At 35.2% G+C, this 72089-nt stretch overlaps 1 protein-coding gene and 4 non-coding genes across 5 annotated transcripts; all 5 read left to right on the top strand.

Annotated features, from left to right (window-relative positions):
- Positions 1-20076: 20076 nt before the first annotated feature.
- On the top strand, positions 20077-45671 carry NOP58 (NOP58 ribonucleoprotein). Its single transcript, XM_051983767.1, has 15 exons — positions 20077-20346; positions 23204-23280; positions 25933-25985; positions 27525-27649; positions 33582-33718; positions 34686-34750; positions 36185-36319; positions 37084-37229; positions 38481-38607; positions 39314-39477; positions 41068-41202; positions 42426-42487; positions 42796-42941; positions 44725-44852; positions 45399-45671. The coding sequence occupies exons 1-15, from the start codon at positions 20302-20304 to the stop codon at positions 45450-45452; spliced, it is 1599 nt and encodes a 532-aa protein (XP_051839727.1). The 5' UTR covers positions 20077-20301; the 3' UTR covers positions 45453-45671.
- LOC127558526 (small nucleolar RNA SNORD70) lies at positions 26079-26166 on the top strand. The gene has a single exon (XR_007952904.1). It is a non-coding gene; the product is annotated as a small nucleolar RNA SNORD70 (small nucleolar RNA).
- LOC127558528 (small nucleolar RNA SNORD70) lies at positions 35019-35099 on the top strand. The gene has a single exon (XR_007952906.1). It is a non-coding gene; the product is annotated as a small nucleolar RNA SNORD70 (small nucleolar RNA).
- LOC127558545 (small nucleolar RNA SNORD11B) lies at positions 37280-37363 on the top strand. The gene has a single exon (XR_007952920.1). It is a non-coding gene; the product is annotated as a small nucleolar RNA SNORD11B (small nucleolar RNA).
- Positions 38681-38757, top strand: LOC127558544 (small nucleolar RNA SNORD11). The gene has a single exon (XR_007952919.1). It is a non-coding gene; the product is annotated as a small nucleolar RNA SNORD11 (small nucleolar RNA).
- Positions 45672-72089: the final 26418 nt, after the last annotated feature.

Raw genomic sequence — 72089 nt, 5'->3', positions numbered from 1 at the left:
CAAACACCCCACATCATATACTAAGATAAGGTAAAAATGAGCATATGATACCATAAGCAAATTAGGAGAACTAGCAATATTTTACTTGTCAGATCTATGGAGAAGGGAAGAATTTATGACCAACCAAGAGATAGAGAACATTATAAAATTTAAAATAAATAATTTTGATTACATTTAAAGAGTTTGGCATGAACAAAATCAATGCAACCAAGATTAGAAGAAAAGCAGAAAGATGGGAAACAATTTTTATAGTAATGTTTCTGATAAAGGCCTCATTTTTCACATATATAGAGAATTGAGTCAGATTTATAAGAAAACAGTTCATTCCCCAATTACCAAATAGTCAAAGGATATGAACAATTAGTTTTCAGATGAAAAAATTAAAGCTATTTATAGTCAGAAGAAAAAATGTTTTAAATCACTCTGTATTAGAGAAATACAAGCTAAAACAACTTTGAAGTTCCATCTCACTGATCAGACTGGTTAATATGACAGAAAAGGAAAATGATAAATGTTGAAAAAGACGTAGGAAAATTGGAACACTAGTACATTGTTGGTGGGGATGTGAACTAATCCAACCATTCTAGAAAGCAATTTGGAACTATGTACAAGGGAAAATCAAATTGTGCATACCCTTTGATCTAGCAATACCACCACTAGTCCATATCCCGAAGAGATCATAAAAAAGGAGAAAGGATCTCCAGCTACAAAAATATTTGTAGCAGCTATTTTTGTGGTGACAAAGAATTGGAAATTTAGAGAATGTCCATCAATTAGGGAATGGCTGAATAAGATGTAGTATATGAATGTAATGGAATACTGTTATGTTATTTTTAAAAATGATAAGCAGGCTGATTTCAGAAAAATCTAGAAAGACTTACATTAGCTGATATTAAGTGAAGTGAGCAGAACCAGAACCTTGTACATAGTAATAGCAACATTGTGCAATGATCAACTATAATGAACTTAGCTTTTCTCTGTAATACAATGATCGAGGATAATTCCAAAGACTCATGACAGAAAATGCTGTCCACATCCAGAGAAGGAATATGGAGTCCGAATATGGAGAAGGAATAATGGAGTCAGATCAGAACTACTATTTTCATTTTGGGGATTTTCACCCTTTTATTCTCTTTCTTGTTTCACAACATAATTAATATGAAAATATAGTCAATAAGACTGTACATGTATAACTGATATATTTCTTGCCATCTTGGTGAGGGGGAATAGGAGAAAGGGAAAAAAATTGGAACTCAAAATCTTATTTAAAAATGAATGTTGAAGATGATTTCAGAGAGGCCTGGAGAGACTTACATGAATTGATGCTAAGTGAAATAAGTAGACTAGGAGATCATTATAAATGGCAACAACAAAATTATACAATGATCAACTCTGCTGGACATGGCTCTCTTCAACAATGAGATGATTCAAAGCAGTTCCAATTTTCAGTGATGAAGAGAAACATGTACATCCAGAAAGAGAACCAGGGGAGCGGAGTGTTAACCACAACATAGCATTTCCACTTTCTGTTATTGTTTGCTTGCATTTTTGTTTTGCTTCTCAGGTTTTTTTCTTTCTTTCTAGATCCAGTTTTTCTTGTGCAGCAAGATAACTGTATAAATATGTATACATATATTGGATTTGACATACACTTTAACAGGGATCCTCAAACTTTTTAAATAAGGGGCCAGTTCACTGTCCCTCAGACTATTGGAGGGCCAGACTATAGTAAAGACAAAAACTTTGTTTGTGGGCCTTTAAATAAAGAAACTTCATAGCCCTGGGTGAGGGGGTTAAACATCCTCAGCTGCCGCATCTGGCCTGCGGGCCTTAGTTTGAGGATCCCTGCACATATTTAACATGTATTGGACTATCTGCCATCTAGGGGAGGGAGTGGGAGGAAGAAGGGGAAAAGTTGAAACAGAAGGTTTTGCAAGGGTCAATGTTGAAAAATTACCCATGCATATGTTTTGTAAATAAAAAGCTATAATAACAATAATAAAAAAAAAGATTTATGTGCCATGGGGAAGCAGAATGAAGGCATTATGAAAGAATAAAGGAAACAGGAACATTGAATCACTGAGGAATAAAAAAAAATTAATGTTGAAAACTACCTTTACATCTAATTGGAAAAAATAAAATAACTAATAAAAAAAGAAAAATGTAAAAATAAATTGGTAAAGAAAAAAGTATAATGCAGTCTTAGCAATTTTTATCATTGTGTAATAACATGTTACTAGTCCAATAAAGAAATGTCAAATCTTAAAACCAAAAGACACCGTAGAAATCATTTAGTCCAATCTGCTTATATTATTTTTGAGTAAACTGAGGCAGAAAGAGGTTGTATTTCCCCTATGGTAATGACAATCAAAACAACAACCCAAATAACCTAAAACTTTCAGTACATATATTGTTGTAAAATATAACTCTTACCATATTAAATAGTGTCCTAGTGGCCTGAGTTAATGGTATTCTTTGGCACCAATAGGAGAAAAATATTCGCCTGAAAAGATTATCAGGATTAATAAGCAAAGTTTTTGTCTTCAGGTATGTTGATCTACATCAATTTATATGGTCACTAAATCCTGCCACCTCATATTGATTTAGAAAACTACGTCTTAACATTATCTATGTTTCACTATATTTTTATTTATTTTACTAAATATTTCCTAATTACATATTACTCTGCTTCAGGATTCACTCAGGAAGGTTGTGGGCTGGTCAGGTGTTTGATACCTCTGAGCTATATTAGAATAGAATTTAATGAATGTAGCATAGCAGTAAAATGTTAAAAGTATCATAAAAATGCCCCACCTCCCCAATCTGGGCTCACTACCAAACTCTATTCCTTCAGGAACTCTGGTTCTCCAGATAATAACTGACAACTCAGAGGGATTCCAGTTTTATAGGTAATGATAGGTAGTGGCAATTGTTCCCAATACTGATTAATCAAGTGATAAGAATTAGCTTATACAAAGGGATATACTGAAATATTTTTGTGGTTGTTCAGTAATTTCCAGTCGTGTCAGACTGTTATAGATCCCGTTTGGGGTTTTCTTAACAAAGATACTAGAATTTCGGGAGATATTCTAGAACGAAGGACAAAGAGCAACAACAATACAGCATGCAAAAAAGACCAAAAAACCAGAAGTCCCATACAGTTGTACTATTCCTTCTGGCCACAAGAGGACATCCAAACTACACCAATATAGACTTCCTCTCAGCCTGAGCTTCAAATGGCAGTGTTGAACAGTTTAAAACCATCATTAAATAAGTTTGGAGCTTAACTTGGAGATGATATGAAATATTGCTAAAAATATGAATTTCATGTAATGGGATAAGCTAGAAATCTTTCCAATAAGAGTAGGAATGATGCAAGGATGCTCACTATAAAACCACTATTATTTAATAAAGTACAAAGAGTTAGCAGTAAGAGGGGAAAAAAAGAAACTGAAGAAATTAGAATAGGTATGGAGGAAACAAAACTATCACTTTTTGTAAATAATATAATAGTATACTTAGAGAATCCTAGGGAATCAACTAAAAAACTAATGGAAATAATTAATCACTTCAGCAAAACTGAAGAATAAACCCACACAAATCATCAGCATTTCTAAATATTACTAACAAAGTTCAACAGCAAATGATAAAAAGAGAATTTCCATTTAAAATAACTTCAGACAGTATAAAATACTTGGGAGTCCACTTGCCAAGACACAAAAGCTATATAAACACAATTGCAAAATATTTTTTACACAAATAAAATCAGATCTAAAAACTGGAAAAATATTCATTACTTTTGAGTAGGATGAGCAAATATAATAAAACTGATAATTCTACTTAATTTATTTATTCAATGCCTCACAACCAAATTTCCAAAAAACTTTTTTATAGAGCTAGGGGGAAAAAAAACAAAATTTATCTGGGAGAAAAAAAGGTCGAGAATATTAAAGGAATTAATGGAGGGAAAATAGAAAGAAGGTGACCCAGCAATAACAAATTTCTAACTATATTACCAAACAGTAATCATCAAAATAGTCTGGGATTGACTAAGAAATAGAATGGATCAGTAAAATAGCTTAGGTATGCAATATACTTTAGCAAATGACCTTACTTGTGTTTGGCAAATCCAAAGATCCAAACTTTTGAAACAAAAACTCACTTTTTAATAAAAATTGCTGGAAAAATGAAATCAATTTGGCAGAAACTAGGTATATGCCAACATTTCATATCATATACTGAAATAAAATCAAAATGATTTCATGATTAGAAATAAAGGGTGCTATGATAAGCAAATTCAGCAAACACAGAATATCTGTCAGATCTATAAATAAAGAAAATATTTATGGCAGCCAAGATTAGAAGAAAATCAGGAAATTGGGAGAGGGGGAAATTTTTACAGAAAATGTCTCTGTACATTTATCAAATACATAGAGAACTAAGTCAAATGTATAAGAACACAAGTCATTCCCCAATTGACAAATAGTCAAAGAATCCAAATAATTTTCAGATATATATATCACATGAAAAATTGCTCTAAATCACTATTGATTAGAGAAATGCAAATTAAGATAGCTCTGAACTACCACCTCAAACCTTTCAGATTGATGAAAATGACATAAAAGAAAACTCACAGAGATGGGAAAAGAAGTGGGAAAAGGGAGATACTAATGCACAATTTGGTAGAATGCAGACTAATGCAACTATATTGGAGAACAATTTAAATCTATGCCTAAAGGGTTATCAAACTGTGACTATCTTTTGACCCAATATTATCACACTAGGTCTGTATCCCAAAGAGATCAAAGAAAAAGGACTTATGTGGATAAAAATGTCTATAGAAGTTTTTTTTGTGGTGGCAAAGAATTAGAAATTGAGGGGATGAAGAGGATTCTGGGAAGATGGCAGAGTAGGGTAGAAAACTTGAGTCTCCACAGAACAAAGATAAAACATTGCCTCGGAGGGAATGTAGAGTAAAGATAAAGCAGTTGTTCTCCTAAGACAACCCAAGAAGACCTCAGGAAATTCCTGACCTGGGAGGGGCAGAGGTTAAGTATAAAAAGTTCCTAGCCAATTCTGCTGAATCAATAAGCAACTAGTCCTGTGTGTAATTGGGGTTGGGAGACAGCCTCGGTCTTAAAAACTTTCATCTCCCAGTATTGGGGGTCTGACCACCGAGTAGGGGAAAATTGTAAGACCCTCACTGTTGAGGGATAGCAAAGCTGGAATGGGCAGATGCATACTGGGTTGGGATGCCACTGTGGAGAAGGAGCTAGCACACACCTGTGCTCCTGGGACATCCAGGAGCAGAGGGTCAAGGGCCCTACTGACTGTGGACACACTTTCAGGAGAGCAGAGTCACTGGTTTCAGTTCTAGGCCAGAGAGGACACTTATAGTTTACGGCCACCAGAGGGAGTCATAGGGAGCAAGAACATTTTTGGGACATTATGATTAGAAACTGTAGCCCTGACTTAGGAATGGAGAGAGAGTCAAGAGTTGAATCCCAGAACAGAGCTCAAAAAATAGCAATAAGAAGGAAGTGAGACTTAGATGATTATTTCCCATACCTTGGGACTAGAACTTGATCACACTGATAACTGCTAAAAACAAAATTAAAATTAAAATAAAGGAAGGAAGGAAGGAAGGAAGGAGGAAGGAAGGAGGAAGGAAGGAAGGAAGGAAGGAAGAAGGAAGGAAGGAAGGAAGGAAGAAGGAAGGAGGAAGGAAGGAAGGAAGGAAGGAAGGAAGGAAGGAAGGAAGGAAGGAAGGAAGAAGGAAGGAGGAAGCGAAGGAGGAAGGGAGGGAGGGAAGAAGGGAACGAGGGAGAAAAAGAAAGGAGGGAGGGAGGAAAGGAGGAAGAGAGCAGAGAAGGAAGGAGGGAGAGAGGGAGGGAAGGAGGGGAGGGAAGGGAGAGAAGGGGAAAGAGGGAGGGAAAAGAGGAAGAGAGGGAAGAAAGAGAGGAAGGAAGAAGGGAGGAAGGGAGGAAGAATAAGCAAAAGAGAAAGACTCCAACCATAGCTAGCACCTATAAGGATAGAGATTTGGATTCATATTCAGAAGAAGATATTCAAACTAAAAAAGTCACTCCTTATTCAATAAGAAACTTTAAATGGTCCCAAGAACAAAAAAATTTCTTGAAAGTACTTAAAAAGGACTTTAAATTTTTTTTTTTTTTAAGGGAGAGCTCAGGGAAAAATAGGAAAAAAATAGGAATAATTCAAGAAAATCGAGAAAATGACGAAAAGAAAGTCAACCAACTTGAAATAGAGAACCAAAAACTTAAGGAAGAAAATAATACTTTGAAAACTAGAATTGAGCAAAGGGAAGCCAATGATATTCTAAGTGACAAAGAAATAACATAAAATCAAAATAATGAAAAGACAATGTGAAATATCTCATCAGAAAAAAAAAAAACAACTGATCTGGAGAACAGATTGAAGAGAAATAATATAAAAATAATCATACTAGTTAAAAATTATGATAAAATAGAATCTTGATACAATATTACAAGAAATTCTTAAAGAGAATGGCCCTGATGTTCTAGAATAAGAAGAAAGACTTTCAGGTATTTATGACAAAAACAGGAGAAATTAAAAGAAAATGTGATATATAATATCTAGGGAAAAGACAGGTAAACATCAAGGACCAATCATAAAAGACTCAATAAGATCAAATTGTTTACTTCTTACATATGAAAATATTATCAGTTCTTGTATAACTATTTGTGTAAGTTTGAGAGAAAGATGTTGGCTGACCTAAGTATAATGGGGCGATTCCAAAAAAACCTAAGAAACTAGATAGAGAGAGCTAAAAAGTAGCAATTATTTTGTACACATGAGGTAAAAAAAGAGAAAACTGATACAGAAGAAGCTAATGGAGAGAGAGCAGGTAGCAGAGCAAGAGGATAGGGTGGGATGAAAGGTTACATAAGGCATTCTTAGAGGAATGGGTAAGTTAAGGAATATAAGAATAAGAGAGCAGTCAAAAATAAAGCAAAGGAGTGAGGAAGTATAGGAATAAGGTGAGAAGGATAGTGAGAAAAATAGGAAAGAGGAAAATATACAACAAGTAATTATAGCTTAGAAAGTGAATGGGATAAATTTACCCATAAAATAGAGACTGATAGGTTAAAAATTTGAATTCAACAATACGTTGCTTTGAGGAAATGCTATAAAAATGAGAGATACACTCCAACACAAAATAAAGGTCAGGAGTGGAATTTATTATGTTGTTTTTTTAAAGCAGAGGTAGTAATCATGATCTCACAGAAAGTTAAACCTAAAATAAATTTAATCAAAAAAGAAAAATAGGGAAATTACAATGTGTCAGTTATATTATTCATTATTATTTTAGATTACTTCAACTAGGGGTAGCTAGGTGGTGCAGTGGATAGAGTAACAGCTCTGAAGTCAGGAGGACCTGAGTTCATATCTGACCTCAGATACTTAATACTTTCTAGCTGTGTGACCCTAGGCAAGTCACTTAACCCCAATTGCCTCAGCAAGAAAGAAAAGAAAGAAATAATTACAAGATAGTACAAAATACCTGAGAGAATACCTGCCATAACAGATAGGAATTATATAAACATAAAATACTTTTTATACAAAATAAAATTAGAAATTCAAGTAATATTTGTTCATGGATAGGTAAATCCAATAATTTTAAAATGACAGTTTTACTAACTAATCAATTTATGTAATGACATCCTAATTAAAATACTAAAAAATATTATCCTATTGGGAAAAAAAAGTTCATTCAGAAGAACAAAAGGTCAGGAACTCCAAAGAAATAAAGGAAAAAAACATGTAAAGGAAGCAGATTCACTAATCTGATCTTTCATATATACATATATGTATGTATATATTATATGTATATAATGTGTATATAATATATATGTATAATATCTTATAAAGTGAGAGCATTGTTGATGTATAAAGTGGATAATTTGGACTATTTTAAATTAAAATTTTCTCATATAAATAAAACCTATGCAATCAAGAATAGAAGGAATGTTAGAAAATTGGGGGAAAATCTTTCACAGACAATCTCTCAAATAGAATATGATTTAGTTTGGAATATGGCTGCGGTATAGGAAATAATTAGCTGGTTAACTTAGAAGAATATCAAAAAAGTTAGGTTTATAAAGGAAGATGCTATCCCATCTTCAGAGAAACAGATGAATAGTGGAAATAAGCATACTATGGTCTTATACATATGTGTATATCTATCTATCTTAGTATCCATACTTAATTGTAATCTTCCACAGGGTGAGCAAGGGGGGAATAAAGTGAAAAAATGCACACACACAAAAAAAGAAAATGAAGTCCATGACTTTGGACCCCGCCATTCTATGTAGTAGTTGGATTATCTTCTATATAGTCACAATCCCCCAACATTCTAAGGACTCAGAAAATTCATATTGTATGATTACACTAAAAATGGGAGTAAAATGGTTAGTCATTCCTACATGGAAGCATTTATCTCCCAAAACCTCTTTCTATTTACCCCGCAGATATTCAGGATGGCAGAAAGATATCTCCAAACTATTGGAAAAGGGGAGGAGATGGTATACTCCAGGATCTTATCTCTGGGTCATCAACCATACCAAAGAAAATTAGGGAGAGAATGATGAGAGAATGTTGTCCCCCTTCACTGTCCAGCTTTAGGAATCTAATGTCAATGTTCCTCCATTCCCATCTCTTACAAAACCATTCAGAGGGGACTCTCAAAGTCAGTTTGACCAGAAGGTGATCAAAAAGCTCAAATACAACAGCATCAACTGAATGCTGCAAACCTGTTAATGGTGAATGGAAAATATGAAACATAAAGATAGTTTTTAAAAATTCAGTGGGGGGGTGAGGGGTGGAGAGCAGGTGTGAGGGAGAGATAGTGAACATTCCAGGTCTCATGACCAAGAAGACAAAAGATAGCTTTTCCTCTGATCCTCATGATGGCTTACTTAGCACCTTCTTCATCCCTGCTCACCACACTCCGGTAGCAAGGTTGTGCAAGCTGGTCCATACATTTATAGTGGAACCTAACCTTCCTCCCCCCACGCAAGTGCCCCAAAGATCCACACAGAAGAAATTTATTGAGTGTGTTAGCCACAAGAAGCATGACAGACAAGTTATGGTAGTATTTGAATCTGCAACAGAGCTTGGCCAGGGAACTGAGAAATAGGGAACTGGGATAGGGCGCACATGTGAAAAGCTATTTATTCCATAAAAACCTGAAATCCAACATCCATCCAATAAAGGCCAGTTCTGTAACTCCAAAAATCACTCGGAGCAAAGACTAGGTTAATGAACTATGAATTTCGCACAGCCTGAGAGGAACCTGAAATAATTTTGAGCCTTAGGCCCCTGGAAACTACTATTAAAGGAGAGGGAGATAGAAAGTGAGAAGTAGTAGACAATGAAGGAAAAATACAGAAATTACCAAAGATCTCAGGAGGAAAGAACTCAGTTAAAGACCTTGAACATAAGCAGGTAAATCAACAGGGAAAATATAAAAAATAGAAAGGGAAATGGCCTCCTAATCTAGTAAGATGTCAAAAACAGAAAGTATATAGTATCTAAGAATGAACATTGCAAGTCAACAGAAAATGAATCAACAACTGATGAGGCAGAGGAGTCAGTAGATTATGAAGAATGCATGGAGACACAGAATATTCCTGCGTGATAGAATAGAAAAATAAGAATTTTGAAAGCAGAATTTATAGCCTGAACAACAGAAAAAAATTCACTTGAATACAAACTAGCAAATCTCATACAAAAAAACAAGAGAGAATAATTGATTCGGAATTCAAATACACAAAAATGAAGCTCAATCTGGAAAAAGAAAATAAACAAACAAAATAACATTGAAAGGAAATACGATACCCAACGAGCAAAAATAAGCTTGAAAACAGGATTTCTAGAGATAACATAGGGTTTCCAGAAGAACACAAGTCAAAAACCTGAAAAACAAAATGCAAGAAATGCTATGAGAAAAAGTCCAGAACTTCTGAGAGCAGAAAACAAAATATAAATTGAAAAAAAATTATAAATTGCCCCCACGGCAGAGGGAACATATACAATGAACTCCAAGACATAGGGGGAACAAACATAACAAACTCCAAAACATATAGTACTTAAATTTAATGATTGCATTGGAAAAAAGTAAACTTCTGCAAGGTAAAGAGAAAGAAATTCAAATATAAAGGAAAGGAAATTCAAATAACACAAGATTATTCTATACTTATCAGAAAATGCAGAATAGAATGTTAATAATGTGTTTCAGCAAAAAGGAGCTGAAGATGCAACCAAAGGTGGCTTATCCCACAAATCTTAGCCTAAATATAAATGAAAATAGGTAAATGTGGGGGGGGGGGGCAGGAATAGAGGGCAATATGTGAAATTTCCTAATCAAATCAAAAAATAACAATGAAGGACAATTAACTCCAATAGGCTCTCTATAAAAAGAAAGCCTACAGCAAATTAGATAAGGAGACAAAAAGGAAGAATTTTAAAAGAGGAAAATTAAAATGGAAAGTCTTTCTTCATTGGTGGAAGTAATGGCAATTTTTATGGAAGAAAAAATATAAGGGAGATCTTATAATATGTAAGGATTTTGGATTTAGTCTTTCTAAATCCTCAAGAGGAGAAATCAGAGATCTTAGGGGAAAATGAGTTGGGAAAGCATGAATCTAGGGAAGAAATTTTGATGCAAATGGGGGGAAAAGATGAAGGGGAGAATGAAGGTAAATAATAAATTACATAATTAGTGACACTGGGAAATTCCTAATATGGGGAAATATCCTCTGTATCACCCACAAGAATTGGTATTTATAAGTGTGAAGCACAACAGAAAACAAAATGTGGGTCAATAGGGCAAGATCTACAAATAATAATAATATAGGAAATGTTAGAAGAGAGCAGTCAAAATAGGTAGCTTAGAATCTTTAATTCCATAAGGAATTCAGAAACTAACAAAGATTAGTAAGTATAGGAAGCATGAATCAAAGAATAAAAGTACAGAATTGACAGAAAGAAAAGATAAATAATGGAGGGGGAATCCTTTTTTTTTAAGTATAAGGGACAAAAAATAAAATTTTAGACTAATGAATGAAACAATTTGAAGGGGAGTAGGAGAAAATAGATTGTACAAAAGAAAAAAAGAGAAAACTTAAATAGCTATATAAAAACAAGAAAGAAAAAATAATAATTAAAACTCCAAAACAAGAAAAGGGTAACAAAGGAATGTCAGAGAGAATGGTTCTTAAGAGTGAGGGGGAAAGAGCCAGAGAGAATAAAGTGGCCTTGAAATACATTAAGCTAAAATAACTAGAGATGTATTATTTTCATAGCTGAAAATTCTAATTAGGTTAAAAATGTTAGAGACAAATGAAAGAAAATATAAATCAAATTCATTTAACTTTAAATATGAGTAGAAGATCCTATAAAATGAAAAAGAGTGACAGATTAGGAAAAAAAAAAAACCCCACAAAGACATAAAAAAAGAGGGGCAAGATGAGTAGAACACAACTTTAGCATAAAATTCAAAATCAAGAGATAGACTAGGAAATGAGCAAAATAAGGAGCTGATCATAAAAAGCTATCATGAGTTCAGAAAAGACCAAGACACAAACTCAGAAAACCACAGCATGAAAACAGTTATAAGTAAATCTTCAAAGACAAATGCTAATTGAATCCAAATGCAACAAGAATGCCTAGAAGAGTTAAAGAGATAAGAGTGATAGAGGAAAAATTGGAAAAAGAAGTGAGAGTAATGCAAGAAAATTATGAAAAGAGAACTAGAAGTTTGACGAAAGAGGTACATACACATATACATGCCCACTGAAGAAAATAATACCTTAAAAAAAAAAAAAAAAAAAAAGAATTGGTGTAGTTGTAAAAGAAGAATAAAAATTCACTGAAGACACACATGCCTTAAAAAGCAGAATTGGCCAAATGGAAAAAGAGGTACAAAAACTCACTGAAGAAAATAATTCCTAAAAAAATTAAAATTGGGCAAGTGAAAAATAAAAGACTTCAAGAAACAAAACAAAATCAAAAGGATGAAAATTAGAAGAAAATGTGAAATAACTCATTAGAACTGACCTGGAAAATAGATTGAAGAGAAATAATTTAAGAATTATTGGATGAATTCAAAGCTATGATTAAAAAGCAAGAAAGAGCATAGAGAAATCATGTTTCAAGAAATTATCAAGGAAACTGCCCTGATAGCTTACAACCTGAAGGTAAAGAGAAATTGAAACAAATCACCAATCATCTTCTGAAAGAGATCTCAAAATGAAAATTCCCAGGAGTATGACTAAATACAGGATTCCATATGAGAGCAGAATGCAGTGGGACCTTCACTTCCCTATTCTGAAAAGCTATGATCCACTTAATGCTGCCTAAGATCACATTCTCTTTTTTATTTCCTACTTTCCACCTGTATTTTACATTTTGTTTGAAGTCCAATAAAAGCTTCAGATCTTTTTCAGACAGAAACTACTGTCAAATGATGCTTCTTCTATTTTATCCTTGTGAAGTTGATTCTTTTTGTACTCAAGTACAAAATTTCACATTTATCCCTATTGAGTTTCATCTTGTTCTAGCCTGTCAGAATCCTTTGGAATCTTGATCTTTTGTCTAGCATCTTAGCTATCCCTCCCAGCTTTGTGTCATCTGCCACTATAATAAACATGCCATCTGTGCCTTTACTATGTACATCATTGATAAATATTTTAAACAGTACAGATTTCCCTAGGAGTGATTCATACTTCCAATGCTATAGAATCCCTGACATCATGAGGTAATATGATCATGCTACTCTGCTGAGTTCCATTTCTACTCTTCCTTGGAATAGCATAATCCCTGCTAGATCTATGCTGCTCTTAGATGTGGTGTTAGCTGTTGGAACACAGTAGCTAGTAGGCTTCTCCTTGGTAAGAGAGAAATATAAATATATAAATATATAATATTTATAATATAAAACAAAGAGAGCTTCATTCAAGCCATTCTATCAGAAGGATTCCTGAGGTTAAGATTGTCTGTTCTCAAAAGTCCCTGGTTCCAAATATAATTTGATTTGGGATTAGAAAATTCTTTTAAATTTCTACAAAATCCCTAATCTCCCCCATCCCCAATCCTCGAAGACCAGGAAATTAAGCTAAAGCAGGAACAAAAGAGCTAGGTGAAGCTAATAGCTCTCTGCCTTTCCCTTAGATCCCTTGTTCAAAATTCTTGAACCTTATACATAATACCCTCTTGAAACAAAAGTACTGTTCTTTGTTTTGCATTCTTGACAGCTGACAAATCTTGCTAGTTTCCCTACTTAGACATACCACTACACTGAACCATTTGGTGAAATGGCATAATCTACAAAATATAATAAATGTATTATATATATATATATATGTCATATATGTAATATAATAAAAGTTTCAAAACTATTCATTCCTTTTAATCCTGTTGTGTGGATTTTGTGTCTCCCAGAGTCATGATGGATCTCAAAATGGAAAAATGGATATAAAATATTTTGTAAATTTTGAAAAACTATTTAAATGTGAACTATTATTAATCATTACCATGATTTTTTTTTGCATTTTTGTTTTAGTAGTATTTTATTTTTCCAAATACATGCAAAGAAAGTTTTCAACATTCACCTTTACAAAACTTTATGTTCCAAATTTTTCTCCCTCTCTTCTCCCCAAGACAGCAAGCAATACAAGATTGATTAAACATGTGCAATTCTTCTAGACATAATTCCATATACACATGATCTTTATTACAAATAGTAATTGTAACAGAAAAAAAGAAGCTCTGTTTATGAACCTTCATATCACCTTTAATTGTAAGAGTAAAAAAACAAACCTTCCAACGATGGAAAACAACTGAATAAATTGTACTTTCTCAATGGAATAGAATGTCATTGTGACATAAAATAATAAAAGTGAAAATTTTGCCAGTCTAGTAAATCACTTGGGCAGGTCACCATTCTCACCAAATAAGGCTTTCATGAAACTATCTAATTCAATTTACATTTATTAAATAAATTACATTTATTAAACAGTACTGTCAGGCATTGTACTAAACTGGGGATACAAATAAAAAAACAGGAGGTTCTCTGCCCTCAAAGAGTTTGCCATCTAATGGGGAAAGACAACACACAAAAGGAACCTGAAAAGGGTGATTGGGGGTGACTAGGAGGCATTGCGTCCTATTGTTCCATGAAACTGAAATCAAGCAGAGCAACAGTTTCCAGAGTGTAAAAAAAGGAGATTGGCTACTCATTCTCCTGAGACCCACTGTACCAGGGCTAGCTGTTGGTATGGACAATCATAATTATCATCAAAACTATAGTCCTGTGATTTCAGAAAGGCCTGGAGAGACTTACACCAACTGATGCTGAGTGAAATGAGCAGGGCCAGGAGATCATTATATACTTCAACAACAATACTGTTTGAGGATCAATTCTGATGGATGTGGCCATCTCCAGCAATGAGATGAACCAAATCAGTTCCAATGGAGCAATAATGAACTGAACCAGAGACACCCAGGGAAAGAACTCTGGGAGATGACTAAGAACCATTACATTGAATTCCCAATCCCTATATTTTTGCCCACCTGCATTTTGGATTTCCTTCACAGGCTAATTGTAACTATTTCAGAGTCTGATTCTTTTTGTACAGCAAAATAACTGTTTGGACATGTATACTTATTGTGTATTCTAATTTATACTTTAACATATTTAACATGTATTGGTCATCCTGCCATCTAGGGGAAGGGGTGGGGGAAAGAAGAGGAAAAATTGGAACAAAAGATTTGGCAATTGTCAATGCTGTAAAAATTACCCATACATATAAATTGTAAATAAAAAGCTATTTAAAAAAATAAAAATTAAAAAAAAAAAAAAACTATAGCCCTGGGAATGGAGTAGGTTAGTAAATTTCAAGTTCTCCAGATTTCCCCCCAAACGGAACAAACTTGCTCCTCAAGGTGAACCTAGACTGCTGAAAAATCAAGAAGATTTGGGCAGAACCAGGGGCCTAGTGGTACAACCCCAGAAGATCAGAAGGAAGGCCTCGGGCTGGGATTATGGGTCCTCTAGGGTGAGCTGGGCTTGGCTCCAGCCTGGGCAGCAACCACAGAGACTTTCACCTCCTGGAGTTTGTGGAGTTGGGGTCTGAGTCCCAGAAGATTGCTTGGGAACGTCAGGACCAGCTGTGCTGCTGAGACACGGCCCTGGGGAGAAGGATCCCGCACGCCGGGAGTGCAGAGCAGGGGGCAAGGATGCTGTCGGCTGCCAGCACTTGCAGAGCTGGGAGCTCTTGGTTTGGGGTTCCTGGTCAGAGAGGAGCGCTGAAGGGAAGCCAGAGGTACCATCCCCCCACCCCAGGATTAGAGGTGCTTACACTTATACTTTTATTAAAAAAAAAAAAAAAAAAAAAAGATTTGTTTAGAAAAAAAAAAAAACAAACCTACCATAGAAACATACTATGGGAACAGGGAAGATTGGGTTTATCTTCAGAGGATACTTTAGAGAAGTAAAAAAATTCTTCTAACCTAAAGAGTAACATTTTAAATGGCTCCCTGCCCAGAGCAAAAAAGAATTTTAAAATTAAACAATTTTAAACAAATTTAAAATTTTAACAATTTAAAAATTAAAAATTAAACAAGAGACATTGAGAAAAATGAAAAAAATAAATAATAAAAACCATTCCCCAAAAACAAGATTATGAAAAAAAAGTTAACCAACTACAAAAGGATATAGAGTCTCAAAGATGAAAATAAGTCTTGGAAAATTAGAATTGGGCAAGGAGAAACCGGTGAAACTAAGAGAAACCAAGAAATAACAAACTAAATTATAAAGATTGAAAAAAATAGGACAGAATATGAAATAGAAGAAAAACAATAGATCTGGAGAACATATCAAGAAGAGAAAAGATGAGAATAACTGGACTGCCTGAAAGTTGTGACCAAAAAACAACCCTTGACACAATAATGCAAGAAATAATCCAAGAAAATTCTCCTGGAGTGATAGAACATGAGGGGAAAGTAGAAATAGGAAAAAATCCATCTGTTATTACTTCAAAGAAATACTTTGTGGAAAACACATAGCAATATTATTGCCAAATTTTGAAAACCCCAGGCCAAAGAGAAAATTTTGCAAAAAACAAGAAAAAAAAAAAACAATTCAGCTATGCTGGAATTACAATTAGAATTGTACATCAATCACAATAAAAGACCGCACGTCCTAGAATCATATATATTGACAATCAAGAAAAACTAGGCCTATGGCCAAAATAACATATCCAGTCAAATTATCCATAATATTGAATGAGAAAAAAAAAATGTGCATTCAATGAACTTTCAGATTTTTAGAACTTTCTATCAACCAAACCCAAACTCAATACCAATTTCAATTTCGAGGAATTTAACATGGACAAATTGTTTTCTCCATGGGAAATATGTACCATATGTTTAAGATTGACAGCAAAAATAGGGTACCTCAAAAGAAAGATTGGGACAGAGCTAAAGTAAAAATAGTAATTGTTTAGTAATAGTTTTATGATTAATTTTGTATTTTCCCCTACTAAACTGGTAAGTTATTTGAAATGCTTAATTGCTTAGGCAGCCTGTAAACATAGCTGAGGAAGTTTAGATCTTAAAAAAAAAAAAAAGACAAAAAACCTCCACGTGGTTGACAATTTGCACTGGAAAAAGCTACAGAAAATGAACAGAAGTCCTTTATTGACATTATTTCATTTGATCCTCCAGGAGTCTTGAAAGGTGAGTAGAATAGGTATTATTGTCCTCATTTTATAGATTTATAGGAAAATGAAGCTCAGGACAGATAAGATTCACAAAAAGAGTAACTGTTAGAAATTGAATTTGAACTCAAGACAAGCCTGACTCCAGCCCAGTGTTCTTGTTATACCATATTGCAATGTTTCTTGATATTGGCAGCCCTGTAGAGTGTTTTCATTGTTGTTCAAAGATCTTAAAACATCCTAAGAGAAAATGCAACTTTGCACAAGGTTCCAAATAAAACGATTACAGACTACTTCCTACTTTATATTCAAATAATTTTTTTCACTTGTGTGTTCTAGGCTTGGGGTTTTTAGTTCAGATCTATGATTTCATCTATGCTAGACTTGCCATTAAGAAAATTCTGTTAAGAAAATTTCATTAAGAAAACCCACACAAATTAAATGTAGTTCACAACATAGCATTCTCACTCTTTTTGTTGTTGTTTGCTTGCATTTTATTTTGCTTCTCTTTTTTTTCTTATGCATCATGATAATTGTATAAATATGTATATTATGTATTGAATTTAACATATTTCTACCATGTTTAACATATATTGGACTACTTGCCATCTAAGAGAAGGTGTGGGGGAAAGGCAAGAAAATTGGAACACAGGGTTTTGCAAGGGCTAATGTTGAAGAATTGTCCATGCAAATGTTTTAAAAAATAAAAAAAAACTTTAATTAAAAAAAAGAAAAAAACCCACACTGAGAAAAAAACAAACAAAAAAACCTATAATCCTGCCTTCCTAAACCTGAATTCATAGAGATTCTAAACTGGCAAGTGATATTGCTATGTTATAAAAGGCAAATCCGTACCTAGGAAGATGTACTACACAAATTCTAGGTAAAAAAGGTAACATCTCTAGGTTCATTTGTTTCCTATTATTTGAACTAATTGTTGGGATATAGTATACAGTGTACTTTATTTGAAATATCTGTTTATGAGCCATTATTTGGGTTGATCAATCTTTGCAGTACTAGTAGGTGTTATCTTTCACTTGGATTCCAAGGCAATGAATCGTTCTCAACTTGTTCATCACAAAGTCCAAACAACTCATCATTAGCAATAAGTGATTATGGTAGATTGTCTTTACAGGACCCCCATTCTCAGAGACTATTTTGTAAAGAGGTAAGTTGGCCAATCCCTACAAAACTAGATATGAAATGAGTTTCCATTGATCTAACTCATGTATCCTATAAACACCAAAATTTCACAGTAAAACTGTTATCAAGTTGAAAGTCTCAACAATAAAATTTGAGTATCATACATTTGATTATTTCTTTTTTTATTTTATATTTATCATTAGCTCAATAGTTTTAGTACTTTTTTTCCTTTTTTTATTAAAGCTTTTTATTTTCAAAACGTGCACAGATAATTTTCAACATTCCTCCCCTTCGCAAAACCCTTTGTTTCGAAATTTCTCCCTTTCTTTCCCTACAAGGCAAGTAATCTGTGTTAAACATGTGCAGTTTTTCTATACATACTTCCACAATTTTGATTATTTCTTTCAGCATTTTTCTGGCTTAAAATTTTAGCTAGGTGGTAAGCTTCCTTTCCCTTCTCTCTCAGCTGAGAGTCATACTGATTATGAATTTCTGCCAAATTTTATTCTTCAGATGTTCAAAACTAAAAGTCAATAATAGATAATCATGGCTATGCCCAAACTTCTTACTCTTGGTAAAGTTGTACACATGTATTAAGAAAGCCACATGTTCACTCTGCAGAGATTTTGGTTAGGGGATAAATATAAAGTTTTATACTGAAATACAAAAACTAGACTCATAAGAGGGAAGAGATAGGATTAGACCAGAGTTTATCAAATAATAGCTTGAAGGGTCAATTAGGTCTAATGAAGATTTTTCTAAGGAGAAGTTATTTGGACACATCTGAAGGACATCAGGGAAAGAACCAATTGATAAATTAAAATTAGATTGATAATGCAATCTGCTAGGGAAAAAATGGGGATCAAGTGAATTTGTAGAAAGGTGGGTCTTTGTCAAGGGGCAAAGAGAATATGGTAGAAGATGATGTCAAAGGATTTTGAAATTAAGAGAATGAGAGAAGGAGCTCACATCGAATGGCTTCAGTAGTTGTCAGAGGCAAGGTCTTCGGTTTTAAGAGTGGAGAGTGAGAAGGTTCAGGAAGGGAAAGGTGTGCAACAGCTTTGAAGCAATGAAGAATTAATTAGGGAGGGATAAAAGGATGTCCTTAATGAGGAGGGGACCCAGTTGAGGTTGGATAGCATGAATCTGTAATGGACCTAGGCAGGGAAGCTCAGGAGAAATGGAGGAAATTGCTGGAATATACAAGCAGAACAAGAAACTAAATTCCAGTTCTGCATCTACATTTTAAGATGTTGCAGCCTTTTTTGTAGTGGCAAGAAACTGGAAACTGAGCAGATGCCCATCAGTCAGAGAATGGCTGAATAAGTTATGGTATATGAATGCTATGGAATATTATTGTTTTATAAGAAAGGATCAGGAGGATGATTTCAGAAAGGCCTGGAGAGTTAATGCTGAGTGAAATGAGCAGAACCAGGAAATCATTGTACATGGCAACAGCAAGATTATACAATGATCAGTTCTGATGGTTGTGACTCTTTTCAACAATGAGTTGATTCAGGCCAGTTCCAATAATATTGTGATATGAAGAGAGTGTTCTACATCCAGGGGGAGGACTGTGGGAACTGAGTGTGAATCACAACATAGCATTTTCACTCTTTTTGTTGTTGTTTGCTTGCATTTTATTTTTTCTCATTTTTTTCCGATTTGATCTGATTTTTCTTGTGCAGCAAGATAACTATAAATGTGTATGCATATATTAGCTTTAACATATGTTTTTGCCATGTTTAACATATATTGGATTACTTGCCATCTAGAAGAGGGGGTGGGGGAAAGGAGGGAAATTTGGAACGCAAGGATCAATGTTGACAAATTATCCATGCATGTTTCGAATATAAAAAGCTTTCATTAAAATAAAAAACTACTAGTAGTAGGGTGCATTTTGTGTCACGTGCCCCACTTTAATTCTTCAGATTTTCATTCCGATTATTCAAAATCTCCAGTATACTTAGTCTAGAGACCTAATCAAGCATTTCCTAATTCTTGGCTTAGGGGGAGGGGCATTTCGCTCGCACTCGCACAAGGAACCAGAGGCCTCACTCAGTCAACCGTGCGCATCACCACGCGCATGCGCCTCTCTTTCCGGAAGTAGCGGACCGCGTCCCAGAAATCCTTGTTCCTTCATCCGGTTCTACTCTTCCCCTCCCTTATCTTCCCATGAGCCCACGTGTGCTGAGCTCTTAGGTCCTCAGAAGTTTGCGCGCGCTTCTCTCGCTGGGAGTTTGCCGATGTCCCCCACCGGCCCCGAGCCGTGCGACTGATTTGAGGGGCCCCTGAGGGACCGTTGCGGTCGGCTCGCCGCAGCCCCGTACACCAGCTTCTTCGTGGGATCTATGCGCGCGGGGAGCCGTTTGGCCTCTCGCCCTCCAGTCTCGCCATGTTGGTGCTGTTTGAAACAGCGGCCGGCTACGCCATCTTCAAGGTAGGCCGCTGAGAGCACGCGCTGTGGAGTCGTGACGGGGCCTGCGGCGGTCCAGTGGGGCAAGCCTCAGCAGGGGCCGTGGGAAAGCCGCTCCCCGAGCACGTGGCCTCGGGGACTATGGAGCCTAACTGGGATTTGCGCCTTTGGCGATCCAGGGGAGGGGAAAGGACCGACTGCCCTCGTGGAGCTGTCCAGAAGTCGATGGGAGGTCCGGCAGCACCTTCTCGTCTTCCCAGCGTAGTCGGAGCCGCGTGAGGGGAAACCGATTTACTTGCTGTGTACAGCCCGGGCCCAGAGTGCAGATCTCCGAAGTTAGAGGAAAAAAAGCTCGATTTCCTAAGATAGAGAAGGGAAGAGGTGGCACCTGAGTTGGGAGGAGAGTTTCGTGGCAAATTAAATGATTACAGTGCTTCACATTTATATAGTGCTTACAATGTGCTAGCCACTTTTCAGGCATTATCTCATTTGGTCCCTATCACCACCCTGAGAGGTAGCTATTATTATTATTATTGTTATCATCATCCCCATTTTTCAGGTGAGGAACTGAGGCTGGCAATGTTTTTTTTTGTTTGTTTGTTTGGGGTTTTTTTGCCTTTATTTTGTTAAGTGACTTGTCTGGGGGGGTGACAGTTACTAAGTGTCTTTGACTGGATTTGAACTCCAGTCTTGCCGACTCCAGGCTCGCATCCTAACCACCAGGCCACGTTGTTTGAGCTCTTGCTGGGGCAGAAACTCTATCAAAACCCAACCGAGATTGTGAGCCTTCCGTTGTACGGAATTTGGCATAAGTTGGCATTAGATGACGTTTAGTACTGCCAAAGCATTAACTTCTCTCGTAAAACAAGGTTGGTTGAGAAGGAGTTGTTAAAAAAAAAAAAAGTTTTAAGATTGAATCATTGCATAATTTTTAAAATTCGGGTGCAGCCCCTGCATAAGATTCCTATATAGTGATGGTGTGTAGTAAGGGGAAGGATTATTATTTGATAAACTTAAAAAGGAAGCTAGCTCTATAACCACCTTCACCTACACTGCCCGAGACCCTTGGAAATCAAAGCAATGAGGGCAGGAGGTCATGGGGTAGTTTGTTAAGTAGCTGTGGAAAGAAAATTGGTTGTGGCCTTGGGTTTTCACTGCATGTGGTGGTCTGAGATTGTGAAAGAGCCAACTGGTTTGGGTTTGTTTTGGGGTCTTTGGGGATATTCAGGATAGAAGTGAAGGATGGAAAAGAGTACGGGAATTTAGTGAAAGGTCTTGTGGTTGACAGGACAGTTTAGGTGCAGCCTCCCTTTTTAGTTAGTAGTTAGGACTAATCTCATCATGAATTCTGATCCTGTATCTGGTACTTAACACTTTGTATCTTGGACAAATTACTTAATCTTTTGGGGCCTCTCAGTTTCTTCATCTGTGAAATAGGAAGGTTGGACTCAATTCTAAGCTTTTAGATCCCCCAATTACACCTTTAACCATCGCTTGGCACAAAGTGAAGTCACAAACCACTGTAAGAAATCTTAGTACATATTTTATTGTACTGGGGTTCAGCAACATTTTACATTCAAATATTTCCTAGGTGCTTACTACATATGATTATCAATTAATATTATAAAAGTAAAGTGAATTGAATTCTTTGGATTATTCTTGTATTCTCAAGGATTCATAATTTCTTCAGGGTGGGTACAGCTCCCTTTCTATAACTTAACATACTTAAGACTTGTGGCCAATTTGATTGCTTCACCAAATTTAGTCTGGTGATTGGACAGCAGATATACAGTCTGTCATTGAATTTATATTTGGAGCTTTTCCAGCTTGGAAGAATATGCTAGAGCTTCCACAGCCTGTTATCTTAGCTAAGGTGAGATGTAGTAGTACTTCAGGGTTGTCTTAATTTGCATTTCTTTAATCAATGGTGATTTAGAGCACCTTTTCTATGACTAAAAATGGTTTCAAGTTCTTCAAATGAAAAATATAAGGTACCACTACACCTCATCTTAGCTAAGATGACAGGAAAAGGTAATAACGGATGTTGGAGGGAATGTGGGAAAACTGGGACACTGATACATTGTTGGTGGAATTGTGAACTGCTCCAACCATTCTGGAGATCAATCTGGAACTATGCCCAAAGGGCTATCAAACTGTTCATGCCCTTTGATCCAGCAGTGTCTCTACTGGGCTTGTATCCCAAAGAGATCCTAAAGGAGGGAAAGGGACCACATGTGCAAAAAATGTTTGTAGCAGCTCTTTACAAAAAGGAACTGGAAACTGAGTGGATGCCCATCAGTTGAGTAATGCCTAAATACGTTATAGTATATGTATGTTAAGGAATATATGTAAGAAACGATCAATAAGTGATTTCAGAGAGACCTGGAGAGACTGACATGAACTGATGCTAGTTGAAATGAGCAGAATCAGATCAATATACACTGCAACAGCACGATTATTTGATGATCAATTCTGATGGACATGGCTTTTTTCAACAATGAGATGATTTAGATCAGTTCCAATGGTCTTGTGTTGGAGAGAGCCATTTGCACCCAAAGAGAGGACTATGGAAACTGAATGTGGATCACAAAATAATAATTTATTTTTCGTTATTGTTTCCTTGCATTTTGTTTTCTTTTTCATTCTTCCCTCCCTTTTTGATCTGATTTTTCTTTTGCATCATGAGAATTGTGGGAATATGTATAGAATAATCATACATGTTTAACCCATTGAATTACTTGCCTTTAACAGGATTGGGGATGGGGGGAAGAGAGGGAGAAAAGTTTTGCAAGAGTGAATGTTGAAAATTATCTGTGCATATGTTTTGAAAATAAAAAGCTTTAGTAATAAAAAAAAATTAATTTAACTGACTTCATTTCAGGTTCTGAATGAGAAGAAATTACAAGAAGTGGACAGTTTGTGGAAAGAATTTGAAACTCCAGAGAAAGCAAATAAAATGTAAGCATTGTTAATGTTTGGTTTTTAAGGAACTTAACTAATAATTTTTACTGCTTTGCTTGTTGGTACAGTTATTTTGAATTCTGTTGTGCACAAAATATAATTAAATTTGGAACAACAACATACCTGGTGGGTAGAGAGAAGTATAGCCTTGGGAATCAGTAGTCTTCATGGGTGGGTCCCTTACCTTTACAGTGACCCAGTTTCCTAAAACTATAACTTGGTGGTGTGTAGGAAGTTTAAAAGCCAGGGAATCTCAATACAGCAGGATGGGGCGGGGGGGGGGGGGGGGGGGAGGGAGGAAGAGGGAACTTAGTAGGAAGTTTCCTTGAGAGAGCATAGCTGTAAGGAAATTACATATTAAACAAATTTTATTGCTACTTGGATTGACAAATACGTAGATTTTTTTAGTATCCCTTCCTCTAAAGAGCCATACAAAGAATTTTTTAAAAGGAAAAAAATCTGATCAATATAGAAAAAAAAAATACATTATATGAAATGCTGCAGACTCGTGGAGACTCTCATCCACCATCCCTGGGCAGAGGGAAATGAGGTGTCTTCATATATCTTTTTCTTGTCCACATTCTTTTAATTGCATTTTTTGTCAGATATTCAGGGCTATACAAGGATTTCAAGCTTAAATGTTCATGAGAGCTGAAATATTTTTTTTTAACTTTTTTTTTCATACCTTTGCTTCCTCTTGGAATAGCTGGTTTTATTAAGTTTTCTATTAGATCTGTAAAGTACTTCCTAAAATTATTCTTTTATCCATGTTAACTCTCACTCCCACCCCCTTCAGCCATCTTCATGTTGATTTTGGTATGTTCAAATTATTAAGTTTCAAAGTCCAAGTTAGAGTGGGGAACCTCAAGTTAAGAATAGAGGGGGGAAAATCTTATTATTAAAACTTAAATCTTAAGTAGTTTCCTCTGCCTGCCTTTCCTCTTTTGGGGAGAGGGAGGGGAGATAATGGAATGGCTCACCTAGCTAATACTAAAATGGGGAACATAAAACTACTTAATAAATGAGTCCTTTTTATGGCCAGGTGGATTAGAAGCATGGAGACTTGCTGGGTATCAAAATGAGTTTAAATGTAAATGAAATCAGGATTTGAATATGTTCAAGGCTTGTTAGAAATGATTTTATCCTATTTCTACTTTAAACTGCTTTTGATCATATTTTTGTCTTAGGCTATGAAGTCTAGTGGTGATAATAATACCTTGTGCTTTTTATAGCATTTTAAAGTTTTGCAAAACAAGTTTTTATGTATGTAATCCTCGAGACTGATTTGGGTACCTCGAGTATTATCCCCATTTTGTTGTTGAGGGGAAACATTCCATATAAAGTGATTGGGTTCCTTCTGTAGTAAATGTAGGGTAGGATTAAAGCCTAGGCTTTTCCTGATTCCAAATTTAGTGCTTTAAGCTATGTTTCTTTTTTGCATCCCCAAGATTTAGTATAATGTCTGATTCTGGATAAATGAAGGGAAAAGGCTTAAGATTCTTAAGAACCCGCAAAAAAAAAAAAAAAAAAACATCATTAGGCAGCTAGGTAGTGCAGTGATGAAAACTCTGGGCTTGGATTCAGAAAGACCCTAGACCAAGTTTGGCCTCAGACACTGTAACGGCCATGGGATTCTGGACAAGTTACTTAATTCTACCTCTGCCACTTTAGTTTCCTCTTATGTAAAACGAGATAATAATAGCACCTATCTCTCAGAGTTGTTATGAAGATAAAATAATTAAAAGTGCTTTGTAAACCTCAAAGTGATATGTAAATGTTGTTGTGGATAATTTTAAACACTACTAGCTTTTGTAAGCTAATTAACTATGAGAAAGAATCTGAATTATGCAGCTATTGATCTATAGCTAATCTACCTATCACAGTTAGGTTACTTAAATTACAAAAAAAGAAAGGAAAGAAAAGCCTTTTGACATTGTACAATGGATGTTTTCAGTCACTACTACAAGTTTCTGAAAAATAAGGAATTTATAGATCAGCACCTTTGTGGGAATTGTATGCAAATTTCTTATTTGGAACCATAAAATATTCTCTCTTATACAGTCCTTTTTTTCCTTCACATTTGCTCTTTATAGAGTTTGGGGTCCAATGGGATTAATACAGATAGGCTGGTTTTTTGTTTGTTTTTTCCCCCACTGTTAAAATTCTATTTTAGAATCCCCTGGTGTGGTGATATTTGTAACTTAGGTTATCAAATGCTTTAATATCAGCACAAATTATGGTAACTACTACCAAATGAAAAGGTTTTCAATATAGGCTGGCTCAATGGATGGTTCCCTGTTCTTGGAGTTTTTTGGCTGTTGGAGCCAAAGACTCTCTGCTAAGTTTGGGAAAAAATTATTTTGCGTTTAAAAAAAAGCATTGTTTACAAGACTAGAGCATTAGATTTGGGAGTCAGGGTTCAAATAAACTTGAAAAACTAAATAATCATGAGCAAGTCACTTTAACATCTGTGGGTCTCCCTGTACTATCTAAAATGAGAGAGGGATATTTAGGTATGAGAGAGAATGTGTGAGAAGCATTTGGCAAACTTCAAAGTTTTCTACATAAACACTAGTTTAAATTTAGAGAGCAGGACCTATCCAAAGCTAAGTTATATTTGTGATAACGTGAAAATTTTTTTTTTCTCAGAGTAAAACTAAAACATTTTGAGAAGTTTCAGGACACAACTGAAGCTTTAGCAGGTAAGAGAAAAGATAAAAAAGCTAATCTGAATATTTCTGTGATCTGGTTTGTATATTAAAAATTTATTTGCATCAGTTAAGAATCAACCAGGGTTGTGTTGTCACTGATGTACATATGTTGGAACTGAATCTTAAATGATTTCATTCACCAATTCGTCACTACCACTGAGACAACACTTAAGCTAAAGTAAATAAAATTTAATTGATGTAAAGAACAATTCGCATAACTGTTTGAATTATGAAATGAATATATTTAAATGTGAGAAATGCATAGTACATAGAGTATATTTCAGTGTGATACTTTAAGATTATGCAGAAAAATTTCTGAATTCAATCATATGCTTTTCTACTGAAACATTGAGATTACAAATGCCTTAGCTTTATACTTTTTGTCAATTCTGTAAGTCCCTCTAGTTCTTGCCAAGTTTGTTTAATACTTTCTAAACACTTTAAATGGGAACTATATTGATGATAAATCCATTTCTAGTAAAAACCATCACTAAATTGATTTCTTACTGTGTAAGTCCAGATAAGATGCTAAGCACTGTCTTTGGAGGGAAAAGTCTAGGATTTAAACTACTTCCTTTAGTTAATCTAATTCAGAAAGATAGCTATTTAGATGGCAAGTGAATTAAATGAATATTAGTTACATAATTCAAAAAAGAGTGATTATAAATGAAGTATCCTAAAAATAATAGAGGTTTAAAATACCCAGAGATAAAAGGTAAGACTAAAAATTGTAAGATTAAAATTGTTTGCTATCACAGAAACTTTTGAAGTCCATTTAACATCATCATTTTGAAAGTCTCTTGTGATTAAGTCCATACACAAACACATACACGCTAACTAGGCATCAGCATCACCCCTCCACTTACCACCTTGTGGTTGCCATTACCCCAGCTTCCATTAGTGTTTCTGCTTTTTAACCCAGGGACTGGTGAGTAACCCTCTCCCCCATGAATCTTCTTGTCCATGTTTTAACACACATACTTTTCATTTTTCAATGGGGGAATTATGCAGTTTAGGGTGAAGGGGCATGGATAAATTTGATGTCTGCAACCTGATCAGTTGTTTCAGTCTTATCTTCCTGAGTTTAAATGTGGCTTCAGACAATTAAAATGAGCTGGAGATGAAATGATAAACCACTCCAATATCCACCCTAGATGAGTCATGAAGAGTTTGGAATGACTGAATTACAACCAAGACATCCATAAAATAACAATAATCCTTATTAATAAGTGTTAGGAAATTTAAATTATTTAAATGGTTTTTAAGTTAAATACCATTATAAACAAAGCTGGAATGTTTTGAAAACCAAAAATCAGTGTTAGGGTAAGAGACAAAAGTCTTTTAATAAGAATTTTCTTAGTGCTATGAGTTTGAAAACCTTATATAAGTTTGTGTGAAAGGGTTCACCTTGATTACTCCCCCCACTTCCCCAGGACATAGATTTTCATTGATATTGAAGTGTTCTAAGGAGCATTGCTTTTCTTTTAGTGATACAAAGTAAATTTTTAACCTCTTTTTCTCCCTGAAAAGCCTCCACAGCTTTGGTAGAAGGTAAACTCAGTAAGAATTTGAAGAAAGTCTTGAAAAAGATAGCTGCAAAAGAAGCCCATGAACAGCTGGCTGTAGCCGACGCCAAACTGGGAGGTGTCATAAAGGTAAGAATGGATTTTGTTTCTTTGTTGGGGGAGAATCACTTTAATTACTTGATTTTCTACCCCATCTCACCCTCCAAATTTAAAAGTCTATTCTTGTAGCAAGTGGCCATAGTCATATGAAACCAGTCCCTGTGCTGGCCATGTCTAAAAAGGTTTATCTCCTATCCTTACATCTCTCATTTTTCAAAAAGATGAGAAATAAGATTCTCCACTTTTTCACTGAAGTCACAGTTAGTCATTGCATTGATGGGAGTTATTCATTCTTTCAGAGTTGTTTCCTTTACATTATTGTAGTACAGCATAAAATACTATAGGTTTTATTTTCCTGGTTCTTTAGTTCACACAAGTCTTAACAGAATTCTCTGAATCTCTCTTCCTCCCCTCTCCCCCCCGCCCCCCATTTCTTAGAGTATGATAACTATTAAATTTATATTTGAATTAAGTATTTCTCAGTTGAAACCCAGCTTCTTAAACTGGGTCGCAACTTCATATGCTGTCTTGTAACTGACTGTGGGGTCCACAAAATTATGATTTATTGTCAATATATGTTTGATTTTTATAGTGCATGCATATATATATATGGGTCACTAAAGATTTTAGGCAAAAAAGGGTAATGAATGGAAAAAGTTTAAGAAGCCCTGTATTGAAATGTACTTAATTTTGTGTTTTATCTTTAATTTTATCTTGTGACTATCTAATGATGAGAGCTCCTTATACTGAGTATTTTTTATAGTTTCTCTAGAGATTCAGGATAGTTGTTTATATTGTAGATTTTATCAGAAGCAGCTACATCCAAAGAAAGAACACTGGGAAATGAATGTAAACTATTTACATTTTTGTTTTTCTTCCCGGGTTATTTTTACCTTCTGAATCCAATTCTCCCTGTGCAACAAGAGAACTATTCAGTTCTGCAAACATATATTGTATCTAGGATATACTGCAACATATTTAACATATATAGGACTGCTTGCCATCAAGGGGAGCAGGTGGAGGGAGGGAGGGAAGGGAAAAATCGGAACAGAAGCAAGTGCAAGGGATAATGTTGTTTAAAAAAAAATTACCCTGGCATGAGTTCTGTGAATAAAGAGTTATTAGAAAATAAAATTAAATTAAAAAAAAAAGATTTTATCAGTCCAGATTTATAAATGTTGATTGGTTTTTTCCTTCAGATTTATTGTAAAATACATTTTTTCCTTTTTCTCAATTATGAGGTGAAAAATGGGGAAAGTTGTATGTACTTTTTATGCAAAATAGAGGTACTTTCATACCCCACTGTAAAATACTTAGATACGGTAGTTTTGTTTAATATTCCCCCTTAAGTTCCTTCTCTATCCAATAAATGGGCAAATCAAACTTTTTTCACTTCGTTGAGCTATAAAATAGCTTTAGATAATTCAGTATGCTACTTTCACTGAAGGAAATGAAGCTGAAAAATGCCATACGTTCCCCAGATTTTACTAGTAGGTTTAAAATATTAAGGTATCAACTTAATAAGATAAAAGAATATAGTAATGTGGAATATCTTAGTGGGAAAAGCTACACCTGTGCTTGGAAGTCATGGGTTGGAATCTTGGTTTCTGTGTCACCTTAGCTGAAGTATTTAAGCTTTGTGAGCCTCATTTTCCTCATTTGAAAAATGAGAGGCTTAGTCCAGATGATCTGTAAAATTCCTTGCAACTCAAAATTAATGACTTTATTAGGCCCACTACTATATTATGCTAGCAGGTATAAACCAAATGAAAGATATTTTTGCTTTGACCTTTTCTGAACAATCTTAAAAACCCCACTGATTTTAGTGACAATTTAAACAATCATTCCTGTGGGTAGGTTCAAAAATTTGCCATGCATTTTCATTAATAATTTTATTCAGCAGTCTGAAGAATATTATTTAAGATTATATCTATAACCAGAATTATGTTTTATGTGGATTACTTTAAAGATGGGTTTAGAGAACAGAGAATCTTACTTTTGTTTACTGAATTAATTCATTTTCATCCCTTAGAGATAATCTCTCCCATTGAGCACATGGATTACCCTTATATATAACCTGAGATCTTACTTTTATTTCCCATTCTCAAGCATCTATGTCAGGGGTCCTCAAACTATGGCACTGGCCCCCTATTTAAAAAGTTTGAGGACCCCTGAATTCTATGTCTTAATGTGTGTTTTTGTTTACACAAGCTTAATTGTAGATGGCTGACTCACCCCTTATTGTCATGTAACAAACTAACTTGATCCAATTAGGCCACCTGGTGGTTGGTTCAGAGAACAAGTCATGACAAATAGACAACATTTAATATGAAAGAATTGCCTCAATATGGTTGCTTCTTCATTGTGGAATGGCTGAAACACATGTGGCATGTGGATGAAATAGAATATAATTGCACCATAAGAAATGATAGAATCAAAGAATTCAGGAAAAACTTGAACATTAAAAGAACCAGTGCAGCATGAAAAAGGCATTATGTGCCAACTATATCTCAAGTATTGCACTGAAATGCAGAAAGTAAGACAGTCCCTGTATTTTAACAGGGCAAACCTAAGGCATGGTAGTCAGGGGAATTAGAAGGATGATGAACTGTTTCCTAGGTCAGTCAATTGACATTTCCTGTAAAGAGACTTGGAAAGTCACCATTTAAAAACAGTAGACATAAGTGCACAGTCTGCAGTGGAAAGTCTGTTTATTAGTAGTTGCCTTTTCTTTACTCATTAACTAATGTTCTTTTGGGAGCATTTGGTCCATATGCAGTGGTTTTTTTAAGGCGGTATAGTGGTTTGCAGAAATTTAAGAACTAGTTGCTACTGTACCCCCTAAGTTGATGTTATTCACCAGAATTAGAAATTGGGCAAGTACCATTCATTCTCTTCCTGGAGTTAGAGCACATGAGCACACTGAATAAAAGTACTGACTCTGATTCTCACAGAGTAAACAATCTTCTGTTTGTTTCAGCACTGTATGTAGAGGGCTGTGGAGGTGTGGTTATTATGGATTTACTGAATCATAATTAGCTTGAAGACGCCATTTTAATAATAAAGACTGAGGCTCTGACCTTGTGTATTTATTGAGCCCTAGTTACGTGACCTTAACCATAATGGAGTGGACAGAACAGAGCATGTATTTACCACAAAGCTTGGCACCTATCTGTGGTAGAGTAGAGACCAGTGAAGCCAGAAGTTAAAACATAATTAAGGCCAGGACCTAGACAAAACAGGCTGTTCAGAGGTCTCTATTATGGGTATAAGTTTATTCATGCTATCAAGTATATAGTAGAAATGGTTGAAAACCTCAGCTACTTAGAACACAATATGAATAATTTAAAATTCTGAGCATTCACTACTTTGCATTTTAGTTCTCATAAGTTTATGTTGCTTTCTGCATCCAAAGTGGATTAGAAATAAGAGCTATTAGAGACAGACACATTGACAGCAATAGGAAATGACAGCTGGCAGAAAGGAAACAGACTAAAACATGTACATAAGACCTAAAAATGAAGGGGAGGAATGGATTTAGTTACAGAGGCAACTAGTCCTAACATAGGAAAGTACTTCTTAAGGACATTATTGTAATCTGACACTAAATAGTAATTGATGTACATGATTAAAAAAAGGACTTGTCAAGAGGATCAATTATGTCCAATGTGCACCAAGACCATAGCCATAGATACGACAAATAAATGGGTTCTAAAATTCAACAGGAGAATGCAAGTTCATTAGTAAGCCTCTCCCCCAAGAATGTACAAACTACAAACCAGGGACTAAATAGGCAGCCAGGGCAATGTGTTAAGAATAATTTTAACATTTTTAAATAAAGTAAAATTAACATAAAAATTATTCTTAGCTTTTTGGCTTTGAGAAAATAGGCTAAAAGTCAGCATGTTGGCTGTAGTTGTCTGCCTCAGCTCTGCTCTAAACAGATACATTTTAGGAAAAGTGGGATAATTGCCCTGTGGCCACGAGATGTATGGAATATTCAAAACTCCAAAAGATTTAAGTTAAAGACCACCCAGAGGTTGGTGGAAAAGTCCATATTGGGCATTAGCAATCTACAACACATTCCTAATGAAATTGTGAAAAAGCATTATAAAGGATATTATTCAAGGAAGTCTGTGAGTAAAAAAGAAAATGGGGGTCAGCTAGGTGGCGCAGTAGGTAGAGCACCAGCCCTGAATTCAGGAGGACCCGAGTTCAAATGAGATCTCAGACACTAACTCCTAGCTATGTGACACTGGTCAAGCTACTTAACCCCTATTGCTTCAGCAAAAGGAAAAGAAAATTATCTATGTAGCTAGAGTGGTTGGTCAGACTCAGACCCCTTATGTGTAGATAGGGTTAATAATATGTATTGTTGGAAGGAAATAACCATATCAGTTAGGTGGCAGGTTTAATACAGGATACCCCAGAAGTCATAAAGACTTGAGTCACTTTATATATTTGAATGTTTTCTCATTTTCCAAGCCCTGAAAAATACATGGTAGAAAAAAATTTAATCCAAAACTGGTTACAATTAATTGAAATTAAGTTGTTAAACTTATAGAAACAAAGTTCATTTACTGGGGAAATTTAAGCAAAACACTTTATTACCTCAATTTTTTTAATGATACTTCTGTAATGAAGGAAGCAGCACTCTGATTCTCTTAAAATCCACCTAACTTTCCATATACACATTCCAATTAAAGTTGGTATTTTATTCCATTATTAATAATGTTTTGTTTAGTTTCTTGCTGTATGTGCACTTGAACTGCATTGGGGTTTATTTGAATTTTGTGGCCAACATAAAAATCTAATTAACCAGTATTAAAAGATTTTTTAAATTTTCATTAGTGTTTTATTTTTCCAAATGCATGTGTAAATATCAAAATTTTCTCCCTCCCCATTCCAAGACACTAAGCAATCTGATGTAAATTAAATGTATATATTTCTTTTAAACATATTTCCATTTGTCATTAAACATAAATCTTAATTTAAAAATTAATTCCGTCTGACTTTATAAAGTTTTTAACATCTTATTTACAAGTTGGCAGCTAAGTAGTACAGTGCATAGCATGCTAAGCTCAAAGTCAGTAACTTATCTTTGTGAGTTACAAATATGGCCTCAGATATTTAACTATCTGTGTGATCCTGGGTGTTAGGCCCCTATGGACTACTCTGTCCTGGTAGCTCCTCTTTGAGTTCGTCAGTGGCATGGCTAGGCCACACTTACCTGTCTTTGGGCACCAACCCGGATCCCACAGAAACAGACCACCAGTGGGTAGGGGTGAAGCGAAAGAGAACTTTATTCTTAGATAGCACATATTTATACCTCCCTGAAGATCTGGGGGAAGGAGAGGTTCTCTAGGAACCTGGCATAATGGGATTGGCCTGGGGAAGAGGGAGGGAGGCGTGCTAGGCTTTGAGAGCACTAAGGAGGGAGATGTGTTACCTGGGGTCAGATACTGCCTCCTGGGGCTATGCCACACCTCCATGTAGGATTTGCCTGCACCTCAGAACCTCTCATCCCTCAGGTCCTCCCACATGCCTTGAACTGTATTTTTTGCTTCTAGAGGCTTTTTAACCCTTACACCTGGGCAACTCTCTTTGCCTCAGTTTCCTTATCTGTAAAATAGCAGGAGAAATAGCAGGCCACTCTGGTATCTTTGCCAGAAAACCTCAATAAAGATCACCAAAAGTCAGACTTGATTATAAAATGGCCAAGCAGCAAATTAACCTCTCTCTATATAACAATGAGCATATTAATATGAAAACATGTCACTCAGTAAGCATTTATTAAGTGTGTACCCTATGCCAAAACCTGTCTTAAGCATTTACAAACATTGTATATTTCTGTGCCTATTACTGTGATTAGCAGATTGTTTTCTAGTGATTTACTTGTATATTGTGAAGTGTTTTTGGAAATTTTGCAATATTTGATTGATTTTTCATTTTCTTCCTATAGGACAAACTGAACCTCAGCTGTATTCATAGCCCTACCATAACAGAACTAATGAGAGGAATTCGCTCACAGATAGAGGGGTTAATCACTGGTCTTCCATCTCGGGAAATGGCAGCTATGTGTCTAGGATTGGCACATAGGTGAGTTTTGTTTGTTCTTAGGCATCCTGCAATGTTAAAACTGTTTTATAGCATAATTCCTGATCTAAAGACTAAAATTTAGAAAGGGAGAAAAGACTGGAACTTAGAAAAAAAATTTTTTTTTCTGCCTTACTTATTCCCAAGAAGGAAACATTTTGGGGGAAACCCCCCTCAATTTCTAGTACTTTTTTTTTTAAATTTTGTTTCCATTTTAGATAATTGGACATTTTATTCTCCTTTTCCATTCCTGTCTCTGAATCTTTTTCTTTATCTATACATCTTCATTTTCTCTTTTATTGGCTCCTAACCCAACTAAAGAATGACAAATAGAATATTAAAAATTGAGGGGAATCTTTGAGGTCACCTAGTTCAACCTTTTACCCCCAGGCAAAATCTCTCCTCAACATCTTTTATAGGTAGTTATCCAACGTGCTCTTGGCTCCTCCTCAGTTTACCTTATATTATATTTAACTGTGTACATGTTGAATGTCCCCCCAAAAATGTAAATTCCTAAGTATAGAGAATATTTTGTTCTTTATCTTTGCTACATACACATAGTAAGTAATTAATGAATCTTTGTTAATTTGAGTTTGTTTTTGTATATTTGATTGCTAATTAAAAGTCTTAAGTTACCTAGTGAGTGGATCTTAGCAGTAAAATGCTGTCATTATCAAATTTTTTTTAAATGTATATTTCATATGTGTATGCTGTGTTGTGTGTATATATATATATATATAGACATTTTTATCTGCCTTGCTAATAGGGATAGCATGTATTAAAAATAGCTCTTTACTACTAACACTGTAAATAGGTCATAGTATAAATACAAAAGCTGGCAGAATATGGCATGAACTATGGGCATGCTTTCTCTTGTCTTATAGGTGTTATTTTATGTTATTAAATCCTGGAAATAAGATTGCAAGGAAATGATTTTTCTGGAGAATAATTACTTCATTGGTTTTCACAGCCTCTCTCGGTACAAGCTGAAATTTAGTGCTGATAAAGTGGATACCATGATTGTTCAGGCAATCTGTAAGTACAGTTTTTATTCAGACCTTTATTTTTTTTGGTAACCTATTCCATTCAATATGATATAATGGAAGGAGCTCATGTATGGAAGGCACAAAATCTAATTTCTGTTTCTGACTTTACCATAGGTTAGATTTGTGATTTTAGCAAATTAATGTAGCCCAGTTCCCTCAAATATAAAAGGAGGGGATTAAACTCTAGTATCTCACATCTAAATTTAATTCATTTTACTGAGTGCCCAATAATTGGTCATTTTTATAATAATTTCCCATATGTTGTTGTCAATGATGGAATTTTGTTGAATGAAAATAAATGATTTTACATTCGTCACTACCACTGAGACAACAGGGAAATAATATGCTGACTCTACTTGGCAGAGTGAAGACATGTTTGTAGGAAGTTTTGGTTGTATTATACCCTGGAGAATGGTACAGTATTCAGTCCTATTTCTGAGTATACAAGTAGAATTAATATATTTTTAGTTGGGAGGTTTTGATGTGTTTGAAAGAATTCTAAGACTTTTTAGCATGTTTTTGCTTCAGTCAAAATAATGTGGGCTTGTATGATGTCAGAATGGCAATGATGGTAATGTGAACAAAATGTTTGCTTTAGAAATAAAAAGAAAAGAACAGGGATGAAAGTAATGTTATATAAAACAATTTGAGAAAAGGGAGATTAAAATGTGATTTGGATGATAAAAATGAACATGCAAGAAAATATCCAATATTTTTTAACCTGACTTTTTTTTGTACACGCCTATTTTCTCATCCATCTTTTGCATTCCAGAAATTTAAGAGTGCTACAAGTAATAAGAAGTATTAAATAAATAACAAAACAAAATAAAAATCTACAGACCTGTTTAGTATGGGACAGTCTAGGAGTGCTTTCTTTCAGGGAGAGAAATCTGGGTTAGAATAGGTGAAGGAATTCAGATGAGATTTTAGATTAGAACCTTTGCTTGATAAAGAGATCTACTTACTATATTTTAAGTTTGATTTTTTATGAAGTAGCTTCTAGTTTTCTCTCTCAAGATGTTTTTTCTGTTGATACTAAGAACAGTTCTTGATTGGGGAAGACAAAGCTTTTATGAGTGAGAAATCAAAATGAAGAACAGCTCTAAGATTTCAGGGATGATTTAGAATATATTAGTGGTTATATTTATACCTTTTAGGAACTGATAGTTTTTGTTTTTATGGAACCTTCACTTCTCAATATATCCTTCCCCTCCGAGGAAGAGCCATCTCTTAGAACAAAGTGGAATGTATGGGGTGGTTGTGAGAAGTAGTACTGGAACAGTTTACTTAGAAAAAGTAATGGATACTTTAATAATGAATGCAGTATTTAATACCCTAGTATCCTCTGCAAAGTAATAATAGCATTCAGTGGCATTACTATATTTCTTTCTTTCTTTTTTTTTTTTTTTTTAACCTGTTACAGCTTTATTAGATGACCTGGATAAAGAACTGAATAACTACATTATGCGATGTAGAGAATGGTATGGTTGGCATTTCCCTGAATTAGGAAAAATCATTACAGATAACTTAACGTACTGCAAATGTTTGCGGAAAGTTGGTGAGTGAATTATTTATTACTTATCCTTTTTGGGCAAGAAGAGCAGTCATTAAAATTTAACCATTAATTCTAGTAGTATGCACTGACATTTAGACATTTAGAAATTTGTGATATATCTCTAAATGTCATGTTTGGGGGATGGGGGCAAGAATTATTCTGACTTAGGCTTTGATTTGGTGATCATTTTGATGAACTGTGATTTTATCACCACTCTTCCACAACAAAGAATGTCTCTTATCGATTCTTGTGGTTAGTTTGCAATTTATAGAGGCCAGATGAAGGCTTTAAAAGAAGTTTTATGCAGTTTAATAAGGAAGCAAGGCGGGGATTGTTTATGATACATGGAAGTTACTTGTTGGAGTTTGGTTCTTTGTGTGGTTCCATGATGCTTTAGCATGTTACAATAGAATATTCTGGCATCACTTGGCTTACTGCAGCACATTCTGAGCTTTTATCTCTTGGAAGTTTACAGGTCTGCTTTTGCCAAAAGAGTTCTTTGCTTTGTGTACTCTCTTACACTCTCAGAGTTTTGCTTTGCCCTTGTTACCTAAAATAAATGCTTTTTAAATAAGTACAAAACTAGAAAATTTCAAATATATCTGAAGCTATATCATAAGAGGAAAACCACAGAACTGAATTTGTTCACTGATTTCTTATTTTGTACTGCCATTTGGATCATTATCCATTTTTACCTTTAACCTTTTTGATAAAATGGGTGCTTATCTATTCACCAGTCATTGATTTTTTCTCTTCCCTCCCCCCAGGAGACAGGCAGAACTTTGCTTCTTCGGATCTTTCTGAAATTTTATCAGAGGAGGTTGAAGCCGAAGTGAAAGCAGCTGCAGAGATTTCTATGGGAACTGAAGTTTCAGAAGAAGACATAAACAATATCTTACACCTCTGCAATCAGGTAAAACTTTTCTGAATGCTTAGCCAGCAAGTTAACCAAAGTCCCCACAAGGATGGCAGTGATGATTTTGTATTGATTCTCACCTGATATATAAATATGAGGGTTTATAGTCACTACCTCATCTGATGCCATCTTAAATAGCATGTTTGGAAAATAATAGAAACCTAGGAAGACCTGTGTGCTTCTTATATTTAAGAGTATCACAAAAAGAGTTTTGGACTCAGCAAATTTTTCATACAAGTTGTTATTTTTCTTTATTGTACTCTCCAAAGTAGTGGTCAGAGAATGGTCAAAAAGCATGTTAGAGTTAAAACAAAGAAAAGGTCAGGGAACCATGTAACCCCGATCTGGATAATCCACTTTCGAATAGGAGGAGGATTGGGATTGGGAGGTGGGAAAGGGAGCAATGTAGAACTGGGAGGAGGTCTGGATTTGTTTAAATCCAGCCAGAAGTTTAAATCCCAGATCTTGTATTATATGACTTTGTGAAAAAGTAACTTAACCTTTCTTAGTCACTCATTGTTCTATAAAAAGAGGAGTTTGAACAGGATAATTTCCAAAAGCTGTTCCAGCTCAAGCCTATGATCATGATTTTTACCACACCACTCCAAATAATAATTCTTTGGTTATACATTATGCAATAATTATTTCCCTTAAAGTTCTTTTACAGCAATATAACTTAGAAGAAAATATTGCCACTGAAATAGAAAGCTTAATTTGGGAGAATTGATACAAAGACATTGGTAATAATATAATTGAGTAAGAAGTGATTTCATAAGAGTTCTTTAAAGATTGGATTTAGCTGTTTATTAACACATTCAAGTACCAAATGCTTACATTAGGTCCAAACTTCCCAATATATATATTAACAATTAAATCTAAATAGATTCTCCTCTTTTGCTGCACAGTTGAATTTTCTTTTCTTTGCAATTTTCTTTGGACCTCTCTGCCACTTGATGTATGATCGCTTTGGATCATATTAGTTCTGTATTAAATAATATCTTGTATTTCTCAGACTAAGAAATATCTTTATTTCTTCTTCCCTTTTTTGGTCCAAACCTTGTGATTTTGTTATTAAGATGTTCTTGGGTGAAAATCCCCAATACAGATCAGCAACTGATAAAGTGAGTTATCCAGGTCACTATAGCTGGTTCTGAAGCATTTTGTTAGGAGAAATTTCTCTGGGAACTGAATTTTAAAAAAATTATTATTATTACTTTTTTTTTTTACATATGTACTTTTTTATACCAGGTGATTGAAATCTCAGAATATAGAAACCAATTGTACGAATACCTCCAAAACAGGATGATGGCCATAGCCCCAAATGTGACTGTCATGGTCGGTGAGCTAGTTGGAGCTAGACTTATTTCTCATGCAGGTAAGTCATTATCATTTGAAGTGTTTGTGTGTGTGTGTGTCTCCATGTGTGTCCATCCTTACTGAGGGCTGAAGTGATCAATGATGATTTTAATTGGTTTGCCTGACTTTTCAGTGAAGGCAACTTTAGTCACTACCTCTTCTGAGACACTTCTGACCTTTTGTGAGATAGGATTAGAAGCTTTTGACATTATTCCTAGTGTGGTTGTTGAGTACCATGGGGAAGTAGACTGGAACCCTGCATTAATATTAACCACCTTGCAAAATTAAAAATAAAAATAGAATGTTCATCTTAGAATCTAATGCATTTAGTTATTGAAATACAAAAGGACTTCACTGTTAGTCAATGATTAACTATACCAATCCCACGACATTGAACCTCAGGGATGAGGAGATTAGTGAGGTTCCAGTGTTGTAACTAAAAGGGAATAATTTAGTATTCTTTTCCTAGATTTGTGAAACATGTTACCCTTAATTAAAATTGTTTATTCAAACACATTTCTTTTTCTTCTTCTGGCTTTTGTAAATGTTAAATTTTAATGCTGCTAGTAAAAGTATTTGGTGTTTTATTTTTTAAACACCTGTAGAAAAACATACATACTGTGGTAGAAAATGTTTGTACATTCTTTAGTGACTTGACTTTAACTCAAGGTTTAACAGTTTGCATGTCAATGTCCTTTATTGTTTGTGACCTTTGTCTGTCCTAGGTTCCCTTTTGAATTTGGCAAAGCATGCAGCTTCTACTGTGCAGATACTAGGAGCTGAGAAGGCCCTCTTTAGAGCCCTGAAGACGAGACGGGATACCCCTAAATATGGCCTAATTTATCATGCCTCCCTTGTAGGCCAAAGCACCCCAAAAAACAAAGGAAAAGTGAGTTGTTCTATGTTGCTCAAGTATCTGTTTCTCAAGAAAAGTTTAGAAAAATTTTTTTCTAGTAAATTTCTTGCTCTATGTGTTTGCCATAATATAGCAGTCCTCTTTATCTTAACTATTGCTTTATAACTGTCTCTAGTTTACTTATTTTAGTATTAACAAAGTCCACAATGACTAGAGAGTCAAGTTTTGTTGTACTTTCAGCATGGATCAGTCTCTTCCCATTTTTCACTCTCTAGTGCCATTTCTACATGATCTTTTCTTGGGTACAAATATGTCAAGATTCAAGATAGTGGGTAAAAATGTGAAATATCTGCATAGAGCTAATCATCATCCAAAGTAAGGCATGCCAGGGGAAGAGTGCATGGTGTGCCATCATGGTACAAACAAAGTTTGGGGACAAGGGTTTAAATCCTGGCTCCAACATTGTGTATAACTTTAGGCACAACCTTGTTTGTCTTTCTAAACACAAAGTAGTTGGGGAATGGAGGGTGCTTTGTAAAACTTAAGATGCTAGAGAAATGTGGGGACATTCTAGAGGATGGATTGAAGAAAGTATAATAAAGGCAAAAGCAGGCCCTTAAGGCAGAAACAGAAGGGGTCAAGAGAAGGAAGCAATCAGAAAGATGAGCCAGGACATTTTAGTAGCACATAAACTAAGAGTTTTAGAGAAGAAGAAAAAAAGGTCACTGGTTTCAGTGACCTTTAAGAAAGAAGTTTCAGGAGAGTGAAATCAAAAATCACTTGCCAGGAGTTGGAAAGAATGGTTGCTGAGAAAGGAGGGGCTGTGGGTGTGGCTATAGTTTTTTAATTAAGGGGAAAGAGGATAGAAATATGGGATGTTAGCCACATGGCCCAAGAGGGTCATGGGAAGGCTGTTTTAGGATTAAAGAAATGTTAGGAAATTTGTAGGTAGATGAGAATAATCCAGCTGAAGAGCAGGACAGTAACGGTGGAAGAGAGGAACTGGGTGAAGGAGAGGTGGAGGGCGGGAAGTTGATATGTGTAGAGTTGGGGGATCGCTCAGTGGAATGGAGCACTCGTGATGGTTATAGACCAAACACTTGTAGTCGATGGAATCTACTTAATTCCAGAAGCAGCAGAAGTTTAAAAAAAAAAAAAAATGGGTGAGACAATGCTGGCTAATAAGGAGGTTCACAAGAAAAGATGGGCAAGAGAGCAAGGGTGGCTGGGAAAGTCAACCTAGTCAAGTTAAGGGGGTCGAGTAAGCCATGGGTCTATGTTGAGGAAAGGGAACCAAAGGTCAAGGCACTAAGGGTCCTATTAGGATCATGAATGACAATCATTTTGTGATGACTATTCTTTCAGAAATGAAGTTTTAAAACTTCTGGGTCTCAAAGATAAGAGTCATACATTGGGATCATGGAGTAAAGTGGGAAAGGAGGTTCCCTGTAATTGGCCTACTACTATAAGTAAGTTCAAAAACATGACAATTATATCAGCACATGGATTAGGCTAGGTCAGGTACTAGTCACAGAGGTTTGAGAAATGACAAATATAATATGGAAAGGGCACTGTATTATCCTGGCATATCAAATGAATGTCCTTATCCTCTGTCTTTTCCAGATTTCTCGAATGCTGGCAGCCAAAACTGCTTTGGCTATCCGTTATGATGCTTTTGGAGAGGATTCTAGTGCTGAAATGGGAATTGAGAACCGAGCCAAATTAGAAGCTCGGCTGAGGCATTTGGAAGAGAGAGGGGTAAGAGCTGTGTTCTTGCTAATATTTGAACAACAACAAAAATAGGAAGATTTCCAGGGGGAAAGGATAATTTGCTGTTTTGGTACATTTTAATTAAGGGTAGAATTAAGGCCCTAAATAAATAGGGCAAATAGCTAACTGATATTTTTGTGAATTTTAATATGCTTGTACTTATGCAGATCACTGTACCTCTTACTTGAGCTTTACTAAAGCTTATTAGTAGCTCATAATTTTAAGAAATAAGTGACTTTTTTTTTATACTTAGCATGCTCAGTCATGTTGTTTTTTGTGTTTAATAAGAAACCAGGAGCAGTTTATCATATAGAATCAACTTAAGTATTTTACTTACTTCTAAACTAGAAGACTTTCTTCTTTTCTATATAGTGAAGAATGAAAACATGGCTTCAAATTCTTTCTGACATTTACTAATAGTATGGCCCCAGCAGGGAATGGCTATGGAGAATGTGGAATTAATTGCCTACTTTGTGCTGTACCTGGTACTTTGCTCAGAACTTTACAGATATTTATTACCTGATTGTCACAACAACTCTGAGAAGTGCTGTTGTTATCTTCATTTTACATGGGAAACTGAGGCAGGTAGAAGTTATGTGAGTTGCCCACAGTCACAGAGCTAATGGGTATCTGTAATCAGATTTGGTCTCTGGTCTTCATGACTCCAGTCCCCCAGCACTCTATTCACTGAACTACCTAATTCCCATAGAGCAGGAGTGGAGAAGTTTTTTCTGCCAAAGGCCATTTGGATCCACAGCCATACACAATTCAATCATACAGTGGCTAGTGTATCTAGGTTTCATTGCCTTGGCAGTTGTCTTAGCAAGTGATTTCATGGGCTTTATGTGGTCCTTGGGCTGGATGTTCCCTACTCCTGCCATAGAGACTTAATCTTTCTGTATTTTATTTTCCTCATCTGTAGAATTGACATGCTGATATCACTAGCACCTACCACATGCATGATTATTGCAAGCTGTAGATGCACTAATATCACTCTTAATTTCTTTGTAGACCATTAAGTGTTATATAAATGACAATCATTCAATGTTTTGAAAAAGTTAACTCACTCCTCTGTACCTTGTTGACTTTTGTGTGATTTCAAGAAAGATTAAATAAGCCCCTGAACTATAAAGTGTACAAGGACAGTGATATGAGAGATTTTAAGAAACTGAAGGGATAGTTTAAGTATTATTGTTCTTTTTGTTTTCCAGATAAGAAAAATCAGTGGCACAGGAAAGGCATTAGCAAAAACAGAAAAGTATTTCCATAAAAGGTAGGTAGGCAGCTGCTCCTCACTGTAAGCTTTGTTTGTCTCAAAGCACATCTGCCTCTTGTCAATTTATGCCATTGTGGCTCCTAAATGGAAGATCGATTCAGCTAGTTCACCTCTATTCAAGTGTTAGATTTGCTTAAAAGGTTCGTTTTAATATTTAACTCATATACCTCCTGGAACATTTCAAATACAGATAATATCATGCTCTGTTTTAAACAAAATGCTACCTTGTATATAGAATTCTAAAATTTTTCCTCTTAAAAGAATCATAAAACATCTGTAGAACTTAATGGAATTTTTTCTTTCAGTGAAATAAAAACTTATGATCCATCTGGTGACTCAACTCTTCCAACAATACCTAAGAAACGCAAGTTTCAAGAAGTGTCAGAAGAACAAGATGATGAACTGATGGTTGAAGTGAAAGCAAAAAAACCCAAGATTATAGAAGTTAAAGGTTGTTTTATACTTCCTCTTTTATCTAATCTGTATTTGAATTTCTTTATTGCTGATTCATAATCTTTGAGATATATTTGGCTTTAAGAGACACACAGACAAGTTTTATTGGAAATTTGAAAGAAGGTTCTATATTTTGAGGACTGATAGTATTAAACTAGCAAACTAAATATTTAATCTGTAGATATGTTAACTTTAAAATATCTAACAATGTTTAATATTATGAGGTAGGGGAAACTTTCTGGTCATCTCAAGTATTTCTCCAATTTTTAAAAAGAATAACTGATGCTCATTATAATTGCTTTTATCTACAGATTGCTTTTCATTATTGGTAAAATTAAGTTATGCTAGATTTGTGATTGATTATTAATACTTCTTCTAGTCCATGTTTATTTTGACATATATAGTTAATTTGAGTCACTCTCTTCTCTGAGATTCTCTTAAGCGTGAAAAAAATTATTAGGTTCCAGATTGTGTATGTGAAACTTGGGCAGTTGATGATATTAGGTCTTTTTTTTGAGCCTGTATACCAAGAAAGAAATATGAAGACTTAATTAGGAGGACTAGGGTGGGAACAGGTTGTTATCAGAAAATTGCATTTTGTGAGATTAATAATAAGTTAGAGATGTTTGGCATTGGAATTGGACCACCTTACAATAGAGTAAGCCCTCACTAGAAAATTTACAAGAAATAGGGAGTTGCCATCTGTTAAGGTTGTGTTAAATAAATTTCTTTTGATGAGAGGAACGAATTGGACTAAAATTATCACACATGTATTTCACCCTATGCTTTATATAGGAAAATTAGTGTTTTGGTGGTAAATTTCTACTTTTTTGTATGTTTTTCAAATATTTGAGCCTTTTATCTAAATTGAACCCTCCCCCCCAAAAAAAATAAAATAAAAATACTTAAGCATCTCTCTTTTGGAACATAGAAAACTTGTGTAAATGCAAAAAGAAAACTGTAAACCCTATTTTTCTCTGCTAGGGGAAAAAAATAGCATAGTTCTTTGTGGTAATTACTATGCTTGTAAAATACTAATAGAAACTACATCTCAGTTCTCAGAGAACAAGGTTTGATCTATTGCTGCCAGAATCTTGGTGCATAACAAGACAAAGCATGTTGAATTTCCTAATCTCCTTCAGGGAATCATCCAAGTGAAAAAAATGCAAGACTTTGTTATAATCCAAGGACCTTAAATATAATTGTAGTGTTCTGGGCTTAGTTCTTTTGATTAGAGCTAGATGCTTGTGGTGTCAGGGTTTGAAGTTAGGACCCTATAAAAGCCTACCCTATTTTTAATGATGAAACTTCTTTGAAAGTCATAAAACTGTTCCTTATCTTAGACCATTGTCTTTAAGTGTGTGTCCCAGAGGGGATAAAAGTGGGTTTTCCTCAATATCACTTGCACTAAAAACAGTGCTCTCAGAATGCCATGAGCACAAAAAAGCTTATTCACATCTCTTTCACAAGAATTCAGAAGCTACTTCATGTTGCTCTCTGTAAAAGGAAGACATTTGATGGTTTTTCTACTTCTTGCATCTTAGCTGGTTCAGGTGAAAAAAAAGTAAAGCAGAAGGAAAGCAGTGTTTTCTGGAGATAGAGGCTCACTCTCTCTTAGCTATATGAGCCTGAAGGTATTGAAGTCCATTGTGACAGGAAAAATGCTAATAAACTTCAAACCATTTCTTCATCTTTCAGGGTTTCATTTAAAAGAAAATTGGACTATATCATCTCTTAAAGTTTTCTAAATCCAGTATTTCATATTTTTTCATTCTTTACAGAGGAAGATGAAGAAGTAGAAATTGATTCTGCAAAGAAGAAAAAGAAAAAGGATAAAAAGGAAAAAAAGAAGAAAATAAAAGAAGAAATTCCTTCAGAGGAAGAGCCATCTACTAGTATAGTCATTGAAGTATGATTCAAGTTTAATTGCCACATTATTTCTGGTTGTAGAAACAAATCTATATTTGAATCATTATATAGTGATGCCATAAGCAGCCATTTAATATTAATCTTTTTGATGAGTAGGCAGAATCTTTTACAACTCAATTTCCTTGTGATACTTAAGATTTGTAAAACACCATTTTGTGGCTGATTATTTTACTTAGAGTTTGGAATAGAATAAATAGAGGGGTCATTTTTACAGCCATTGAGCTGAGAGTGGCTTTTCACATTTTTTGATGGAATAAATCATTTTAAAATGTAAAAATCATTCTTAGCTCAAGAGCTACAGAAAAGAATGTGGTAGGCCAAATTTTGAACTGTAGTTTGCCAACTTCCTGAAATAGGAGAGGGAGAGGGAGGTTTTTGGTTAAGAGAGCTTATGATGGCAGATTTTCAAATTTGAATAAGGAGCATAAAAGGTTCATTTTAAATCTTTGTTAGCATAAGTTTATTGTTAAAGCCAGGGTTTTGGAACTCATTAAAATATTATCTATCTTTGTTTAATTATTTTCAGAGTCCAGAAAAGAAGAAGAAAAAGAAAAAAAAGAAAGAGACTGTGGAACAATGATCTGAAACAGTTTAAAGGTTAACTTGAATAGATTCTGCTTCCACTTCAGCTTCACATATCTGAGATGTTCTTTGAAATATCAGGACAAGAGGACAAAACAGTTATCTTCTATGACTCTCAATCTTGAACTGGACACTTAATTTTTGACATTTAAAAAAAAAAACTTCCAATTCTTAGAGTCTTTGATTTACAAGTAAAGACATTTTATTTGTATCATGAGTCGGTTGTATGTTTTTCATATCCCCAGTATTAGAATCCTGGGTCACTGGCCTAATTTCATTATAGCAGGGCATTTTCAAATCAAAATGAACCTTAACAGTTATCTGGCCCAATTCCCCTTGTTTTACAAATGAGGACATTAAGACCTAGAGTGCCAGTACTTGGTCTGGAGCCCAGCCCTCAACCCTGTGCAGGATTCCCTAATAGTCCATGATGCTTTTTGATCTTTGGCACTTCATTTTTAGTTGCTAAAACCATGGCTAGGATGCTAATTTGCCCTTTGTTTTTGACCCGAGGTGGTTAGGGTGGTGGTTCAGGTAAAGGTGAGAACAGTCCCATCAAAGGGAAAGTAAGAAAAAGCTAGAAAAAAGGGATTTTTGACACCCTCTGCATTTTCTCCTACAGAATTGACCCTTCTCCAATATCCTTTGCTGGATTTCCATCCATAGCATGCCTCCTAACTGACCCAAGGCCCTCTCCAGAGCCCTCTTCTCTTATAACTCTACAATATTTGATTTTATTCTCTCCCATGCAAGTGATTTACATGAGCTCTAATATTCAACACCAGTTTTCTGTTTTGAATTAATGTCCCATTGGTATCTCAAATTCAACTCCTCCAAAACAATTTTTTTCCCTTCAAACACCTCTTTCAAATGTTCTGATTTCTGCCAGAAGAATTGCTGTCTTTGGGGCACGTTTGTTTGAAACCACCGAATCTCAGTTCACAAGAGAGTCGCCAAGTCTATCTGTGTCAACATTTCTCATGACTGTTCCCCTCACCATTCATATTTACCACTGTATCATCTCTTATCAAACCTTTCTCACCTTTGCTGTTGGAATAGTCTTCTGGTTGCTCTTCTCAAATCTCTTATCTCTCCATGCATATAGATGCCAAAGGGATTTTACTGAAGCACAGATGTAACCAACTCATTGTTTGAATGATTTTGTTACTTCTATTAACATTATATGCAAATACATACTCCTGGATATTTAAAACGCTTGTCTTCATACTTTCTCTCCAGCTTCCTTATCTGCCTTATACATTACTCTTCATATAGTAAGCCAGATTGACCTTGCTTTTCCTCATGAAGCATATAAATGAAGCCTTTATTATTTCATTAATGGCTTATTGCCATAATTTTTTAAAAGCTTATTTTTTCTAATTAACAAGCATTTTTTGTTCCATCTGCCTTGCAAATCCCCTACCCCCAGGAGGAATGGGGGTGGAGAAGATACAACTAAGTCCAAATTAGTGCCAATAATAAATCCTGTGAAGTGGTCACATTTATATTCCCACTATTTGAAGTTATAATTATGTAAAGTAAGATTGTTGGTTCTAGTTCATTGGAAATAACAATGCAAATTTAAATAATGTAACCACTTCACTAGCGTTCATTATTCATAATATGGACCTGGCTAACAAAACCCTCATGACAAGTATAGTCAAGCAGAAAGATTCACCATATTAAAAATGTCTCACTCTGAAAAAGTATAACCTCAAGTCATCAGGTAGACCTCATTTTTGTTGGCCTTCACTTCTTAGATTTTTTTAGTTTAGATTTGCAACATGTGTATAAACTGTTCTGTTGTGTCATTTTGTAAAACATCTTCCAAGCTCTCTCAAACTCATTTATAGCATGAGTATTCCATTACATTCATCTAACAATAGACTACCTTCTAGTTCTTTACTGCTATAAAAAAAGAACTTCAATAAATATTTTTGTATAAAGAACCTTTTATTTGAATTCTTTAGAGGAAAGACCTAGTCATAAAATCACTGGGTCAAAGGATAATGGATGGTTTTAGTCAAATGTTTTGGTGCTAGTAACAGTTCAGGGTAATGAACTACCCACTATACAGCCATATCACTTTGCCTGTCATTTTTCATTTTCTTTTGTTTTATCAACTTTGCCAATCTAATGGCTGTAAGATGAAACCTCAGTTACATTAATTTGTGCTTCTTTAAAAATATTTTGAAGCAGTTTTTAAAGACTTGATTTTTAGAATCTTTGAACTTAAATCATATCTTTTGACCATATGCCAGTTGAGGAATGGCATATAAATTTGAATCGCTTCCTTCTATCTTGAAGTGAGAAGTTTTTATAAGCATTTTTTTCTTAGTTAACTATTTCCAGTCTACTTTTAATGGTATAGCATTTGGGCAAAGGCAGATTTTCCATTTTATCTTCTGTGATTCTTGTTTCCATTCATAGTTATATTTAAATAGCATCCCCCTTTGCAGGGCCACTAAGAGTTGCAGGACTAAAAGCTCAGATGCTCCTGACTTACAAGTTTGTGGACATACTTTAACAGAGAAGCAGCTTTGTCAAAGAATGGTAAGGATATATGGGACTACTTACCATGTAGGGGACGAGGTGGGGGAAAGGAGGGGAAAAGTTGGAACAGAAGTTTTTGCAAGGGTCAGTGTTGAAAAATTACATATGTTTGTATACAAAAAGTTATAATAAAATAAAATAGAAAGGATGGTAGGGATGAACACCTTACTATTGATTACGAGTCAAAACTGTGAGGACAGGTACAGAGTGAAAGAGATGGAGGGTGGCAGACCAAACCAGAGCAAGGCAATAGGCATCTCAGAGTGAGATTTTGAGGCTGGTTCCTGTTGCTCCTTGTTAGCCCATGGAAGCTGCCTTCAATTTTCCTGGTCTCTTGTCCAGTTATTTCCCATTTTTCTTACATATTAAGCTAAGTTTTTTTTTTTTTTTTTTTTTTTTTTTTTTTACAGTGGATTATGTATGCATGGTGTGATGCATGCTTAAGGGTATAAATGGATCTTTTTATTTCTAAGAGTAAGTTCCCATTATTATACCAGCTCAATGTCTTCCCTTCAAATAATTAGTCCTCCTAGAGGCTAAAGCCGTAAGGATATCAGTCATCCAGAGAGGAACCAAAGGAGGGTGACCTGGATGGTCAAATTAACTAAAGGATATTTTTCACCTGAAGAAAAAGAATACTCAGAAAGGTGTCTTTGAAAGGTGAGCATCAGATGAGAAGTGACATTTTAATAGTTACTTTATTTTTCAAAATACATGAAATTAACAACACATTATAATTAAAATAGCCAACTTCTTAGCAATTAACTAAAAGATATTTTAGTTTTGGGGAGACTGAATTTTTAAGTGGAATGATTAAAATTAGAAATTTTTAAATACTAATTTTGATTAGCCAATTAAAACAATCTGATAAACTACACAAAACAAATTTAAAGGAAACATGAATTATATTAAGGGCTTGTGGAGGAAAACTTTTTTATTTTCTGTGCTGGTCTTTGAGAGCTTCATTTGATCCCATCTGTTTTAGTGTCCCCCATGATAAGTAAAGACTTGTGCATTATCGCCTCTTTCTCATGAATCTCTAATCTCTCCATCTCTACTATTGCTTTTCAGTGTTCAAAAATATTTAGGTCTCTAGTCTTTAAAAATGCTTCCCTTGATTCTGCAATCTCCTCAAATGATTTTTTCTTTCTCTCTTCCATTACTGCCCAGGAAAAAGGTCCCTATCTATCTTTTCCATTGCCTTCACATGCATTTGTTCAATGCAGTGTTTCTGCAAGGGTCTCAGCCTGCTCTGTAACATGGCCCTGCCAGGAGTCCTGCTGTAGTCCTGCTTTCCGGGCAGACATTTGAGCTTGCTCAGAAGTGGAAGGACGACCCGGTCAGTTCTGGAAGCTGTGGAGGGTGAAAGGAGGCTCCTAGTTAGTGACTGCATCAGTCCAGGCAAGAGAGGCCTGTGCCAGCATGGGAATTTGGGAAAAGGGAAGAGAGCTGAAGATGAAAGTGCTAGGGCTTGGTATGGGGCCAAGAAGGAAAAACTTAACGGTAGCTTATTTATATGTAGTAATTAGGCCAATTGGACTGGTGTGTACTATGTTAAAGGGGCAGCTGGATGGCAAAATGGATAGAGCCTCCTTTTCCTTGTCTGTAAAATAGGGATGAATTTTTAAAAAGATAATATAATGGGAACTGATACATAAGAGTTTTTTTTTTCCAAATCTTATGACACTATATAAATTGTAACTATTATTATCCCCTCATGTTATGTATATAGCTGGGTGCTACAGTGGACAAAAAGCTCTGAACTGGGAATCAGGAAGGCCTAAGGTGAAACCCAGCCTCAGATACTTCCCAGGTGTGTGACCTCAGCAAGTCATGAAAGCAGAACATAGCAAGGCCTTCTCACAGGGTTGATCAAACAGTGGCTGGCCTGGAGTGGGATAAATGCTAATGGTGATGATCTGATGATCATTGTCATTGCAGTTGTTCAGTAACAGGCAGTTTAGTCAAGCAAGCAGCCTTTGACTTAGATCGCATTATTAGTTATATATCTCAATTTGATCAAAAACAATGATAAAACCACCTTTCAGGTGTTGGAAACAGTGGGTGTCCATCACATGGGTACAGAGTAAGTACTTACTAAATGCTCGTAAATTGATTGTATATCTAAACAATTGTTCAGAATGCAGAAGGATTATTGTGCCAGAAGGAATTACAAAAATGAAGATTTCTGAGGATCATGAAAGAAGATATTACTAGATAGAAAATGAGGTAAACCAAAAATACTACATGCATAATGACTACCAGTGTAAACAAAACAATAAAAAGTATAATTGAATGTTACTGACCAAGGCCTAGAGAAGACGAGAAAAAAGACCTCTTAATCTGAGAGGTGAAGACCATGATTATGCAATATTGCATACCTTGTCAAATATGGTTGATTGTGCTGGTTGGTTTTGTTAAACTACAAAGGAAGGATTTGTGACATAAAAGTAAGAAGCATCACTTTTTCACAATCTTTTTATTCACTGTTTAATGTACAGTTCTCTCCTGTTCCCCAATGTACTATATATAAAAATGTTCATTTTTATTTGGTAAGTTTAAAATTTTTAAAAAGGAAATTAAAGAATGACTCTTGGTCTTCTAGGTATATCGATTATATTTTTTCTTAGGTGTCAGACTTTATCAGAGATGCTTGATGAAGATTTCCACTCAATAGATTCCCTTACTCTGGCTGCACTGATTTTGTTTATGCCATGTATCTCACAGATTCCACCAGATCATAGTTCTATTCATCTCTTCTTCCCTAGAAGTCCTTGAAATGTACTGTTCTGGGGCAAATAGCATGATCTGGGACAGATTATCTTTCCATTCTGATATACTTGACATATGAATTATATCTTCTTCCTCCCCCCTATATTTCCTGTAAAATAAAAACATCCTGAGGACAAACTATTTAATTTTCATCTTTATATCCCCAGAGTTTGCTTGTAGTAAATGCTTAATAAATGTTTGTTGAATTAAATTAAATCTTATTCACTCATGTCTCTGTGGAGACAACTTCCCAATTCTTTACCTCTAACTCTGATCTCTTATACAGAATTTTATGTATTTTCATTTGGATACCCAGTCAGCACTACTAATTCAATATATCCAAAACCAAAATAATCACCTTTACTCTGAAACAACCTTCCCTCTCTATTTGATCCCATCTAGTCAGTTGCCAATTAGAGCTGATATTTTTATTTTACCAAATTAAAACCTATCATTCATTCTGTAATATGTTTTTAATAAAGAAAATTTTAACAAAATTTTATTGGAGCCAGATTGTGGAGGATCTTAAATGCCAGATTTAAGAGTTTGTATTTTATCATAGCATTCCATAGAGAATGATCAAAGGTTTTAAGCAGGAGAACATACAGTAGGTTAATTTGGATGCCAAGAATATTCAATCACATGTTGCTTGGCAAATCAAAGGGAAAACAAAAAAGGAGAAGCTTTAGATAGCCGTCAAGAAGCACTGACATTAATAATTGGGGAAAAATACACCTATTTGGAATAGGGGAATGTATGTTAGATCCCTCTGATGTTAGTCCCTAAATTTAAATAACCTGCCCCTGCTTAGATTAAAATTTTATATAAAATTGATTTGACAAAATTGGGAGCTACTTTCATATTATCATTGTTTTAGAAAACATGGCTAGTTTAGAAATTAGCCAAATAAAATTTTATCCATTTATCTAAGCAGCAATTAACTATCTTCCCATTCCTAAATGACTAATATTAAGATTTCAATGGTCTTGGCAAAGAAAAAGAGTTTTCTAATAGGAGTATGCTACTTAACTCTAGTCAAAAGTCCATTGCTGTTCTCACTGGGAAAAAAAAAATGGAATTGTGTAGAAAACAATAAGAAAAATGGTCTGGAGAAGGAAATAAAATAGCTGCCCAATCTTCCTCCCTTTTTGATGATCTCTTTGGGATATGGACTTAGTGAGTGGTGGTATTGCTGGGTCAAACGATATGCATAGTTTGGTTGCTCTTTGGGCATAATTTCCAAATTGCTCTCCAGAATTTTTGTATCAGTTCTCAACTCCACATCCATTTTTCCCACATCCTCTCCAACATTTATCACTTTCCTTTTCTGTAATGTTAGCCAAACTGTTGGGTGTAAAATGGTATCTTAAGAGTTGTTTTTAAGAAATTAAAATTTTTTTTTTTTTTTTTATTTGTATGAAACAACTAAGTATTAAGCAAATTTGGGAGATGCCCCTTTTCACAGCTAAATTATGAGTAGAAAGAATCTTATACTTTCGAATGAAAATGAAAATTTGAGTTAATTGTTAAACTTTGGCTTTCTAATCCCTGAAAAGATGTAGAGAGCACTAAAAAGCATATATAATCTCACTGCCATCTACCACGGAGGAGATTCTTTGGGCCTACCACTGATTATTGACAGTATGCCTGGTGTTCTAGAGAAAAGGACTCCCTAGTTTGTACTGATTTCAGAACATCTTGTGGCAAGTAACCAATGGTTTCTTTTAACTTTTTATTTTCAAAATACATGCAAAGATAGTTTTCGCACCTTTTTTTCCAAATTTTTCTCCCTTCCTTCCCCTCTATCTTCTCCCTTAAATAGCAAACAATCCAATATATATAACCAACAGTTTTGGAAGTGGTTTTGTGGAGCTCACTGCCAATGCCAGGTGGAAATTTGGTAAAACTGAAAAGGGAGTGTTGTCAAAGATAGGATTTAATTTAATTGTGCACCCCATATCCTAGTCAAACCATCTTCCTGGCTGTTTGGGGCTCACAACATTCCATCTCTTACCCCCATATTTTTGCAGTTTGTCCCCTAAGCTTGGAAGTCACTCCCTCCTTACAGTGCATTTTCGGATGCTTGAGGCCTTCACAAAGTCTTTCCTAATCCCACTGTTCTTGAGGCTTCTTCCAAATTACTTTTTTATTTTCTTTGTAAATATTTTGCATTTATTGATCTGTCCATTTTGTTTCTCCCACATTAGAATATAAGCTTTTTGAAGGTGGAAATCATTTTATTTTTGTTATTTTTCCCAGGACCCAGCACACTAGATGTCTGAATGAGTTGTTTACTCTTTACCAAGCTAGTTCTACAAAACAGAAAAATTTAGGCTCTAATTAGATACTTAAGAAAGTTCAGCTAGCTGAAGGGCAGCTAGAAAAGCCCCAAAGTCCAAGGGTCCTGCCGGAGGTAGCAAGGCCCACAGGCTGCTTAAATTAAGATATCTGAAGGGCATAGATGTAGGAGAGAGATGGTAAAGCCTGGGGGTACTCCATCTCATCAGAAGGAATAGAGTGGTGACTCTCATCTCTTTCAAGCTGGATAAGCAGCCAGGTAACCACAGAGCTATGGGACCCAGGGCCAGAACAGAGGGAAAAAGGGAAGGGAAAGAGGGGGGGGGGGGGGGGGTGCCCTGTAAGAGTGGAGTGGATTCTTAGTAGGTGCTTAATAAACGTTTGGATGCTGAAGTGAATGAAATTATAAAAATACTACTTTAAAAACAAACTTATTCTAATGATTTGTTTTCCCAATTAAGCAATCTCTTAGTCTATGTCAGAAAACATGGCCTTCAAAGCTGGGAGATAGACTATTCTTATTTGTTCAGCTGCGAGTGCATGCCTATAAAACTAGACAAAGAGAAGAAACCATATAAAAATTATAATCGGTGATTATTCAACCAAGGTGTTGCAACGTCGGAGAAATATATCTGAAAATGAAGCAAGATGTAAGGGTAGGATCAAATACTTCCAAAATCTGGTGTGCTTGTCAGTACTAGTGGGAAGGGAAGAAGAACAGAATTCAGACATATTCCAAAGACTTTAATAGGATTCTGTGGTTCTCCTTTCTCTTAGATCAGAGAATCTCCAGTTTTTTTGACTCATGATCCAACTTACATTGTGCTGCTACAGGTTACCAGGTTAAAAAAATTATTTCCTTGCTGTTCAATCTAGTAATCTCTTATTAAGCTCCTGCTAAGTACAAAACACTATATCTGAGCTGGAGAAGAGCTCTTCTAAGTTATATTATGCTGCTATGGGTTACCATATTAAAAAATAATTTATTTCTGGTAATCTCTTATTAAGCACCTCCTATGTACAAGACACTATATCTGGGATGGAGAAATCCAACTACCCTCAATTTATATTCTATTGGAGGGCAATAGCTTGTTATAATAAATAATATTAGAGGAATAAATAGTTTTTCTCTTTTAAAAATTAAAGGTTTTTTTATTTTTAAAAGATATGCATCGTTTTCAACATTCATCCTTATAAAACTTTGTGTGCTAAATTTTTTCTCCCTTCCTTCCTCCCACCCCCACCCCCAGACCGCAAGTTAAATATGTGCAATTCTTCCATACATATTTCCACAGTTATCACGATGCACAAGAAAAATCAGATCAAAAAGGAAAAAAAAATGAGAAAGAAAACACAATGCAAGCAAACAACAAGAAGAGTGAAAATGCTATGTTGTGATCCACATTTAGTCTCCAGTCCTCCTTAGGGTGCAGATAGCTCTCTTCATCACAAGACCATTGAAACTGGCCTGAATCACTAGAAGAATAAATAATTACACAATATGCAAAAAGTAAAAATAAAGTAACAGGGGAAGGGCTAAATAAAACCAACAACTGGGAGGATCAAGTAGACCTAGGGTAGGTCAATTTATCTTTGTTTGATACTGTAGATCTAGGAGAGACTGGGGCTGGAGGTTTGAGAGTGATACATACATATGGGTTATTTCAATTAAAATTTCTAATTTAAAAAGACATAAGTCCTGACTGCTTTTGTGCTACTAACAATCTAGCATTAAATTTTAAATACCCTAATGTCGAGAGTCTATATCCTCATGGTTAGAATACCATCAGCATTTACAAAGATACATGAAGACCCCAAATGACTGAGGAAGATAAAAGCCCAACTTCTGATAATAATAAGAATAATAAGAATAAAGAATAAAGAAATAATAATAAATAATAAGGAAAAAAAGGAACAGTTCATAGGAAGATATAACAGCTTGACACAACAGAAAATGCTATGAAGAACAGAATTTCTTAACTGAAAATATGTGAATTTATTTAAAATAATCTTTACAAGTGTCCATCATACCTTCCTCTTCTAGTGTGCTGCACCCTAGGCAGCTGCCTACTCTGTTTACCCTAATTTTGGCCCTGACCCTGGTCCTGACCCAGGTAAAAAGCCTTATGTTAACGGGGGTGACAGAAAAGCATTGAACCCTATTGGGCAGCAAGTAATTCCCTGAGACTGATGGTGAAGTTCATGTTTTTGTCATTTGATCCGTCCACAGGGTGAATGTCACTGACCCCAGGATGATCGGGTCAGAGCACTCACATAGGTCTGTGTCCTGGAGGCTGTTGGAGCATGAATGATAATAGAATTTAGATAAAATAGGCCAGAGGGCCCTAGGTAAATCTGGGTAATCTGGGAGAGAAAGCCTAGGAAAAGCTTCTAAGCCATTTCCTGTTTTAGAGGCAAACAAGAGAATTAGGAACTTAGTCCCTCCCACTTGCTAGTTTTGGTATTTCCTTAACTCCCACCCATATTATTTCTCTAATAGACTCATAGGTATTTATTGGGAAGGAGCATAGAGGAAAAAAAATACTGATATACTCCGCTTTTATGAAGAAAATTCTCCCCAAACCTTCAATATAACAAGAATAAAATACATCTGTGACTGCATAAGTGCAGGTACCACTCCTACCTATATAGATCATAGTCCTGCTTTGTAGACAGCATTTGAGAATTATTCTGGCTAAAAAAGCTCCCTGGCAGCCAGGGACTTTCTGAACTTGGTTGAGTTGTTTAGTCCTTGTGCTCTGGGTAACCTCCATACCAAGAGAGAGAAAGGGAACTGAAGCTGAGTTCCAATGGAAATTGGACCTTAGATACAATATAAACATGAATTACACAACTGTGTGGCTTAGTAGCTGCTTTAGAGTTAGAAACACCTGAGTGTAAGACATCACAGTGGCCTCCCATTGTCTCTATTTGGCTTCCTCTTCCCTTCATTTGGCTCTGTTTTTCACAATCTAGTCTTTATTTTTTTCTTCCCAATTTTCTGTTTCTTGAACAAGATGCTCCATCTTCTGACTCCATCATCATCATTATAATAAATATGTTATTATTTCCTAACTCTGACTTCTAATCATACTGCCCTCAGAAATTGCAGTTATCAAAATTTGAAAGTACAGAAATTTCCTTATCTTAAGGTCAAGACCTCTTGCCTTTCAAAGACCACCCTCCCTTTAATCCAAGAGTATTTCAGTTTGCTTCTACCTCCTGCCATCACTCAGTTCTAATGCTAACTGCTGCTCCTTAGTTTATTTTATTTTTTCATACTTGCAGCTGTCAATTAACATTCATATCCATATTTTCACCCTCAGCTTCTCAATCTCTGCTTCTGTCTCCCCACCTGCCTTCTTTCCTTCCTTAACTTTTCTAAGAGTTTCCCATTGCTTCCACAAATCCTAACTCCTTTCACCCAGCTTCTTCTCTTACCCTCATTCAAAATTCCTTCAGAATTAATTTTCTGAAGAAAATGGTAAACCAAACAAATGAGCAAAAACACTTTTTAAAAGTTAATGATGGAAAGATACATTTGTATAGTGGCCAGAGAGCTGTCCCTCGAGTAATTCAATATTGGGTTTAAATGTAGCTTTTTCCACATGCTAGTTGTGTGACCCTAAGCAAATTACTTAACCTCTCATTTCCTTCAAGAAAACTTTTTATTTTTTTAGATAGTATTTTATTTTTCCAAATACATGCAAAGATATTTTTCAACAGTCACCTTTGCAAAACCTGGTGTTCCGAATTTTTCTCCTTCTCTCTTTCCTTCCCCTCCTCCCCAAGACAGTAAGCAATCTGAATAGATTAAACAAGTCCAAACAAGTCTTTAGGTTACAAATGAGTTATTAGTGAAAAGAGTTTCTGCACTGGAAGTTCTCCCTACCAATGATATTACCAGTATGTAATTAAAAAAAAAATACCACATCAAATATCTTAATATATATCAGGTTCTAAAGGTGAGATAAGCTTCCCCCTCCCTGTTTTGTAAACTTTTGAGGGCTAGAGAATAATTTTTCCAGTTAGCTTTTTGAGGTAATGTATACAATTACTAAATATAAACACAAATGGAAACTGAGAACGCGGAGACTATTTGTTCTTCATCCCACAGATTCTTAATTGACCCACAGTCACTGTTCTTTGAATCCTCAAAATGAATCAAGGCCCCTTTTGATCTCATCCCCATTTTGTAGCTGAAACATTAGAAGCCCAGAAAGATTACTAGTCGGGTGACATATGGAATTACTCCCCTCTAACATATTTACAAGGCTTACCTTTGGAAAGTACTACATTGGGAAACAGTGGAAATATAATGAATGTGTAAATGAGAAAGACCTGATTTGAACTGTGATTTGTGCCTAACACAATGTGAAAGGAAGAAGGAATAGAAATCAAGGCTGTACTGTTGATTCTCCGCTTGTCTTAGATATGTTATTCTCTTTCCATTGTCTCCCTTTAGTTCTGTCTTTCATCAGTCCCAGGAATTAGGTTTCCTGTTCCCAAATCTCAGATGTTTTCCCACCCTGTGAAATCTTGGGACTGGCTAGCTAGTGCATTGCTGGGAACGTATTCTGGAGGAAATCCTTTCTTTAACTGCCAGGAATTTAAGGCTTCAACCTGGAGAAAAAGATTTGGCACCCTCCCAAGTAGCAGCCTTCTTCCTCTGCTTTTCAGCTGTCTGCAAAAGTCTGGCTGGGGCCCAAGTGGAGAACCATAGATTCATGAAGCTGGAAGGAACCCTAAGGGCTCCTCCAGTGCCTACTCTATTTCTTCTTCCTCTGTTTGGGCAGGAACACTTTTAAACTACACTGAAGAGATAAGAGTCTATTCTTTATTAATCAACTTTACTATCACAAGCTTTGTCAGTAATTCATTCCAATGTTTAAAAAAAAGTCCAATAGATACACAAAAACAACCCATCAGGAAAAGGAACAATCTTTTGCTCTAATCTAAAATCTTATGCTATGATTTAAGCCTATTTTTGATTCTTTCCTCAGGGAAGATAGATTGCAAGTCAATCATCAGCTTCAAGAGAAAAGGTCTTCATATTCAAACAAATGTCAAGCATTTATTAAGAACTAAATATGCATCAGGAACTGTGTTAGGTGACTAGGAAACAAAAGGCAAAAAGAAAACAGTTTCTGCCCTCAAAGAGCTTGCATTTTATTAAGAAGACAACATATTCATGAAAAAACACATAAAATATAGACAAGATAAATACATGGTTCATTTTTTAAATTAAATTTTCTTTTTTTCCTGTGGGAAAAAAAATCAATTTTCTCTCATTCTCCCTGTGATTAAAAAAAGAAAAAGAAAAGAGAAACAAACTCCTTATAACAAATATGCATAATTAAGCAAAACAAATGCTATCATTAGCTATGTTCAAAAATATATATATATATCTCACTTGGCATCTTGAATTTATCACTTCTCAATCAAGAGGTGGGTAGCAAATTTTATATCATGATTGGTCATTGCTTTGATCTGAGTTATTTGGTTTTAAGATACATATTTAAGGAGAGCTCTTACGCTGAGGGAATCAAAAAAAGTCTTATCTTAAATATGTATATATATGTATATGTACATACATATATATATATATGATTTAACATATATTTTAACGTATTTAACGTGTATTGGACTACTTGCCATCTAGGGAAAGGGATGGAGGAAAGGGGGGGAAAGTTTGGACAGAAGGTTTTGCAAGGGTCAATGATGAAAAATTACTCATGCATATGTTTTGTAAATAAAAAGCTTTAATTTAAAAAAAGTCTTTATCTTAAAGGTATTGCTTGAACAGCTTTTTTTGTTGTTGTATTAATGAAATCATAGGTTTTTAGGACTTAGACCTAAAAGTCAATCCCTTATTTGACATATGAAGAAGCTGAGATCCAGAGAAATTAAGTCACTGAGCTCAAGGTCACATAGCTAATAATAAGAGAACTAGGATTTGAAGTTAGATTGCAAATCCTGTGCTCTTTACACCATTCCAGTTACAAATACTGAATATAGCAAGAAAACTGTTTCACACTAACATAGCTGTTAATGCATTCCAGGATCATGCATTTTCTTTTCTAATAGTTTCATTTGTCGGGTTCATGTCAAATTTGTTCTCCAATCTGATCCATTCTTATATCTCAAGATATAGTTAGTCTCCATTTCATTTTTGAGCAATTCATTTTCCCCCATCTAGATCAACAAGTATTGTACCTATTGAATTTGTCTTTTTTCCACTTTTTTAAATTTGTAAAGATAATTTTGAATTTTCTACCTCCCCATGAAGTTCTAGTCACTTTTCACCTTAGTGTCCTCTACAAATCTGGTGAACATTCACTTTATTCCATCAATCACATCACTTAAAAAAAATCCTAAATGAAGTCATTGTATCTCTTAAAACCTTCTTTTACTCCTTAATTTCCTCCTCATTTTCTCCCAAAGGGTAGCTAACAGTAGCTTGTTATTTGACAGATCTTTTTAAATGCAGTGTTCTGAGACTTTTACCATTAAGCTATTTGAAATTTCTTGGTGTTCTTCCTAACAATGGGTCCATCATATCCCATTCAATATAGAAATGACCTTCATGTTCTTTTAAAAGTAAACAGCTTCTGTTGTTCTCATCATCTAGTTAAAATTATGTAATCATAAACCAAAGGAGACCATGTCTAGTCCAAATACACCTGTAATGTTGATTTGAGGGATTCATTTCAGATAGAAGCAATTAAAAGTGGGATTGATCTGAAATACCTGTAGAGGAAGCCAGAAAAATAGGAAAGTTGATTTCAGGAGACAAAAAGTTAAAACAGTCTGCACCAACATTTCATCAGTTCTACAGCTGCCTGAAGACTACACTGCTAGTTTTTGGGGTTTTTTTCCCACTAATGGTGAGGTGAACCTGGCTCACCATGATTAATCACTCATTATTGCTATTACAGAGGAAAGCCTTAAAAGGAACATTCTATTAATATTGTTCTTTAAGAAATGTTGTTGTTTGCTTGAATTTTGTTTTCTTTCTCAATTTTTTCCTTTTTGATCTGATTTTTCTTGTGCAGCATGATATTTGTGGAAATATATATAGAAGAATTGTACACATTTAACATATAGTGGATTACTTGTTATCTAGGGGAGAGGGTGGGGGAAAGGGAAGGGAAAATTTGGCACCTAAGATTTTGCAAAAGTGAATGTTGAAAATTATCTACGCCTATGTTTTGAAAATAAAAAGCTTTAAGAAAAAAAAAAAGAAATGATGAGCAGCTATCAGAACTAGATAAATCAAACCAAAAAATAAATAAGAAAGAAGTTAAGGAGGTAAATAGAATTTTAGAAAAGTTAGGCCTTTGGAGAAAATTGAATGGAGACAGAAAGGGATATTCTTTTTTCTTGGCAGTACATGGAACCTACACAAAATTGATCATATATTAGGACATAAAAACCTCAAAATCAAATGCAGAAAGAAATAGTAAATGTATTTTTTCAGATCATAATACAGTAAAAATTACAATGTAATAAAGAGCCAGGGAAAAATAGCCCAAAAATTAATTGGAAACTAAATAATCTAATCCTAAAGAATGAATGAGTAAAACAACAAATCATAGACACAATTGATAATTTCATCCAAGAGAATGACAATAATAAGAAAACATATCAAAATTCATATAATGCAGCCAAAATGGTAAGTAGGGGAAATTTTATATCTCTAGATGCTTACTTGCATAAAATAAAAGAAGAGAAGATCAATGAATTGGGCTTGCAACTAAAAAAGCAAAAAAGAACAAATTAACACCCCCTCCCCCAATTAAATACTAGATTTAAAATTCTGAGAGAAATTATGAGCAGGCTGATTTCAAAGACACTTGGAAAGACTCACATGAATTGATGCTGAGTGAAGAGAACAGAATCTAGAGGACGCTGTACATAGTAACAATGTGATGGACTTAGCTCTTATCAACAACAGGCCAGTTCCTATGGTCTTGTGATGGAGATAGCCATCTGAACCTAGAAAAGGGCCCATGGGAACTGAATGTGGATCACAACATAGTATTTTCATATTTTTATTGTGTTTGTTTACATTTTGTTTTCTTTCTAATTTTTTTTCATTTTTGATCTGATTTTTCTTGTGCAGCATGATAATTGTGGAAATAAATATTGAAGAATTGCACATGAGAATTAGGAGATGGAATATCACATGTGAAGAACATGGAGGAAGTTAATATCACTGGATTACCAAATGCAAGAAGAGGAGTAAAGTATTAGAATTCTGGGAAAACAAAGAGATCATTTTAAAAAAGGGAAAAGGATCCACATATACAAAAATATTTGTAGCAGCCCTTTTTGTAGTAGCAAGGAACTGAAACCAAGTGGATGCTCATCAGTTGGAGAATGTCTGCATAAATTATGGTATATAAATGTTATGGAATATTATTGTTCTGTAAGAAATGATCAGCAGGATGAATACAGAGAGATCTGGAGAGACACGAACTGATACTAAGTGAAATGAGCAGTACTAGGAGATCATTATACACAGCAACAACAAGACTATATGATGATCAGTTCTGCTGGACATGACTCTTCAGTGGTAAGGTGATTCAGGCCAGTTCCAACGATCTTGTGATGAAGAAAGCCATCTGCACCCAGAGAGAGGACTCTAGGGACTGAGTGTGGATCACAACATAGTATTTTCACTTTTTTGTTACTGTTTGCTTACATTTTGTTTTCTTTTTCATTTTTTTCCTTTTTGATCAGATTTCTCTTGTGCGGTATGATAATTGTGGAAATATGTAGAGAATTGCACATGTTTAACATATATTGGATTATTTGCCATCTAGGGAAGAGAGTAGGAGGAAGAAAGGGAGAAAAAATTTGGAACACAAAAAATTTGTTTTGGCAAGGGTGAATGTTGAAAACTAATCTGTGTGTATGTTTTGAAAATAAAAAGCTTTAACATTTTAAAAAATTAAAAAACAATTCAGGGAAAAGTAGGAACGACGTTGTAAAGAGATTTTAATCTAACAGAGGAGTTTACCTTTCATCATAGAGGCAATATGGAGACACTGGAGTTTGTTGAGCAGGAAATATGACATCATTAAACCTGCTCTCTAGGAAATTCACTTTCATGGCTATGTGAAAGATGGATTAGAGTGAAGAAAGACTTGAGACAGGAAGACTAAATAGGAAGTTATTGAAATAGTCTACATGAAAGATGAGGGGCTAGAGTGTGGCTGGGTGAATGGAGAGAAGATGTATGAGAGAGACCTTGTAAAGATTAAATATATGGGATGAGTGAGAATGAGGAATAGGACACATAGCTTGTGAAGTTGGAGGAATAAAAGAACAACGGTTCCCTCAAAAGGAAACATGTATTATGCAAATCCGGAGCCACTTCTACCATCAATGTTCTAACAGATCACTTGTATCTTCTGAATTCATATTGGTTTGTTCATCTGCAGCTGAACACACCATACTCTGACTCCAACATTGTGATGTCATTGAAGTTCTTCAAAAATGAATGACAGTAACAGTAAGAAAGGAGTTTGGAATACAAGTGGATTGGGGAGGAAAATTGGACATGTTATATTTGAGATACCCATAACATTCATTTTGAAATGTCCAAATTTGTAATGTAATTTAGAAACTAGTGCTGAATATACAGATCTGGGAGTCATTTGTATAAAAATAGTATGAGAAACTGCATACCTTTTGATCCAGCAGTGTCTCTCCTGGGTTTGTAGCCCAAAGAAATCATAAAAAAAAAGGGGGGGGGAGGGAAGGACCCATATGGGCAAAGATGTTTGTGGCAGCCCTTTTTGTAATGGCTAGAAACTGGAAACTGAGTGGATGACCATCAGTTGGAGAATGGTTTTGAATAAGTTATGGTATATGAATGTTATAGAATATTATTGTTCTGTAAGAAACGACCAGCAGGATGATTTCAGAGAGGCTTGGAGAGACTTAGATGAACTGATGCTAACTGAAGTGAGTAGCAACAAGATTATGTGATGATCAACTGTGATGGACATGGCTCTTTTCAACAATGAGGTGATTCATCCAATTCCAATAGACTACTGATGGCAAGAACCATGTGCTTCCAGAGAGAAGACTGTGGGGATTGATCGCATAGTGATCACAACATAGTATTTTCATCTTTGTTGTCTTTGTTGTTTGCTTGCTTGTTTTTTTTTTTTTTCTCTCTTTTTTTTTCTTTTTTGATCTGATTTTTCTTGTGTGACATGATAAATGTGAAAATATGTTTAGAAGAACTGCACATGTTTAACCTTTATTTGAATGCTTGTTATCTAGGGGAAGGAGGAGAGAGGAGGGAAAGAGAAAAATATGGAACACAAGGTTCTGCAAGAGTGAGTGTTGCAGACTATCTTTGCATGATTTTGAAAAATAAAAAGCTATTAGAAAACAAAAATAAAAAATAGTATGAGAGTTGATGAGAGTAGAGAAAAAAGAGTAGAGAACCTAAAATAGAACTTTGGGGTACACCCATGCTGGGAATGACATAGGTAAAAGAAGTAACTAGACAAGAAGGAAAACCATGAGAGAAAGCCAAGAAAACTTATTCAGCCATTTCCCAAACATGAAAATCCAGAGAGGAGAGAGTATCCAAGAGGAGAAAAGCCAGTTGACAAGGTAAAATGCTGCAAAAATGTCAAGGAGGAAGAGAATCGAGATGTCATTAGACATAGTAAACACTTCATAAATATTTGTCATTTTACTGTTGATTGGATGGAAGAAGCCAGTTTGTAAGAGTTAGCAAGAGAGTGAGATGAGAGGAAGTGAAGGCAGTGACTAACTGAGGATGGACAACTTTTTTCAAGGAGTTTCAGAAAGAGATGTGACTTACAGAATGATAGGGGGAATGATAGGATTTAGTGAGTGGTTTTTTTTGTTTTTTTTTTAGAAATGGGGATACTTGTTAGCAGTAGAGAAGTTGATAGGGAGATATTTTAAAGGAAGAGAGGGATTATAATGGGAGGAATATGCTGAAGAAGATGGAAGATGTTAGGTTCAAGGGTTTGTGTAGAGACATTGATCTGAGGAAGAAGAAAAGCCACCTCTTCAAATCCTGGAAGAAAGAAGAAAGGGGGAAGAGGATATGATGTCCCATATCATATAAGACAAGGAGGAAAGAAAGCTGGAGGGAAACCTAGAGATATCTAGTCCAACCCCCTAATTTTATGCATGAGAAAACTAAGATGTAGAGTTAAGTGACTTATCCAAAATCACATAGGCAATACATGGCAAAATTAGGGTTAAACTCAGTCCCTCTAACTCCAAGCAGGCTCAACATTCCATTTCCAATTCTCTATTGCATCATATAGCCTTTCTAGAGTTGGCAATGATGGTCTGGATCATGTCTGGATTTGTAGTGTGTAGGGGTATACTGGAGCCAGCTTTAACCTGTTTGCCAAGAATCATTATTAAATTTTCAGTGCAAAAATTGATACCCCAACTTGACACTTTTCAATAATGAGGTGATTCAGGAAAATTCCAATAGACTTATGATGAAGAGAGTCATCTGTATCCAGGCTATGGAAACTGAATGTGGATCACAACATAGTACTTTCACCTTTTTTGTTGTTGTTTGCTTGTTGTTTTTTCTTTCTCATTTTTTTCCTTTTTTGATCTGATTTTTCTTGTGCAGCATGATAAATGTAGAAATATATTTAGAAGAATTGCACATGTTTAACCTATATTGGATTATGTGCTGTTTAAGGGAGGGGGGAAGGGAGGGAGAAAAATTTGGAACACAAGATTTTGCAAGAATGAATGTTGAAAGCTATCTTTGCATGTATTTTGAAAATAAAAGGTTATTATTAAAAATTTTTAAATTGACACCCCAGAAATTGATAGGCCTGTTGCTTTGTTAATTTTCTAGACTTAAGACAGTATTAATAAATAAAGCAGATTAAAAGTGTGGGTGATTACATTTTCTCCCTATTTCCCCTCATCCTGCAGAAGCGGTGTTAAATATTTAATAGCATGTCTCTATATTGCTCTTTCAATGCTACTTGAGCTTAGCAAGAGTGAAATTCAGAGAATGAAGTCATCACCATGAGACCCGATGATTGGAGGCTATTAGTAATATTAATTACTATTAATAATATTATTTGCCTTCATTTTTGAAGAGTACAAGTAACATCACAGAATCATGTTTTGACTCACACATGAATTGGATTTAAATGAGACAGGGTTGCACAAAATCATTTGCATCACTCTTTCAGAGTAACTGAAGTCCGTCAGCAACACAAAAATCGGGATGACTGACAACGTCCTAGAATGCAAGTTCTAACCAAGCTCTAAGCATCCCTTAGCTTCAGCCTCCTTCGTGGCCATTGGAACAAATTGTTCTTATCAGCCCATTTTGCCAGTGGAAGTCTTCAATACTAGGGGTAGATATTCCCCTAACTCACTAACAGGTTTGAGCCCTGTCAGTGACCCGGTTTAACCAGTTGGCCAAGAGAGTTTTGCCAGAGCATGCTACAACTTCTCGGAGATACAGGGAAGAGATGGGTGAAGGTAAAAGTGAACAAGCAATCCTGAAAAGATTCAGCAGCCCTCACTCCAAAGGGGTTAATCTGGTACTTGCCCTGACCATCCTCATTGATGGAACTATAAACTGAACTAGGCAGCTAGGTGTCCAGTGGATGGAGCACTAAACCTGGTTCAGAAAGTTATTGTTTAGTCATTTTCCTATCTTGTCCGGCTCTTTGTGACCCTTATTTGGAGTTTTCTTGGCAAAAATGCTGGAGTGACATTTCTTTTTCCAGGTCATTTTACAGCTGAGAAAACTGAGGCAAAGAGAAGTAAGTAGCAATAATAACAATAATTATAATAATAGGCAGTTTTATAGGGCTTTAAAGTTTGCAAAGTACTTTACATCCATTATCTCAGCTGAACCTCACAACACCCCTGTGCACGTCTGATTGTACTGGCTGAAATCTCTCTCTGAGCCCCAGAAAGCTTGTCTCACTGAGGCTAGTCAGAACACACTTGGAGCAGTGCTTCCTAATATCAGTTTTATTTGGGGGTCTCATATCCAATCACTTACTTTGGTTTGATCAGACAAAGGGAAAAAGTTCAATAGTTAGGATTGTGTTTGTGTAGCTGAAATGAATTGTTCATGAAAGGCAACATGAGTATAAATGGAAGAAGTGTTGAGCTTGAAGTCATTTTTCCCAAGGTTGGAGCTCTAACTGCTATTTACTATCAAATGCTCTGAAAAAAGTCACAACTCCTGAGTCTCAGTTTCTTTTTAATTTCTCATTTTAACTATTTTAAAAATAATGAGTGCTTTGAAATCCTTAACAAATACTCATATACATGGTACAAAACTCCAAATTAACCCCCCCAAAAGTAATTATTTGTATTTTGATTAGAAATATCATTATTATAACCATATTTAAAACCCACATATTTAAAAAGGCAGCGAATTTAGGGATCCTAGTTTTGAGTCCTACTTCAGGCACTGACTAGCCTTGTGATCCCCTTGACCTCACGGTGATTCATTTTACTCATCTTCAACTTCATAATGTCTGTGGTACCTTCCTCACACAGGGTTCTTCTGTGAATAAAATTAGATCATTTATATAAGGTGCTTTCCAAGCAATAAAGAACTATGTAAATGTTAGTTGCTGTTATTTATTCTGTTCTTTGATTTCTATCTAAATGACTTTATTGTTGACTTTTTTTCCTATAAAATGGGGTTAATAATGATTGCCAAAGCAATAAACTATGTTACAATAAATATTGTTATTTGTAATAATAGAAGTATTGAGAATTAATTTTCCCTCTAGGTCCCTTTTAGGGGTTGCACTTCTTCATTCAAACCACAAAAATGCCATTGTTTCTTTATTTCCTTGTTCCCTGTTAGGATTTTGATCTTGGCATTAATCAAAGCATCCATTTAATTCAAGACTAGTAAATTAAATAAAAAGTACAAAAAAGTGAAAAAAATAATAATTTTACCTTTCCAGTTTACATAAGAAAGTAGTGGAGTTTTAATCTAATCTTGTTCTACAGATGTTACAGCAACTATACCTCATTTGAAGCTTTCTTGGAGCTGCTAATTGCCAATTCCTAGGAAAGTCATGTAGACTTAGTCATTCTTCTAAATGTTGCATTGAGCACCTAGTTCAACAACTAGGTGTTGGGCATTATGGGGGAACACAAAGATGAACAAAGCATAGCTCTTGACCATGCAAGAGAATATGATGGTGTTGTAGAAAAAGTCCTGGGACCAGAGAGACAGGGAAACTGGGAACTAATCTTGCATAAACTAAGCAAGGGCCATATGCCCCTAAAGCAATTCATTTAGTTTCTTTGGGTTTCAATCTCCTCATCTGTTAATGAAGGGTTTGGACTTGATGATCTCTAATGGCCTTTCTAGCTAGAAAATTCTATGATTCTTTGATGGATGGGTTTGGTCTTTAGTTTAGTGAATAAATACTCAGACAACAAGGAGGCACTTGCTCAAGACCTGGAGATTGCAGACAGAGATTTCAGAGAAAGGGTGGAGTTGGGTGACTGAGTTGTACTTTATTCACTGATTCATTTCCTCTGTCATTTCCTTGGGTAAATGAACCTTTCTGAGGGTACAACCATGGACTGGAGGGCCCCTTTCATTTTTAAAAATCCCAATCAGTAAAATCCTACAGGGTGCATTCTCTTCCTTCTTTCCTAGATTCTTTCTTTTTTTCTTTCTTTCCTTCCCTCTTTCTTCCTTTGTTCTCTTCTTTCCTTCTTTCTTTCTTTTTTCCTTCCATCTTCTTTCATTTCTTCTTTCTTTTCTTCTTACTCTCTTCCTATCAGATGTCCTTCCACCCCATACCAAAGAGGTATATTCTTTTTTTTTTTTGATTAAAGCATTTTATTTTCAAAATATCTGCATAGATAATTTTCAACATTCACCTTGCAAAACCTTGTGTTCCAAATTTTTTCCCTCCCCTAGATGGCAAGTAATCCAATATATATTAAACGTGTGCCATTCTTCTATATATATATTTCTACAATTATCATGCTGGACAAGAAAAATCAGATCAAAAAGGAAAAAAAAAATGAAAAAGAATACAAAATGCAAGCAAACAACAAAAAGAATGAAAATATTATATTGTGATCCACACTCAGTTCCCACAGTCCTCTCTCTGGGTACAGATGGCTCTCTCCATCACAAGACCTTTGGAAATGGCCTGAATCACCTTGCTATTGAAAAAAGCCACATCCCTCAGAATTGATCATCATGTAATCTTGCTGTTGCTATGTACAATGTTCTCAAGGAAGTATGTTCTTCAATAATTTGTTTTCTCTGATCCCTAACATCCAAATCTGATTTTCCATGCTATAGGAAGTAGGAAAGAGCAACACCCTTTCCCCCTTTCTGAAAATAAAAAGTCGAAGAATGTCAAGACATTTGTGACTTTCTCACTTCCAGGAATAGCTATTTTAAAAATTCACTGCCTCGTGTTCCTTTCTAAAGCTCCAACTCTGTCATGGTCAGTTGATAGATAGTGGCTCTCCCTTTATTGCCCACAGACATCTTGAGCCTAGAGATCACACTCAATTTTTTTTATATATAATACCTTTTCTGGGTTCACCCTAATTCTCACAATGCTGGGCCAGGTCCCAGAGAACAGTTGTCTACTTCTCTCAGGGTAATATTAACAGGAAAGCTGGATGGGCTGCAGTTTCTAACACTCACTCAGTAGCTCCTGTTGGTTTATTATTGCTAATATTGGTCAACTATCTGATATCAATTAGCTGTTACATAAGAGACAAATGCTGAAAAGGTATAGCAAGAATAAGATTACAAAAATCCCTCGCATCTGTGGTACACACTCAGACTCCAGTTTAAAACAAAGAGGATCTGAGGAACACATGTAGGACATGAGGTACACACAGATAGGTGTCCCCACCAAGTTTTATTTTTGTTGTGACATCACTAACAGACAACTTGCTGCCTTTGTCAACTGGATTAACCCCTTGCATAACACGGTATTTCTGCTCAAGTGCTATTCCTCTCCTGGATTGCATCATTCAACTTGTTCCTTGGGGACTCAGCCATTGCTACTCCTAATTCTGGTGATTTCTGATTGTAAGGGGACAGCTGATAGTTCTGATCTTTTAAAATTCACAAGGTCTTTTGATGGTCAATTCCATGTCCAGATACTCATTCATCAATGAATAAGAAAGAACAAACTCAAAAGAAACAAAGGTACCTTATGTCCCTCCTTAAACAAAAATCTTCCTCACTTAAAAACTCTGTAAGAAATGGAGAGATTCTCTGATTGAACTCCTTGTAAACTATTTCAGTTCAGTCTTAATTGAACCATTGATGCTAGTTCCTTAGGCAACCTGACTTATCATCATCACATGGTATTATTTCCTGCTCAGACACACATGACCACAAACTGAGCCCCAAAGTTTCACATGGTTTGATTGAAACCAAGGGAAGGAATATTACATATGTTCTGTATAAATCACTGAGAAAGCCCTATCTGAGCTATTCTCTGAAGTCCAGGCCTTTGTTGGCCAATGTTTCCCTCCCTGTCCCCTTTATCCATTACATAGGCATAAAGGAACTTAGTCTTGTGGAATAATTAAAGCCAGTACAGCTCAGAGGAAACCACATTGAACTTAGGTACAGCATATCTGAGTTCTCGTCCCAGCTGTGGGCACATTACTTGACCAGATCTAGTTTGTTAATCTATAAAATGAAGGGGGTGGATGAATGATTCTAAATTCCCTACAAGTTCTGATTCATTCTCAGAAGTATTTAAAGAGTTCTGGGAATGGGTGAGTTTTGGAAGGGAAAGTATGTGACTATTGGAATCTTTTTTTTTTATATTGGAAATTAATGAAGATTTGCCTATTTACAGAAATCATTAAAAACTACCATCAGTGAAGGGGGGAATAACATTATTACAACTACTGAATAACCCACTAGATGAACTAAGGTCCTAACAAGTCCCCAGCAAGCACCAGAATGGGAGGAAGCTCAGTGTGGAGGATTGAAAACTGAATTTCCAAATCACAGAGCCAAGTCTTTGTTATGTCTCTAGGCAAGATACTTAACTTTTCAAATCTTCCGACTGTAAAATGAGTCTAATACTCATGGAATTATAAAGAAAGTTCTTTAAAAACTTTAAAGCCTATAATATGGAAATATATTTTGCATGATCTCACATGTATATGGCTTGATTTTCAGTGGCTGAAAGAGGGGCTGCAGGGAGGGAGAGAATTTGGAGCTCAAAAAAAGTTATTAATAATAATTTAAAAAAATAAAACCCATAGTAATATGAGTCATTATTCAGAAACCAGCCTTGGAATCACAGTTTGAACCACTGAAGCAGAAACTATTGCCTCCTAAATCACAATTCTACATATTAATAATTTTTTAAAAAATAAATTCATGAGGTTATCAAGTGCCACTAAGGCTATTAGGAAGCATTAATTCTTCATAGACTGTGACCAATACTATCCCTATTTTACAGACGAGAAAACTGAGGCTTAAAAAATTAAGAGGCTTTATTTCTCAGAAAGGAAAGGAGAAGAAAAAAAGGAGAGAGAATTTGGAACTCAAAAAAAATTATTAAAGCTTTTTATTTTCAAAACATATATAGAGATAATTTTTATTTTTGTTTTTTTTTAAATAGTTTTTTATTTACAATTTATATGCATGGGTAATTTTACAGCATTGTCAACTGCCAAACCTTTTGTTCCAATTTTTCCCCTCCTTTCCCTCACCCTCTCCCCTAGATGGCAGAATGACCAGTAGATTTTAAATATATTAAAGTATAAATTAAATACAAAGTAAGTATACATGACCAAACCGTTATTTTGCTGTATAAAAAGAATCGGACTCTCAAATATTGTACAATTAGCCTGTGTGGGAAACCCAAAATGCAGGTGGGCAAAAATATAGGGATTGGGAATTCAATGTAATGGTTCTTAGTCATCTCCCAGAGTTCTTTCACTGGGTGTAGCTGGTTCAGTTCATTACTGCTCCATTGGAACTGATTTGGTTCATCTCGTTGCTGAGGATGGCCAGGTCCATCAGAATTGATCATCATATAGTATTGTTGTTGAAGTATATAATGATCTCCTGGCCCTGCTTGTTTCACTCGGCATCAGTTTGTGTAAGTCAGAGATAATTTTTCAACATTAACCTTTGCAAAACCTTGTGTTCCAATTTCTCCCTGTTCTCACCTCTTCTCGTAGATGGCAAGTAATCTATGTTAAACATGATAACAATATATGTTAAATCCAATATATAAATATATATATATATAAAGATATTTATGCAATTATTTTGCTGTACAAGAGAAATCAAGTCAAAAAGGGAAAAAAATGAGAAAGAAAACAAAAAGCAAGCAAACAACAAAAAGAGTGAAAATGTGATGTTGTGATCCACATTCAGTTCCCACAGTTTTCTCTCTGGGTGTAGATGGCTCTCTTCATCACAAGATCATTGGAATTGTTCTGAATTATCTCATTGTTGAAAAGAGCCATATCCATCAGAATTGAACCTCATATAGTATCGTTGTTGAAGTGTATAATGATCTCCTCCTGGTTCTGCTCATTTCACTTAGCATCAGTTCATGTAAGTCTCTCCAGGTGTCTCTGAAATCATCTTTCTGATTGTTTCTTACAGAACATTAATATTCCATAACACTCATATACCATAACTTATTCAGCCATTCTCCAACTGATGGGCATCCACTCAGTTTTTGATTTCTTGCCACTACTAAAAGGGCTTTTGCACATGTGGGTCCCTTTCCTTCCTTTAAAATCTCTGGGATATAAGCCCAGTAATAACACTGCTGGATCAAAGGATATGCACATTCAAAAAATTATTTAAAAAATGTTAAAAATCAATGTTAAAATTGTTTTCATATGTAATTGGGGAAAAAATAAAATTTTATTTTTAAAAATCTAAAAAAAATGAAGAAGCTTGCCTAATATCAAATAATGCAGAAGTGGTAAAGCTGAGAGTTGAGTACTATAA

This window comes from Antechinus flavipes, chromosome 3, assembly GCF_016432865.1.
Source record: "Antechinus flavipes isolate AdamAnt ecotype Samford, QLD, Australia chromosome 3, AdamAnt_v2, whole genome shotgun sequence".
Classification (NCBI taxonomy): domain Eukaryota; kingdom Metazoa; phylum Chordata; class Mammalia; order Dasyuromorphia; family Dasyuridae; genus Antechinus; species Antechinus flavipes.
The sequence above is the reverse complement of the archived record's forward strand: the minus strand, read 5'-3'. Positions and strand labels throughout refer to the sequence as shown.

Excerpts from the sequence above, each read along its gene's own strand:
- NOP58 (XM_051983767.1), top strand. The coding sequence starts at position 20,302 with ATGTTGGTGCTGTTTGAAACAGCGGCCGGCTACGCCATCTTCAAG. Across the intron at positions 39,478-41,067 it reads CCCCAAAAAACAAAGGAAAA|ATTTCTCGAATGCTGGCAGC; the intron begins GTGAGTTGTTCT and ends TGTCTTTTCCAG. Across the intron at positions 42,488-42,795 it reads GAAAAGTATTTCCATAAAAG|TGAAATAAAAACTTATGATC; the intron begins GTAGGTAGGCAG and ends TTTTTCTTTCAG.